Source organism: Coregonus clupeaformis, chromosome 26, assembly GCF_020615455.1.
Source record: "Coregonus clupeaformis isolate EN_2021a chromosome 26, ASM2061545v1, whole genome shotgun sequence".
NCBI classification, from domain to species: Eukaryota; Metazoa; Chordata; class Actinopteri; order Salmoniformes; family Salmonidae; genus Coregonus; species Coregonus clupeaformis.
The window spans coordinates 38,736,263-38,808,351 of record NC_059217.1 but is presented as its reverse complement, the minus strand read 5'-3'; the positions used below and the strand labels follow the sequence as shown (position 1 = coordinate 38,808,351).

Sequence of the window (72,089 nt, the reverse complement as noted above, 5' to 3'; positions counted from 1 at the left end):
GGGAAGCATTGGAGTGAACATGGGCCAGCATCCCTGTGGAACCCTTGTAGAGTCCATGCCCCGATGAATTGAGGCTGTTCTGAGGGCAAAAAGGGGTGCAACTCAATATTAGGAAGGTGTTTCTAATGTTTTGTACACTTTGTATAAGCCTGTTTTACTCCAATGTTTGTGAACAAGGTTAATATAAACAAACACTGTATAGCCTCAAAACATGGTTACAATTATACATGTGATATCATGGATGGTTAGTCCTTGTATCCATAGCTCTGTCTAGGAATTTGAGTGATTACTTTTCTCCATCCCCATCCCTTAGCTTTTTAGCGAAACGGCGGGGAGAACGCTTGAAGATTCTATATTGAACAAAAATATAAACGCAACATGCAACAATTTCAAAGATTTTACTGAGTTATAGGTCATATAAGGAAATCAGTCAATTTAAATAAATTCATTAGGCCCTAATCAATGGATTTCACATGACTGGGAATACAGATATGCCTCTGTTGGTCACAGATACCTTTAAAAATAATGGGCCTCATGATCAAGTCAGGGTATCTCTGTGAATTCAAATTGCCATCGATAAAATGCAATTGTGTTCATTGTCCGTAGCTTACGCCTGCCCATACCATAACCCCACCGCCACCACGGGGCACTCTGTTCACAACATCAGCAAACCACTCACCCACAGGATGCCATACACGTGGTCTGCAGTTGTGAGGCCGGTTGGACGTACTGCCAAAGTCTCTAAAATGACGTTGGAAGCGGCTTATGGTAGAGAAATTAACATTCAATTCTCTGGCAACAGCTCTGGTGGACAGTCCTGCAGTCAGCATGCCAATTGCACGCTCCCTCAACTTGAGACATCTGTGGCATTGTTGTGTGACAAAACTGCACATTTTAGTGGCCTTTTATTGTCCACAGCACAAGGTGCACCTGTGTAATGCTCATGCTGTTTAATCAGCTTCTTGATATGTCACACCTGTCAGGTGGATGGATTATCTTGGCAATGGAGAAATGCTCACTAACAGGGATCTAAACAAATGTGTGCACGATTTGAGAGAAATAAGCTTTTTGTGCATATGGTACATTTCTGGGATCTTTTATTTCAGCTCATGAAACATGGGACCAACACTTTACATGTTGCATTTTATATTTTTGTTCAGTGTAGCTGAGAGATGTGAAAGATTGACAATTTAGTGATATTGTCTGAAAGGAGTCTTGTATAAAATCTTATGTAAATTCATGAGCACCACTTTATCAAATTAGTTATACTCTAGTTAGTAGGGGGCCACTTCAACCATAGCCAATAGCTGCTGATTAGAACATGAAGCAAGTTGAAACTCCAGCAATTTTCATCATTTCACTTTTTCTGCCTCCCCACGACCAACATTCATTTACTTCTAGACAATATCTTATCCTTAATTTCTGGAGAAATGTAGGGCAATAAGGATCTCCTATAACAAGTAGTAGGCTACCCTTGATCCTCTCAAGCTTAATTTCAGCACAATCATCAGCAATGTTACGGTGATGCCATTATGCCAATGAACTCTAATACTATGTCAACGCTCTAGTTTGAAGCTGTCTTACAAAAAACATAATCGTCAAGGATATTTCATTGTCATAAGAAAGTGATGGCCTATGCATTGAATGAATATTAACCTATCAGAAAAATAGTGAATTAAAGATGCACTATGCAGAAATCGATCTCTGACATTTCCTGGTTGCTAAAATTCTAATTTCAGTTTATATGACAAAACAAGCAGTCATTGTAAAAACGAAACTTCAGAACGGGAAGCATAGAAATAGCACACATAGAACAGATTTACCACTTCTTAGACTTGCTTTCAATGAGAATGAAAGATCTTTAACTCACATTTCTATGTGAATTTGGTCGGGTCGCCCCAAAAGTTACATATTGTAGCTTTAACAATTGTTTTGATTTTGCATGTTAACCTATAGTTGTAGCCTGACATAACAGCGAAAACAGTTCCTACTGTGATGGGGCATGGAGTGGAGAGAGGTGGTCATGCATGAGAAATAAGTCGATACACTCCTAACGAAGTCTGCCCTGCTGTTGCCACGGTTACATCAGTGTCACAACCTCAGCTGAGCGCTGCACGAGTTAGGACATGTCCAACCTCACTGAGCGCTTGCGATAGTGAGGCCCTTCAGATATGCAGCACTCTAACCCTAGCTGAGATTCCATATGGCTAGTTTTGCAGCATGTTTTTGTAAAAACACATAATGCTAGGTTACATCAAATTAGGATGTGTTAACACACATTAAGCAGTAGGCTACCTCTATAGCCAAATGGTGTGTGCGTGCCTGCGTGCATAGATTTATTTGTGTGGGTGGGTACTTGGCTATGTCAGAGATGATCAGATGGCTCTAATGTTTTGATGAAACATTTTGTGGTATTAGGACACTAGGATCATGAGGTATTATTGCCTATTAGAATTCTCAAACCTTTGAAAATATTTATAACCCATAGCACAGTAGCCCTGAACAGAATCAGATTATTAAATGACAGGTTTTGAGTAAAATAACATCTTTCCTTCATGGAAACAGACTTGGTTGTACTGCGCCAAATGACATTATGTGACACTGCAGCCACTAGATGGGGTTCTACCTCTGTGACCATGAGTTTGACATTCCCATAATGTGGGCTGGAACAATAATTGTGCATTACCTCAGTCAAATGATGAACCAAGATGTTATGTTTTATTAAATTCAATAAATTCTGACCTTCGACGAGGAAGCTAAAGTAAGTGCCCAAACATACCTCAGAAAATGTGCTTTTTGCAAGCTGTTTCATTTCAAACATTTCAAAGACATATCAGCCCACGTCCCACCTATCCAAATGCAGCACCTATCGATTATGTTTCAGGTAAGCAAACATTGTTGGCTATAAGAATAGTCACACTATATATCTCTCGCTCTTTATTTATTTATTTATGTATGTATTTACAGTTGAAGTCAGAAGTTTACATAAACCTTAGCCAAATACATTTAATCTCAGTTTTTCACAATTCCTGACATTTAATCCTAGTAAAAATTCCCTGTCTTAGGTCAGTTAGGATCACTACTTTATTTTAAGAATGTGAAATTTCAGAATCATAGTAGAGTGATTTATTTCAGCTTTTATTTCTTTTATCACATTCCCAGTGGGTCAGAAGTTTACATACACTCAGTTAGTATTTGGTATCATTGCCTTTAAATTGTTCAACTTGGGTCAAACGTTTCGGGTAGCCTTCCACAAGCTTCCCAAAATAAGTTGGGTGAATTTTGGCCTATTCCTCCTGACAGAGCTGGTGTAACTGGTGTCAGGTTTGTAGGCCTCCTTGCTCGCACACGCTTTTTCAGTTCTGCCCACAAACTTTCTATAGGCTTGAGGTCAGGGCTTTGTGTGATGGCCACTCCAATACCTTGACTTTATTGTCCATAAGCCATTTTGCCACAACTTTGGAAGTATGCTTGGGGTCATTGTCCATTTGGAAGACCCATTTGCGACCAAGCTTTAACTTCCTGACTGATGTCTTGAGATGTTGCTTCAATATAACCACATAATTTTCCTTCCTCATGATGCCATCTATTTGTGAAGTGCACCAGTCCCTCCTGCAGCAAAGCACCCCCACAGCATGATGCTGCCACCCCCGTGCTTCACGGTTGGGATGGTGTTCTTCGGCTTGCAAGCGACCCCCTTTTTCCTCCAAACATAACGATGGTCATCATAGGCAAACAGTTCTATTTTTGTTTCATCAGACCAGAGGACATTTCTCCAAAAAGTACGATCTTTGTCCCCATGTGCAGTTGCAAACCGTAGTCTGGCTTTTTTATGGCGGTTTTGGAGCAATGGCTTCTTCCTTGCTGAGCGGCCTTTCAGGTTATGTCGATATACTCCTGAGTGGCGCAGTGGTCTAAGGCACTGCATCGCAGTGCTAACTGTGCCACTAGAGATCCTGGTTCGAGTCCAGGCTCTGTCGCAGCCGGCCGCGACCGGGAGACTCATGGGCGGTGCACAATTGGCCCAGCGTCGTCCAGGGTAGGGGAGGGAATGGCCGGCAGGGATGTAGCTCAGTTGAAAGAGCATGGCGTTTGCAACGCCAGGGTTGTGGGTTCGATTCCCACGGGGGGCCAGTATAAAAAAAATATGTATTCACTAACTGTAAGTCGCTCTGGATAAGAGCGTCTGCTAAATGACTAAAATGTAAATGTAATATAGGACTCGTTTTACTGTGGCTATAGATACTTTTGTACCTGTTTCCTCCAGCGTCTTCACAAGGTCCTTTGCTGTTGTTCTGGGATTGATTTGCACTTTTCGCACCAAAGTACGTTCATCTCAAGGAGACAGAACGCGTCTCCTTCCTGAGCGGTATGACAGCTGCGTGGTCCCATGGTGTTTATACATGCATACTATTGTTTGTACAGATGAACGTGGTACCTTCAGACGTTTGGAAATTGCTCCCAAAGATGAACCAGACTACACATTTTTTTCTGAGGTCTTGGCTGATTTCTTTAGATTTTCCCATGATGTCAAGCAAAGAGGCACTGAGTTTGAAGGTAGGCCTTGAAATACATCCACAGGTACACCTCCAATTGACTCAAATGATGCCAATTAGCCTATCAGAAGCTTCTAAAGCCATGACATCATTTTCTGGAATTTTCCAAGCTGTTTAAAGGCACCGTCAACTTAGTGTATGTAAACTTCTGACCCACTGGAATTGTGATACACTGAATTATAAGTGAAATAATCTGTCTGTAAACAATTGTTTGAAAAATTACTTGTGTCATGCATAAAGTAGATGTCTTAACCGACTTGCCAAAACTATAGTTTGTTAACAAGAAATTTGTGGAGTGGTTGAAAAATGTGTTTTATTGACTCCAACCTAAGTGTATGTAAACTTCCGACTTCAACTGTGTGTGTATATATATATCTCTATATATGGAAACAATTAAGAGACCACTGCAAAAATATACGTTTCTCTGGTTTTACTATATATAGGTATGTGTTTGGGTGAAATTAACATTTTTGTTTTATTCTATAAACTACTGACAACATTTCTCCCAAATTCCAAATAAAAATATTGTCATTTAGAGCATTTATTTGCAGAAAATGACAACTGGTCAAAATAACAAAAAAGATGCAGTGTTGTCAGACCTCGAATAATGCAAAGAAAATAAGTTCATGTTCATTTTTAAACAACACAATACTAATGTTTTAACTTAGGAAGAGTTCAGAAATCAATATTTGGTGGAATAACCCTGATTTTCAATCACAGCTTTCATGCGTCTTGGCATGCTCTCCACCAGTCTTTCACATTGATGTTGGGTGACTTTATGCCATTCCTGGCGCAAAAATCGAAGCAGCTCGGCTTTGTTTGATGGCTTGTGACCATCCATCTTCCTCTTGATCACGTTCCAGAAGTTTTCAATGGGGTTCAGGTCTGGAGATTGGGCTGGCCATGATAGGGTCTTGATCTGGTGGTCCTCCATCCACACCTTGATTGACCTGGCTGTGTGGCATGGAGCATTGTCCTGCTGGAAAAAACAATCCTCGGAGTTGGGAAACAATGTCAGAGCAAAAGGAAGCAAGTTTTCTTCCAGGACAACCTTGTACGTGGCTTGATTCATGCGTCCTTCACAAAGACAAATCTGCCCAATTCCAGCCTTGCTGAAGCACCCCCAGATCATCACCGATCCTCCACCAAATTTCACAGTGGGTGCGAGACACTGGCTTGTAGGCCTCTCCAGGTCTCTGTCTAACCATTAGACGACCAGGTGTTGGGCAAAGCTGAAAATTGGACTCATCAGAGAAGATGACCTTACTCCAGTCCTCTACGGTCCAATCCTTATGGTCTTTTGCAAACCTCAGCCTGGCTCTTCTTTGCTTCTCATTGATGAAGGGCTTTTTTCTAGCTTTGCATGACTTCAGCCCTGCCCCTAGGAGCCTGTTTCAAACCGTCCTCGCCGTGCACTTCACCCCAGCTGCCGTTTGCCATTCTTTTTGTAGGTCACTTGATGTCATCCTATGGTTGTTGAGTGACATTCAAATGAGTTGGCGGTCATCCCGGTCAGTAGAGTCGTTTTCGCCCTCTGCCGGTCTGTAGCTTTGTTGTCCCCAATGTCTGCTGCTTGACCTTGTTCTTATGAACCGCCGTCTTCCAAATTCTAAGGATGTAAGCAACCTGACGCTCACTGTATCCCTCTGCCAGTAAAGCCAGAATTGAACCCTTCTTTTCCTCACTCAAAACTTTCCTTTTCAACTCTTTTGGCATGGTCAATAGTTATTTTTTTATTAATATTACTTTTGAGGTACTATTAGCACTGTTTTTGCCATCCAGCTGGTCCTATTGCAAGATGATAGTGATGACCACAGCAGTGGTTTTTATACTTTTCCTTGTTAAATAAGATTTGGTTCAGGTGATCACCTAATCAGTACCTAATTCAGTAGAATAATGTGTGCCTGTGTTGTAATTCAACAGACACTGGAATGGAATGGCTGTCATACATGTAGAGATGCTGATTTAAGAATATATATATAGTATCTCACAAAAGTGAGTACACCCCTCACATTTTTGTAAATATTTGAGTATATCTTTTCATGTGACAACACTGAAGAAATGACACTTTGCTACAATGTAAAGTAGTGAGTGTTCAGCTTGTATAACAGTGTACATTTGCTGTCCCACAACACACAGCGATTAATATCTAAACCGCTGGCAACAAAAGTGAGGAAACCCCTAAGTGAAAATGTCCAAATTGGGCCCAAAGTGTCAATATTTTGTGTGGCCACCATCATTTTCCAGCACTGCCTTAACCCTCTTGGGCATGGAGTTCACCAGAGCTTCACAGGTTGCCACTGGAGTCCTCTTCCACTCCTCCATGACGACATCACGGAGCTGGTGGATGTTAGAGATCTTGCACTCCTCCACCTGTTTGAGGATGCCCCACAGATGCTCAATAGGGTTTAGGTCTGGAGACATGCTTGGCCAGTCCATCACCTTTACCCTCAGCTTCTTTAGCAAGGCAGTGGTCGTCTTGGAGGTGTGTTTGGGGTCGTTATCATGTTGGAATACTGCCCTGCGACCCAGTCTCCGAAGGGAGGGGATCATGTTCTGCTTCAGTATGTCACAGTACATGTTCGCATCCATGGGTCCCTCAATTAACTGTAGCTGCCCCCCCCCCGCTTCTCCTTCACACAAATTCAGACAGTTGATGTTTTGAAAGCGCTGCAAAATCTGGACCCCTACAAATCAGCTGGGCTAGACAATCTGAACCCTTTCTTCCTAAAACTAGCCGCCGAAATTGTCGCAACCCCTATTACTAGTCTGTTCAACCTCTCTTTCATAACATCTGAGATCCCCAGAGATTGGAAAGCTGCCGCGGTCATCCCCCTCTTCAAAGGGGGGTGACACTCTAGATCCAAACTGCTACAGACCTATATCCATCCTGCCCTGCCTTTCGAAAGTATTCGAAAGCCAAGTTAACAAACAGATCATCGACCATTTCGAATACCACCGTACCTTCTCCGCTATGCAATCCGGTTTCCGAGCTGGTCACGGGTGCACTTCAGCCACGCTCAAGGTCCTAAACGATATTATAACCGCGATTGATAATAGACAGTACTGTGCAGCCGTCTTCATCGACCTGGCCAAGGCTTTCGACTCTGTCAACCACCGCATTCTTATTGGCAGACTAAATAGCCTTGGTTTCTCAAATGACTGCCTCGCCTGGTTCACCAACTACTTCTCAGATAGAGTTCAGTGTGTCAAATCGGAGGGCCTGTTGTCTGGACCTATGGCAGTCTCTATGGGGGTGCCACAGGGTTCAATTCTTGGGCCGACACTTTTCTCCGTGTATATCAATGATGTCGCTCTTGCTGCTGGTGACTCTCAGATCCACCTCTACGCAGACGACACCATTTTGTATACATCTGGCCCTTCATTGGACACTGTGTTAACAAACCTCCAAACGAGCTTCAATGCCATACAACAATCCTTCAGTAGCCTTCAACTGCTCTTAAACACTAGTAAAACTAAATGCATGCTTTTCAATCGAACGCTGCTAGCACCCGCCCACCCGACTAGAATCACCACTCTCGACGGGTCTGACCTAGAGTATGTGGACAACTACAAATATCTAGGTGTCTGGTTAGACTGTAAACTCAACTTCCAGACTCACATAAAGAATCTCCAATCCAAAGTTAAATCTAGAATCGGCTTCCTATTTCGCAACAAAGCCTCCTTCACTCATGCTGCCAAACATGCCCTCGTAAAACTGACTATCCTACCGATCCTTGACTTCGGCGATGTCATTTACAAAATAGTCTCCAACACTCTACTCAGCAAATTGGATGTAGTCTATCACAGTGCCATCCGTTTTGTCTCCAAAGCCCCATACACTACCCACCACTGTGACCTGTACGCTCTTGTTGGCTGGTCCTCACTACATGTTCGTCGTCAAACCCACTGGCTCCAGGCCATCTATAAATCACTGCTAGGCAAATCCCCGCCCTATCTTAGCTCATTGGTCACCATAGCAGCACCCACCCGTAGTCTGCGCTCCAGCAGGTATATCTCACTGGTCATTCCCAAAGCCAACACCTCCTTTGGCCGCCATTCCTTCCAGTTCTCTGCTGCCAATGACTGGAACGAATTGCAAAAATCTCTGAAGCTGGAGACTCTTATCTCCCCCAATAACTTTAAGCATCAGTTGTCAGAGCACCTTACCGATCACTGCACCTGTACACAGCCCATCTGAAATTAGCCCACCCAACTACCTCATCCCTATATTGTTATTTAATTTGCTCTTTTGCACCCCAGTATCTCTATTTGCACATAATCTCTTGCACATCTAGCATTCCAGTGTTAATACTATTGTAATTATTCTGCACTATAGCCCATTTATTGCCTTACCTCCATAACTTGCTACATTTGCACACACTGTATATATATTTTCTGTTGTATTTTCTGACTTTATGTTTTTTTTCTTTACCCCATATGTAACTCTGTGTTGTTTTTATTGCACTACTTTGCTTTATCTTGGCCAGGTCGCAGTTGTAAATGAGAACCTGTTCTCAACTGGCTTACCTGGTTAAATAAAGGTGAAATAAAAATAAAAAAAAAGCTCACCAGTGCCGGCAGCACTCCTGCAGCCCCAGACCATGACACTCCCACCACCATGCTTGACTGTAGGCAAGACACACTTGTCTTTGTACTCCTCACCTGGTTGCCGCCACACACGCTTGACACCATCTGAACCAAATAAGTTTATCTTGGTCTCATCAGACCACAGGACATGGTTCCAGTAATCCATGTGCTTAGTCTGCTTGTCTTCAGCAAACTGTTTGCAGGCTTTCAAAAAAAATCCAGAAAATCACATTGTATGATTTTTAAGTAATTAATTTGCATTTTATTGCATGACATATGTATTTGATCACCTACCAACCAGTAAGAAATCCGGCTCTCACAGACCTGTTAGTTTTTCTTTAAGAAGCCCTCATGTTCTCCACTCATTACCTGTATTAACTGCACCTGTTTGAACTCGTTACCTGTATAAAAGACACCTGTCCACACACTCAAACAGACTCCAACCTCTCCACAATGGCCAAGACCAGAGAGCTGTGTAAGGACATCAGGGATAAAATTGTAGATCTGCACAATGCTGGGATGGGCTACAGGACAATAGGCAAGCAGCTTGGTGAGAAGGCAACAACTGTTGGCGCAATTATTAGAAAATGGAAGACGTTCAAGATGACGGTCAATCACCCTCGGTCTGGGGCTCCATGCAAGATCTCACCTCGTGGGGCATCAATGATCATGAGGAAGGTGAGGGATCAGCCCAGAACTACACGGCAGGACCTGGTCAATGACCTGAAGAGAGCTGGGACACAGTCTCAAAGAAAACCATTAGTAACACACTACGCCATCATGGATTAAAATCCTGCAGCGCACGCAAGGTCCCCCTGCTCAAGCCAGCGCATGTCCAGGCCCGTCTGAAGTTTGCCAATGACCATCTGGATGATCCAGAGGAGGAATGGGAGAAGGTCATGTGGTCTGATGAGACAAAAATAAAGCTTTTTGGTCTAAACTACTCGCTGTGTTTGGAGGAAGAAGAAGCATGAGTACAACCCCAAGAACACCATCCCAACTGTGAAGCACGGAGGTGGAAACATCATTCTTTGGGGATGCTTTTCTGCAAAGGGGACAGGACGACTGCACCGTATTGAGGGGAGGATGGATGGGGCCATGTATCACGAGATCTTGGCCAACAACCTCCTTCCCTCAGTAAGAGCATTGAAGATAGGTCGTGGCTGGGTCTTCCAGCATGACAACGACCCGAATCACACAGCCAGGGCAACTAAGGAGTGGCTCCGTAAGAAGCATCTCAAGGTCCTGGAGTGGCCTAGCCAGTCTCCAGACCTGAACCCAATAGAAAATCTTTGGAGGGAGCTGAAAGTCCGTATTGCCCAGCGACAGCCCCGAAACCTGAAGGATCTGGAGAAGGTCTGTATGGAGGAGTGGGCCAAAATCCCTGCTGCAGTGTGTGCAAACCTGGTCAAGACCTACAGGAAACGTATGATCTCTGTAATTGCAAACAAAGGTTTCTGTACCAAATATTAAGTTCTGCTTTTCCGATGTATCAAATACTTATGTCATGCAATAAAATGCAAATTAATTACTTAAAAATCATACAATGTGATTTTCTGGATTTTTGTTTTAGATTCCGTCTCTCAAAGTTTAAGTGTACCCAGTGGCGGCTCCTGAAAAAATTCTCAGGGGGGGCAATTTTTCTGATGATTTAGGTGACCTACACACATTTAAAAAAAGATATGTCCAGCAACAACATGAAGACAGGGGCAGCATATAAGTCAATACTGATATACACATTACTTGCTTCAAAAAGGCCTCATGGTTGAATTGGAAATATGTGCACCTGAGCATAATTCACAACAAGCAAGCAGGAGCTTTTGATAGAGGCTACTGAAAACATTGATGCAAGTTATTGGTAATAGGAAATGTTTATACACTTCCATATTCTGCCCTCTTGTATAGATTTGTGAAAATGAACAGTGATAGACATTTTGCCTGAAAACAGAATTTGAAAATAATTTCTAGAAAAGGTAAACACAGCTATCTGTATGGCTTTGTAAAAATGAACAACCATATTCTGGCCAATTGTATAGATTTGTAAATATGAACAACCATATTCTGGCCAATTGTATAGATTTGTAAAAAAAAAGTTTTACTTTTTTTTAAATGAAAATAACTATTTTAAACAACATCAACTGTGAACTGATTTGGGCGTGTGTGTGTTAAAGAGACAGACAGGGAGGGACAAAGAGAGAGAGAGGCTACATTACTTGTACTGAAACTGTTCTCTTCTCTCTTTCAATGCAGCAAAGCGGTCAATGACTTTCTCATTGAAATCATGCATAAAATTCAGCTGATGCACATAGCAATGCACGTAATGGGCATTCTTGAAATGCTCACGTACCTTTGCTGCACACCAGCCTTCTCTCCCCTCATCACACTGGCTCCATCGTGAGCTTGCGCAATGAGTTTGACTCTCAGTTTCAGTCTCTCCAAAAGCACACTGGCGATTGAGACTGAGGTTGATTCCGAGATGGGAAGGAACTCAAAAAAGCGCTCCTGCACTCTGTGGTTGCTATCTATGTACCTCAGCACCAGCTGTGTATGTGTAGAAACGTCCGTGGTCTCGTCAGCTTGGATAGCTACGAAGTTTGCCGACTTCACCTCCTCCACAATATGTTCCCTCATGACCGCTAGCATACACTCCAGTAGCTCGTTTTGAATGGTCTTTGATGTGAACTTCTTTCAAAGAGACAATCGAGTTGCACTGAACGCTATAGCCATCTTGATAGTAGTACGTGAATTGATTGACGCTGCTACCCGCTCTTTTCTTAGTTACGTTCATGGTTATGTTACGTATGACGAAAGCGCGTAAGTGCAAGCCCTCAGAAACCCATAGAGATTGTATTGAAAGCTCTGATATTTGAAAAAAAGATTTTACATGAGAGGCTATGAGAGACTTCTGGGCGATTTTCAACCTGACTGAAATCGCCCCAAAACGGGCGGGGCCATTTGAAGCACGACTTTAGCCTGATTGGACATTTAGTGGCAGATCAGACGTCTAGATTAGAACACTGATAACTACTGTTGCCGTGATATAATTGATTAGAAAAAAAATCCCTTGCTTTTCCCGTTTGGCAGTGCGTCGCCCATATCGCCCTAATGAACACACCGCCCCTGAGTGTACCTATGATAAAAATTACAGACCTCTACATGCTTTGTAAGTAGGAAAACCTGCAAAATCGGCAGTGTATCAAATACTTGTTCTCCCCACTGTATATATATATATATATATATATATATATATTAGTACTAGTCAAAAGTTTGGACACCTACTTTTTCAAGGGTTTTTCTTAAGTTGTACTATTTTTTACATTTTAGAATAATAGTGAAGACATCAAAACTATGAAATAACACATATGGAATCAAGTAGTAACCAAAAAAAGTGTTAAACAAATCAAAATATATTTTATATTTGAGATTCTTCAAATAGCCACCCTTTGCCTTGATGACAGCTTTGCAGACTCTTGGCATTCTCTCAACCAGTTTCACCTGGAATGCTTTTCCAACAGTCTTGAAGGTGTTCCCACATATATTGAGCACTTGTTGGCTGCTTTTCCTTCACTCTGCGGTCCGACTCATCCCAAACCATCTCAACTGGGTTGAGGTCGGGGGATTGTGGAGGCCAGATCATCTGATGCAGCACTCCATCACTTGGTAAAATAGCCCTTACACAGCCTGGAGGTGTGTTGGGTCATTGTCCTGTTGAAAAACAAATGATAGTCCCACTAACCCACTAAATAAATCACAGACCGTGTTACCAGCAAAGCACCCGCACACCATAACACCTCCTCCTCCATGCTTTATGGTGGGAAATACACATGCAGAGATCATCCGTTCACCCACACCGCGTCTCACAAAGACACGGTGGTTGGAACCAAAAATCTCAAATTTGGACTCCAGATCAAAGGACACATTTCCACCGGTCTAATGTCCATTGCTCGTGTTTCTTGGCCCAAGCAAGTCTCTTCTTCTTATTGGTGTCCTTTAGTAGTGGTTTCTTTGCAGCAAGTCGACCATGAAGGCCTGATTCACACAGTCTCCTCTGAATAGTTAATGTTGAGATGTGTCTGTTACTTGAACTCTGTGAAGCATTTATTTGGGCTGCAATTTCTGAGGCTGGTAACTCTAATGAACTTATCCTCTGCAGCAGAGGTAACTCTTCCATTCCTGTGGCGGTCCTCATGAGAGCCAGTTTCATCATAGCGCTTGATGGTTTTTGCGACTGCACTTGAAGAAACTTAAAAAGTTATTGAAATGTTCCGTATTGACTGACCTTTATGTCTTAAAGTAATGATGGACTGTCGTTTCTCTTTGCTTATTTGAGCTGTTCTTGCCATAATATGGACTTGGTCTTTTACCAAATAGGGCTATCTTCTGTATACCCCCCCTACCTTGTCACAACACAACTGATTGGCTCAAACGCATGAAGAAGGAAATAAATTCCACAAATTAACTTAAGAAGGCACACCTGTTAATTGAAATGGTTTCCAGGTGACTACCTCATGAAGCTGGTTGAGAGAATGCCAAGAGTGTGCAAAGCTGTCATCAAGGCAAAGGGTGGCTATTTGAAGAATCTCAAATATAAAATATATTTTGATTTCACACTTCTTTGGTTACTACATGATTCCATATGTGTTATTTCATAGTTTTGATGTCTTCACTATTATTCTACAATGTAGAAAATAGTAAAAATAAAGAAAAACCCTGGAATGAGTAGGTGTGTCCAAACTTTTGACTGGTACTGTATTGTGTGTGTGTGTGTGTGTGTGTGTGTGTGTGTGTGTGTGTGTGTGTGTGTGTGTGTGTTTATATATGTGTGCACAGTTTTCAGATCCCTTGACTTTTTCCACATTTAGTTACGTTACAGTCTTATTCTAAAATGGATTAAATAAATAAAAAATCCTCAGCAATCTACACACAATACCCCATAATGACAAAGCGTAAACAGTTTTTTTATGAAGTTTTGCAAATGTATACAAAATAAAAAACTGAAATACCTTATTTACATAAGTAATCAGACCATTTGCTATGAGACTCGAAATTGAGCTCCGGTGCATCCTGTTTCCATTGATCATCCTTGAGATGTTTCTACAACTTGATTGGAGTCCACCTGTGGTAAATTCAATTGATTGGACATGATTTGGAAAGGCACACACCTGTCTATATAAGGTCCCACAGTTGGTAGTGCATGTCAGAGCAAAAACCAAGCCATGAGGTCAAAGGAATTGTCCGTGGAGTTCAGAGACAGGAATGTGTCGAGGCACAGATCTGGCGAAGGGTACCCAAAAATGTCTGCAGCATTGAAGGTCCCCCAAGAACACAATGGCCTCCATCATCCTTAAATGGAAGAAGTTTGGAACCACCAAGACTCTTCCTAGAGCTGGCCGAGTGGCTAAACTGAGCAATCGGGGGACAAGGGCCTTGGTCAGGGAGGTGACCAAGAACCCAATGGTCACTCTGACAGAGCTCTAGAGTTCCTCTGTGGAGATGGGAGAACCTTCCAGAAGGACAACCATCTCTGCATTACTCCACCAATCAGTCCTTTATGGTAGAGTGGCCAGACGGAAGACACTCCTCAGTAAAAGGTACATGACAGCCCACTTGGAGTTTGCCAAAAGGCACCTAAAGACTCTCAGACCATGAGAAACAAGATTATCTGGATTGATGAAACCAAGATTGAACTCTTTGGCCTGAATGCCAAGTGTCACGTCTGGAGGAAACCTGGCACCATCCCTACGGGGAAGCATGGTGGTGGAACTATCATGCTGTGGGAATGTTTTTCAGCGGTAAGGACTTGGAGGCTAGTCAGGATCGAGGGAAAGATGAACGGAGCAAAGTACAGAGAGATCCTTGATGAAAACCTGCTCCATAGCGCTCAGGACCTGACTGGGGTGAAGGTTCACCTTCCAACAGGACAACGACCCTCAGCACACAGCCAAGACAACGCAGGAGTGGCTTCGGGACAAGTCTCTGAATGTCCTTGAGTGGCCCAGCCAGAGCCTGGATTTCAACCTGATCGAACATCTCTGGAGACCTGAAAATAGATGTGCAGCAACGCTTCCCATCAAACCTGACAGAGCTTGAGAGGCTCTGCAGAGAGAAATGGGAGAAACTCCCCAAATACAGGTGTGCCAAGCTTGTAGCGTCATACCCAAGAAGACGCAAGGCTGTAATTGCTGCCAAAAGTACTGAGTAAAGGGTCCGTTTAAAAAAAATAAATTATCTAACATTTCTAAACCTGTTTTTGCTTTGTTATTATGGGGTATTGTGTGTAGATTGATGAGGGGGGAAAAACGATTTAATCAATTTTAGAATAAGGCTGTAACCTAACGAAATGTGGAAAAAGTCAAGGGGTCTGAATACTTTCCGACGGCACTGTATGTATGTGTGTGTACATTAGAGGCTGCTGCTGCCTATTGAAATCACTGGCCACTTTAAGACATGGAACACTAGTCACTTTAATAATGTTTACATATCTTGCATTACTCATCTCATATGTGTATATACTGTATTCTATAATATTCTACTGTATCTTAGTCCATGCCGCTCTGTCATTGCTTGTCCATATATGTGTATATTCTTAAATTCCATTAATTACTTAGATTTGTGTGTATTGGGTATATGTTGTGAAATTATAAGATATTATTTGTTAGATATTACTGCACTGTCGGAGCCAGAAGCACAAGCATTTCGCTACACCCGCAATAACATCTAAATACGTGTATGTGACAAATACAATTTGATTTGTGTGTGTGTGTGTGTGTGTGTGTGTGTGTGTGTGTGTGTGTGTGTGTGTATGTGTGTATATATATATATCTCAGTGGAGGCTCCTCAGAGGAGGACCATCCACAGTGACATTTTATAAAAATAATGAAACATAAAAAGTGATTGTATTTTTTGATTCAACTATACTAAATATATTCATATGTCACCAAATAATTGATTAAAACACACTGTTTTGCAATGAAGGTCTATAGCACCTTCAACGGAGGACAGCTAGCTTCCGTTTTACTCTGGCTACATTGACTTCAATACAAAACCTAGGAGGCTCGTAGGCCTCACCCGCTTACATAAACCTACATGGTAATTATGACCACTTCCGGAGGACGACCTCCAACCAATCAAAGCTTTTGCAGTATGAACTGACATGTTGTCCATCCAATGATAGGATTAGGATCAGAAAATGAACCTAGTGTGTTGTATTGGGGTTGTTCCGCAGAGCATTATGGGGGGTTCTATATGTTGAGAAGCTTGGTGAGTTGGTGACTTTATTGGATAGCGATTTAGAGTGAAAATTGATAGTTGAGCATTTTGGGAATATTATTCAATTCAAACTAGTTTCTTCAAATTGCAGGAGACTGAGGAGGTAGATTATAAATTGTTTTCTTGGTTTTACATTTACATTTTAGTCATTTAGCAGACGCTCTTATCCAGAGCGACTTACAGTTAGTGAGTGCATACATTTTTTTATTTTCTTTTATACTGGCACCCCATGGGAATCTCTTTAGAACTTCCATTTTTGTGTCCAGTTGTAACAGTAACAGCTAGCTAGCTTCCAGCACGAGCGTGCAGTTTTCGCCGCCTGAATGGCAGAATGGCCAACGCTACCGAAAATTGTGGACTTTTTGTTGAAGAACCCCTTTCATTCTCTGGGGTACACGGAAAAGGTGCGAATTAAAACTGAGCGTTGACCACTGCCTGAGATCAGTTTAATGAGGAAGGATGAAAAGGTGAGGGCGTTCAATACCAATTGGTATCAAAGATATAGCTGATTAACAGACAGACAGCTTTTCATCAAGGCGCCTGTATTGTTGGCCTTGCCTGCTTTTTAAAAAGTATTGGGTGAAAGGGGGGTACAGTGACCTGAAGAACATCGATCGTTCAGCTAAACGGCATAACAAAAGCAGGGAGCATATACATGCCCAAATCAGATTCAAGCTTCTGGGAAAAAGCTGCATCGGTCATGTAATAATAATATGCCATTTAGCAGACGCTTTTATCCAAAGCGACTTACAGTCATGCGTGCATACATTTTTTTGTGTATGGGTGGTCGTGGGGATTGAACCCACTACCTTGGCGTTACAAGCGCCGTGCTCTACCAGCTGAGCTACAGACCTTCGTCATGTAATGGACGAAGGTCTGCGTATTCAAACTGCGCAACACAACGAGAAAGAAACGGATGTTCTCAAGCGGCTTATCGACCACTGCATTTTTTGGCATGCAATAATAGGCTTTTAGAGGACATGACGAGAGGGAAAGTTCTGCTAACAAGGGCAACTACACGGAGCTTGCAGAGGTAATTGCACATTAAGATGCTTTACTTGCTGAACATATGGAACTTTCAACTGTGATTTATGGGATGTCAAAATCAATTCAGAATGATTTGATAGCTTCCATCGCATCATCCATTAAAAGTGAGATTAAAGAGAGGTTGATGCAGCGTACTTTCACACCCGCTCAAGTAGGCTTTCCACTTTCCTTCTGTATTTATTTAGCAAAGGTGATAACACATAATCACTGCGGACAGACACAAGCAAAATCTCATGACATAAATGTTGCAGCAGCCTAGGCTACACCTAAACTGGCTAGGCTGCCTATATGTTTTCAATCCAAAATTAATAACTGAATGAATCAGTCAACATAGTAGTGATGACAGACTTGAGTAAAAACATGTATTAGGCCTATGGTTGCATAGGCCTGCGTGATGCAAACACGCATAAAGCAAGCTCAACCCTGTGAGTTCTATTGTCTATCAGTTGTTGTCTGGGTAGAGGAAATCCCCCTCTTAATCTAGTCTAAATATAATTCATATGAATAAGTATAAGGTTGCTGCAGTTTTACAGGGTTTTCATCCCCCCCAGGGCCAGGAGTTTTTTTTCTTTCAGGAGTAAATAAATAAATAATAATATGATCTGATTTAGGTAAAACTGGTCCCATCATAGCCCACATGAAACCTTTTTACAACTGATAATCACTTTCATACCATATAGGGTCCAGAGTTTTCATGGTTCGGTTAACAGATAAGGAATAACTCTGGGCCCCAGGGGGAAATATTTTCCCCACCACTCTGGGACCTATGGTGCCACAAGTCTGCTTGCAGTTGTCAGTTATCGCCAGGTATGTGGATGATCAGGGCTTTATTCAGGAACGTTTCTTGGGCTACTTTGATGTGTCAAGTGGGCGAGATGCACAGTCTGTGTTTGACTTTGTGAATTCTGAGATGTCTGAGTTTAACTTCATGGAGAAACTCGTTGCCCAAACCTACGATGGCGCAGCTGTAATGAAATGTATCTGCTATTTGTATTTCCAGCTAAGTCGCCTTCTGTTTCCTGAATTTAAGCGGTGATGACCACTCCACTACCATTGTCAACTCTCTCCTGACATGAACTGAAGCCACGTCTCATGTGCCCTCTCATCCACTGGCACATTGAATGTTTCCTCTCCAAGCACTGTGAGTACCGCTATCAATTTTCTCATTCCTGTATGTAGAGTCAATCACACACACAAACACAATCACATTATTACACATCAATGATTTTACTCCTTGCTTGGACTAACTCATTCTTAGCTCTTTCGTCTAACTGTGTAGTGTATTGTGTTATTGTTTTTTGTCTTCCAAGTCAAATCCTGTCCTGCCCTCAGTAGAAGAGTTGAGCTCTTCTCTAACACCATCCATCCATGATGAGCCTGTCCTGCACTGAAGCCTATGAACACCTCAACCCTTTTCCTGCACTGAAGTCAAGCCTCTGAACACCTCAACTCATGCCTCATACCCACATTCAATCACTGCTGTGATCCCTTCCCAACACTGTGTAAGTAGCCCTCTCATTCCCATTGTTGTAATATTGTACTATAAATGTCTTTATTAAATGCTTTAGGTTAAAATAATTAGTTGGACAATTTTTTGAAACGCACTTTGTCGTCTCTGTGCGTTCCGCACCTATACCATGGGTCTGCCATCCTCCTCAATTGTTCAAGTCACCATCCTCCACTGATAGATATAAGCTCCCAGTAATTTATTGGGTAAACCACCAACGTTTCAGCATCACAATGCCTTCTTCAGGACGTAAAATGGCTATAGGTTCATCTGCTTCACCTAAAGCCTATTCTCGTAGGAAGTTGCTATAGACCACCGAGTGCTAAAAGTCAGTATTTGGACTATATGTGTAAAATGCTCGATAATGTATGTGATATCAACAGAGAGGTATATTTTCTGGGGGACCTAAATACTGACTGGTTGTCATCAAGCTGTCCACTCAAAAATAATATTCAAGCTGTAACCGATGCCTGCAATCTGGTTCAGGTTATCAGTCAACCTACCAGGGTATTTACAAACAGGAACTAAATTATCCACGTGTACTGACCACATCTTTACTAATGTGGCAGAAACTGCTCTAAAGCTGTAGCCACACCCATCAGATGTAGTGATCATAATAGCCATATCTAGAAAAATCTTAAGTTCCAAAGACTGGACCTAAAATTGTGTATAAGCGATATTACAAGACGGGGGAGGTTTGTCACTGGGCTAACAAAGGGAAGGGGCCCTTCACAAAAACATACTGTTGTTCTTCTCTAGGTTAAGACCTCTAGAGACTAAAGTGTCTAAGGAATGGATCCAGATGGTGTCTCTCGACCTTCAGTGTTTGTCAATGCAGCTTTTAATATCATTGATCGTTGCTGAAAAAATGTAGGTGTTATGGATTTACATCCTCTGCCTTATCATGGATTGAGAGATACCGTAAAGGTTTTCTTGAATGGAAGCCTCTCTAATGTGTGGTGTACTGCAGGGCAGCTGGCTTGGGCCATTATTGTGTTCTGTTTTTACTAATGACCATCTGACCTTGAATAAAGCCTGTGTGTCTATGTACGCTGAAGACTCAACCGTGTACACGTCAGCTAAGACAGTGAACTAAATAACTGACACCCTTAACATAAAGCGTCAGTCATTTTTATAATGGGTAACTAGCAATAGGCTGGCGTTAAATATCTCAAACTAAAAGCATTGTTTTTGAGACAAATCACTCACTCAGCCCTAAACCTCCTCTAGATCTATTACTGACTAATGTGGTGATTGAGCAAGTTGAGGAGACTAAACTGCTGGGTGTAATCCTAGATAGCAAGCTGTCATGGTCAAAACATATAAACTCAATGGTTGGTCAAATAGGAAGCGGTCTATCCATGATAAGGCGTTGCTCTGCTTTCTAGACATTTAAATCAACCAGGCAGGTCCTACAGACCCTAGTTCTGTCGCACCTGGACTACTGCGCAGTTGTGTGGTCATGTGCGACAAAGAAGGACATAGGAAAATTGCAGTTGGTCCAAAACAGAGCAGCACATATTGCACTTAGATGTACACGGAGGGTGAATGTCACTAACATGCATGTCAGTCTCTCTTGGCTCAAAGTTGAGGAGAGATGGACTGCATCACTATTGGTCTTTGTGCGAGGTGTTGATGGGTTAAAGGTACCAAACTGTATTTTCAAGCAGTTGGCACACAGTTCGACACTCATCGGTACCACACAAGACATGCAGCCAGAGGTCTCTTCACAGTCCCCAGGTCCAGAACAGAGGCTGGAAAAATGCACAGTATTTAATAGAGCCATGAATGCAAGGGACACTCTGCCACCCGAGGTAACGCAAGCTAGCAATAAAACCAGATAAAAGACATCTTCAGCACGACAGGGATTGTGAAGAGACAGACATTTTTATAGATTTTGTATTGTGCATCATTATGTACTGTTATGTATTTTATTTGTTGTGTTTTGTTTCCTGTTTGGACCCCAGGAAGAGCCTTGGTAGCGGCTTGTTGGGGATCCTAATAAAATATTAAACAAACATCGATTCAGAGCATTGGGATTCCATGTTATTGTTGTCAAAAATAGCTTCTCACTGCCTTGCTCTGTCGTTGGGGTAATCAGGAGCTCATGATCTCTGTCACGCTTCAGCATTGAAAATAAAAGACATTGTGCACAAATGAACTGAAATCAATTCGTCCTTGGAGCAACAATGTCCTGTATTCATAATACAAAATTATATTTCCTATACAAAAACAATGATACATGTCGATTAATTTATTGTAAATATTTCCTGCCGAAGTTGATTTCTTTCTAAATGGTCTCCCCTGCTATTTTGTTAAAGGATCAGTGAGACGTCCAATAAATTAAACATTCTGGCACATGAAGAATCCTCACCTTTAGCCCCAACTCCCTATTAGAATGGATCCTAACATAGAACCCGAGAGGGAGGATGGTTGGGGCTGAGCTTGAGGTGAGGTTTAGGAGTGCAACTAAAGGATACATTCTGCCATTGACCATTTTAAGTATTTTCCTGACAGTAATGCTGTTATCATCTGTTATTGGACATTTTGTAATTTCTCCTGGAAAGCTCCATCCAACTTCACTTATCAGCTTCCATGTTGGAAATTCAATTGGGGAACATTGTGGTAATATGGTTGTACCTTGACTTTCCTTGTCAGATAGTACAGTGTCCAACTTCTGAAGAGTGCATGAACGCAGCATTAGACAAACACTCTACGGCACCGTATTTAGTGTTTTCCTGACTGACTTCACCATCCAGTGATGTTTGACGTGGGTGGAGTAGGTGCCCAATCAGGGTAGGTATCCATGTCAAACAGTGGAATTCCCCATGTTGTCACAGCCAATAACACTGCAAGGACACTGATTACATTCACACCAATCCCCGCCTTCACCTGAAATGACAATAATCAAGCAGCATTAGACAAGCATAAAGCCATGGTTAGCATTCATTAGCCTGGGCGCCAGACCTAGTGGTAGGTCAACAGGCTTTGACCTGTGTACTAATGAGGGTTTGTGTTGTATACCGGGTAAACTAAACCAGAACTAGCCCTTCTGGATTAATTCAACCTGGTTCTTTGAAACTGGCCTATGTGTAGTGCATATACTTTGAGGCGATGTGCACTCACCATATCCATGGTGGTGAGGTGGCCATAGGCAAACACAATGGCATTGGAAGGGTTGGATGAGGGAAGCAGGAAGGCAAAGGATGTGCAGAGGGTTGTGGGTATCAATATGTAGAGCGGGTTCACACGGATAGTTTCGGCCTGCCATTCATGGAGCATGGGAAAGAAGAGGCATTCAGATACACGTCAAAACAAGAAACCGTTTTTTGTTTTGTTTTTTGTATGTCTATTATAGTAGCAGAATAAGTTATTTTTGCAACATGTTCATATTGCAGCTAATGATCCCCCCCAACTGCAGTATCCGTTCCATTACATTAATGGTTTTTAGCCACTGAGAAATTATATTGCATAACATTTCTGTCATTTAGCAGACAATTTACAGTGGAACAAAGGGATAAACAGGAAATAAATAATATTGCAATCAAATAATTCATAACTCAGAGGAAAATATATCTCTGAACGCACCAGAGGGGCAAGGATGGGGAGGAAGATGGTGATGGTGGCTGCATTGCTGGCCAGCTCTGTGACTGAGGTGACAAGGACACAGGCAATGGTGACTGTTGCTATGATGGGGAGGCTCCCCATAGGAGATAGCAGGTTTGCCACCCAGGAGGACAGACCAGACACCTGCAGTTGGGACAGACAGACTGTAGGAATGCTGTAGATAAGTTTTATTATTAGCGAGCGTCATGGGACATTTCCCCATACATTGACAGCGTGTGGATGTCTAGCCTTCGTCCTAGTATACATTCATTCTATATTCATACAAATGACACAAAGAAATGTGACAGTAGCGTCAGACAACATCAGTGCGATAGCTACAAACCTTTGGCTGTATAAGTAGGGCATGGTCTATACGGCTGCGTTTAGTCAGGCAGTCCAATTCTGATATTTTTTCTACTAATTGGTCTTTTAACCAATCACATCAGATCTTTTCACATCAGATATTTTTCAGATACTGATCTGATTGGTCAAAAAAGATCAGAATTGGGCTTCCTGTCTAAATAGCCTAAGAAGCTTGGAATACTTTTAACACAGGGGTGACTAATTTCCTTGACACATTGAAGCACTGAGATTATGATATGGCTGGAGCGTAAAGGTTTTAGACTAGATGGTACCTGGGTGCCCTCAGCAAGTGCAAAGCCCCCACCAACAAGTAGGGTGACTTCCCATGGCATACAGGCCTGGAACTCTTTCCACGAGATCATGGCCTCTAGAAACAGAGAAACCGAAAGTTGAACCATCATGAAGCCTGTGTTACGCTGCCACAGAAACACAATCTGTGCAATAGTTTATGCGCCGACAAGAAAAATTGTGGGTGCACTGGGGAAACGCTTTACTGTTAAATTGTAGCCAGTTATCATTCTTATGAGTGACCATCTCTGTGAGTATGCCCAGGTGTAATGCTATTCGGGGTACCGTACCATATTTGATACCGTGTTTATCTGCAGAAGGCTTGTGTGCTGGCATGATGAAGAACACGAGCCCCAGCAGTAGGGCCACAGTGGCGTCACTGATATAGCCCGCATATCTATATGAAGAGAATGAGGACATGTGCCTTTTTAGTCCCATATCACAAAACCTTTTTAAAACATGCGTTGCTGGGGAGTGGCGCTGCGCTGCAAAAGTTATAGTAGAAGAGGGTATTGAACTCACTGAGGGAGGAAGGTTGAGGCCCAGCCTGGCATAAATCCAGGGTCTCTGAAGACCCACAGCGCCACCATCAGGATGAACATCACCCCGGTCACAACCTCCTGGGGACTGAAACAAGGGGGAAGAAAACAGGTTGTTAGGATCGGATGTCCTGCAATACACAGACACTCTCAAACAAAAGTATGCGTGAACTTTCTAATCAACACAGATATTCAAACAAGAAAAGAGGGGGTAAAGCTTTAAGGGTCACCTCGTAGGCCCCAGCTTGTTGTAGTCCTCCTCTATGACCCTGGCTGTTGCAGTCTCTCTCTCGGAGCGCTCTCCACTAGGACGGAACAGCACCCTGAAGCTGCATGGGTTTATTGAACACATTACATTGTTGAAGGAAGACATGCCTGCAATGCAATTCATTTTTCAAAGCATACAAACATAGTTGTGCCATTCAGGGAAAACAACTGCTTCAAACAGGACAATTAACATGACAGTCAGCAATGCGTTAATGGGGCTTCCCCCAATTATGTAGACCAAAGGTTTCAAATAATTTTTGCCCACGGGCCACATTCGGTCGTGACCAAGGTCCGGAGTAGCCTCATCCTGATCTCATGAGCACACATTCTGTTTCGCTATCCGTGTAGCGAAACATAATGTGAGCTCGCGAGATCAGGATGGTGTGTACGAGGCTAGGTCCGGAAGGCCGCACTTAAAATTGATTATATTTCCTCAAAATTTGCAAAACATTGTTCTTTATCCATCGCTTTTGGAATTTTCTATGCTCCCTGACTTTCTAGCTTTTGTTTAGATGAATGTTACCAATTGTCGATGCTCCCTGACTTTCTAGCTTTTGTTTAGATGACTGTTACCAATTTTCTATGCTCCCTGACTTTCTAGCGTTTGCTTCGATGACTGTTGGCAAGCTGGACCGAGTGAAGAAACTATAAATGTACGTCCATTATGATTTCTACACAGTTTCAAATTGGTTTTAGTAATTTCAATGATCGTTTTTTCCAGAAAAAAAACAACGAATGTTGCCGCGGGCAGGATTAAATGGGCTCTTGAGTTTGACACGTGCTGTACAGATGATTAACCCATTCTCTCTTGTTGTATCATGAGTAAGCCTTGCAGTTAATAAATTACTCATGCAGGCCAGTCTGCCCTGTGGGACTGGTGGTTACCTTTACAGTGACAGGCAGAGAGCCCTGGTGTAAAATAGTGTTTGAGTGAGAAGTTAAGACATAAAAGAGAGAGTGATGGGAGGGAGGAATGGCAAGGAAAGAACACCGAACGGATAAGGTGTGATACTTAGGGTCAAGGATGAGGCCGATTTAGGTTAACGACAACAGTGATCTGATGAGACAAGCGAGAAACTGGAGTATTGAGTGAAGAAATGGTGAAATGCTCATTAACGCCTTGAAATGGTGTTTACTCACTCTGAGCCGATGAACATCCAGTGCAGCCATATCCATGACAACAGCAAAGCAATGATGCTGATTGGCAGACACAAGACGATCCAGTTTCCAAAGTTTACGGAGGTGCATTCTGGGTAAAACCTGTCATTGAATGGAGATGTTTCAAGTTTTATTAGTTGTATGTACAAGATACATGGTATACACCGTCCAACAAAATGCTTACTAAGAGGTTCCTACTCGACAATGCAACAACAAGAAATAATAAAATATAATAATACGAACATGAAGTAAATGGCTCAGTAGAATATAATAAACATTTTAGCATGTTCAAGTATACAGCAGTATTGCACCGTACAGAGTGCAACCCTTTCTATCATACTCTATGAATCATTGACCAAGCCACTTGTATTCCTCTGTTACGATGCATTCTCAAGATTTCTATTGCATACAGTATAGGGATATGTCACAGGAGGTTGGTGGCACCTTAATTGGAGAGAACGGGCTTGTGGTAATGATAGGAGCGGAATAGGTGGAATGGTATCAATACATCAAACACATGGTTTCGAAGTGTTTGATGCCATTCACTCCGTTCCAGCCATTATTATGAGCCGTTCTCCCCTCAGCTGCTTCCTGTGATATGCATTGTGTATATAAAGTCTGACCACCACTAGATATAGCTGATTAAGAACTCACTGATGGATGTACTCTGAAAAGATGAGATTGGGGGAGGTCCCAGTCAGGGTGGAAATCCCTCCTATAGAGGAAGCGTATGCGATGCTTAGGCACAGCCCCTTGCACATCATGTGTTCTCTCTTAGTCCGGTAGCGCCCCTCTATCTTTTGCCCAATCGCCTTTAAGAAGACAAAAGAGATAGTAGTGTGTAATTTACTGTCTTTACCTTGTTAGCCCATTGTGATACAGTGATATGGCAGTGTTATAAGCTTTTGATAAGTGAGCCATCTACAGGTAACTGCCAAAATAAAGGAAACACTTAAGTAAACGAGGGATACAAATTATATTGAAAACAGATGTTTACATTTTTTTGTGAAAAAAAAAAACAATTAACACCCCATCATGCTTAGAGTCATGTATAAAAATGCCCAGTTGCCCATTAATTTGGCTACCAGGGCTAGAAGAAGAGATCTGTGACTTTTGAAATGGGGGTCTCAAAAGAGCATAGGGGGTTTAAACCAGATCACCAGATCTCAACCCAATTGAACACTTATGGGAGAATCTGGAGCGGCGCCTGAGACAGCGTTTTCCATCACCATCAACAAAACACCAAATTATGGAATTTCTTATGGAAGAATGGTGTCGTATCCCATCCTATAGAGTTACAGACACTTGTAGAATCTATGCCAAGGCACATTGAAGATGTTCTGGCAGCTCATGGTGGCCCAACGCCCTAAGACACTTTACGTAGGTGTTATTTTCCTTTATTTTGGCAGTTACCTGTACAACGTACATTGGTCTGAGAGGGTGCTTCCTCTGGAGTAGTGTACTCCGTTTCATCTGATTCCTTATTTGCTCTACCAGAGGTAAAAAAGAGAATTACAAATGTGAAAATGTTAAAGCAGGACAAGGTATGAGGACAATTGATACAATGCTAAAGAAAATGTTTACGTTATCAAACAGTTGTTGACAGTGTAAACAAATCAAAATCTTGGATTGCGGTCTCTCCTTCTTCATTGACTGCTTTTAAGGTAAGGACATTTTGAAGTAATTAAATATATGCAGAGGAATTCCAAAATACCTTATTGGTTCTTCATTTTTCTCACACGGTTCCTCAGTCTCTGTAGGAATAATGTGGAGTTCTGAATCTTCCAAATCTTAAATTCCTACCAATAACTAAGTTATGTGGGTAATGTATGGATCATTATTGTGCTTCCTCACCTTCCAGTTCTAGGCCAAGGTTGCTGGTGCCTGTCATTGCTCGCTGGCGCTGCTCACCTTCTCCCTCTGCATTCAAGATCTGCTGAATGATTGCCTCAACGATGGGCATCACCATGGCAACGGCGGATGTGTTTTGGACCCACATGGAGAGGAAGGCACAGCTGTTCATGAAGCCCAACATTAGCCTGCAAAGAGACATCCACATGGGCGCTAACCAATGAAAATGGGTGGTTCGCCAAATTACCCTTAGGCTGCGTTTACACAGGGTGCCCAATTCTGATTTTTTTTCTCCTAATTGGTCTTTTGACTAATCACATCAGATATTTTTCAGAGCTCATCTGATTGGTCCAAATACAAATTAGAAAAAAAATCAGAATTGCTCTGCCTGTGGTAGTGCCACTGCCATAGTGATTCAGAGGATTCTAGAACTTGAGAAACAGCTCCTCTGCTGTGTTTAGTGTTGATATCTTTAAAACACATGGTCCTCCAAGATGGTGACACATTTGGTATTTTGGGTATTTTATTAGCATCCCCATTAGTTGTTGCGAAAGCAGCAGCTCCTCTTCCTGGGGTAACACACAACGTGAAACATGACATAATACAGAACATTAACAGACAAGAAAAGCTCAAGGACGGAACTACATAAATGTAAAACATCACACATAGCCTACATACCAGTACATACACACAAAACATCTAGGTCAAATAGGGGAGAGGCGTTGTGCCATGAGGTGTTGCTTTATCTGTTTTTTTAAACCAGGTTGGCTGTTCACTTGAGCAATCTGAGATGGAAGGGAGTTCCATACAATCATGGCTCGATATAATACTGTACATTTTTTAAAATTTGTTCTGGATTTGGGGACTGTGAAAAGACCCCTGGTGGCATGTCTGGTGGGGTAAATGTGTGTCAGAATTGTGTGTAAGCTGACTATGCAAACAATTGTGATGCAGTCAGTCTCTATTCTACATTTAGCCAAGAGAGATTGGCATGCATAGTATTGATATTAGCCCTCTGATTACAGTGAAGAGCAAGACGTGCCGCTCTGTTCTGGGCCAGCTGCAGTTTTTCTAGGTCCTTTTTTGCATCACCTGACCATATGACTGGGCGATAATCAAAATAAGATAAAACTAGAGCCTGCAGGAATGGCTTTGTGGTGTGTGGTTTTAAAAAAGCAAAGCATCTCTTTATCACAGACAGACCTCTCCCCATCTTTACAACCATTGAATCAATATGTTTTGACTGAATCGAATGTATTGGTCGCGTACACATATTTTGCAGATGTTATCGCGGGTCTAGTGAAATGCTTATGTTCCTATCTCCAACAGTGCAGTAATACCTAACAATACAAACAATACACGCAAATCCAAAAAATTAAAATAGAGGAATTAAGAAATATATAAATATTAGAACGAGGAATGGCAGAGTCTCGAATATATATGTACAGTTGAAGTCGGAAGTTTACATACACTTGGGTTGGAGTCATTAAAACTCATTTTTCAACCACTCCACGAATTTCTTGTTAACAAACTATAGTTTTGGCAAGTCGGTTAGGACATCTACTTTGTGCATGACACAAGTAATTTTCCCAACAATTGTTTACAGACAGATTATTTCACTTATAATTCACTGTATCACAATTCCAGTGGGTCAGAAGTTTACATACACTAAGTTGACTGTGCCTTTAAACAGCTTGGAAAATTCCAGAAAATGATGTCATGGCTTTAGAAGCTTCTGATAGGCTAATTGACATCATTTGAGTCAATTGGAGGTGTACCTGTGGATGTATTTCAAGGCCTACCTTCAAACTCAGTGCCTCTTTGCCTGACATCATGAGAAAATCAAAAGAAATCAGCCAAGACCTCCGAAAAAAATTGTAGACCTCCACAAGTCTGGTTCATCCTTGGGAGCAATTTCCAAACGCCTGAAGGTACCACGTTCATCTGTACAAACAATAGTATGCAAGTATAAACACCATGGGACCACGCAGCCATCATACCACTCAGGAAGGAGACGCATTCTATCTCCTAGAGATGAACGTACTTTGGTGTGAAAAGTGCAAATCAATCCCAGAACAACAGCAAAGGACCTTGTGAAGATGCTGGAGGAAACAGGTACAAAAGGATCTATATCCACAATAAAACGAGTCCTATATCGACATAACCTGAAAGGCCGCTCAGCAAGGAAGAAGCCACTGCTCCAAAACCGCCATAAAAAAGCCAGACTACGGTTTGCAACTGCACATGGGGACAAAGATCGTACTTTTTGGAGAAATGTCCTCTGGTCTGATGAAGCAAAAATAGAACTGTTTGGCCATAATGACCATCGTTATGTTTTTAGAAAAAAGGGGGTCGCTTGCAAGCCGAAGAACACCATCCCAACCGTGAAGCACGGGGGTAGCAGCATCATGCTGTGGGGGTGCTTTGCTGCAGGAGGGACTGGTGCACTTCACAAAATAGATGGCATCATGAGGAAGGAAAATGATGTGGATATATTGAAGCAACAACATCAGTCAGGAAGTTAAAGCTTGGTCGCAAATGGGTCTTCCAAATGGACAATGATCCCAAGCATACTTCCAAAGTTGCAAAGGACAACAAAGTCAAGGTATTGCAGTGGCCATCACAAAGCCCTGATGTCAATCCTATAGAAAATGTGTGGGCAGAACTGAAAAAGCATGTGCGAGCAAAGAGGCCTACAAACCTGACTCAGTTACACCAGCTCTGTCAGGAGGAATGGGCCAAAATTCACCCAATTTATTGTGGGAAGCTTGTGGATGGCTACCCAAAACGTTTGACCCAAGTGAATCAATTTAAAGGCAATGATACCAAATACTAATTGAGCGCATGTAAACTTCTGACCCACTGGGAATGTGATGAAATAAATAAATCATTCTCTCTACTATTATTCTGACATTTCACATTCTTAAAATAAAGTGGTGATCCTAACTGACCTAAGACAGGGAATGTTTACTAGGACTAAATGTCAGGAATTGTGAAATACTGAGATTAAATGTATTTGGCTAAGGTGTATGTAAACTTCCGACTTCAACTGTATATGATGGTGTGCATAGACAGTATGAATAGTATATGAATAGAAAAGGCGTGTACAGCCGTAGTTTATATAGGATGAGCCTTGACTAGAATACAGTATATAGATATGAAGTGGGTAAAACAGTATGTAAACATTATTAAAGTGACCAGAGTTCAATGACTATGTACATAGGGCAGCAGTTTCTAAGGTGCAGGGTTGAGTACCGAGTGGTAGCCGGCTAGTAACAGTGACTAAAGTTCAGGGCAGGGTACTGGGTGGAGGCTGGCTAGTGGTGAATATTTAACAGTCTGATGGCCAGGAGATAGAAGCTGTTTTTCAGTCTCTCGGTCCCAGATTTGATGCATCTTTATTGTCTCCACCTTACATTTACATTTTAGTCATTTAGCAGACGCTCTTATCCAGAGCGACTTACAGTTAGTGAGTGCATACATTATTAAAAAATAAATCGATTTTTTTAAAAATTTAATTTAATTTTTTATACTGGCCCCCCGTGGGAATCGAACCCACAACCCTGGCGTTGCAAACGCCATGCTCTACCAACTGAGCTACCTCCCTGCCAGCCATTCCCTCCCCTACCCTGGACGACGCTGGGCCAATTGTGCGCCGCCCCATGGGTCTCCCGGTCACGGCCGACTACGACAGAGCCTGGATTCGAACCAGGATCTCTAGTGGCACAGCTAACACTGCGATGCAGTGCCTTAGACCACTGCGCCACTCGGGAGACGATGTCACCTTCTAGATGGTAGCGGGGTAAATAGGCCATGGCTCGGGTAGCGGAGGTCCTTGATGATTTTCTTGGCCTTCCTGTGACACTGGGTGCTGTAAATGTCCTGGAGGGCAGGCAGTGTGCCCGTGGTGATGCGTTGGGCTGACCACACCACCCTCTGGAGAGCCCTGCGGTAGCGGATGGTGCAGTTGCCGTACCGAGCGTCTGCTAAATGACTAAAATGTAAAAATGTCAGTGGAGCTCCGAGACAGGATTGCGTTGAGGCACAGATCTGGGGAAGGGCACCAAAACATTTCTGCAGCTTTGAAGGTCCCCAAGAACACAGTGGCCTCCATCATTCTTAAATGGAAATAATTTGGAACCACCAAGACTCTTCCTGGAGCTGGCTGAGCGGCCAAACTGAGCAATCGGCGGAGAGAAGGGCCTTAGTCAGGCAGGTGACCAAGAACACGATGGTCACTCTGACAGAGATCCAGAGTTCCTCTATGGAGATGGGAGAACCTTCCAGAAGAACAACCATCTCTGCAGCACTCCACTAATCAGGCCTTTATGGTAGAATGGCCAGACGGAAGCCACTCCTCAGTAAAAGGCACATGATTGCTTGCTTGGAGTTTGCCAAAAGGCACCTAAAGAACTCTCAGACCATGAGAAACAAGATGCTCTGGTCTGATGAAACCAAGATTGAAGTCTTTGGCCTGAATGCCAAGCGTCACGTCTGGAGGAAACCAGGCACTATCCCTACGGTGAAACATGGTGGTGGCAGCATCATGCTGTGGGGATGTTTTTCAGTGGCAGGGACTGGGAGACTAGTCAGGATCGAGACAAAGATGAACGGAGCAAAGTACAGAGATATCCTTGATGAAAACCTGCTCCAGAGTGGTCAGGACCTCAGACTGGGGCGAAGGATCACCTTCCAACAGGACAATGACCCTAAGCATACAGCCAAGACAACGCAGGAGTAGCTTCGAGACAAGTCTCTGAATGTCCTTGAGTGGCCCAGCCAGAGCCTGGACTTGTACCCGATCTAACATCTCTGGAGAGACCTGAAAATAGCTGTGCAGCGACACTCCCCATCCAACCTGACAGAGCTTGAGAGGATCTGCAGAGAAGAATGAGAGAAACTCCCCAAATACAGGTGTGCCAAGCTTGTAGCAGCATACCCAAGAAGACTCGAGGCTGTAATCGCTGCCAAAGGTGCTTCAACAAAGTACTGAGTAAAGGGTCTGAGTACTTATGGAAATGCTGTATTTAAGTTTTTTATCTTTAATACATTTGCAGAAATTTCTAAAAACGTGTTTTTGCTTTGTCATTATGGGTATTGTGTGTAGATTGGTGAGGGGGAAAAAAAATATCTAATCCATTTTAGAATATGCATCCATTTTAGAATATGGCTGTAATGTAACAAAATATGGGAAAAATTAAGGGGTCTGAATACTTTTTAAAAAAAATTTTTTGGGGGGGTAGATCAGCTTAATATTGCAGATAGATTGTAACTTCCATCAATGTAATTGTCTGCATCACTTCCAATCCCCCATGTTATTTATATACAGTGGGGGAAAAAAGTATTTAGTCAGCCACCAATTGTGCAAGTTCTCCCACTTAAAAAGATGAGAGAGGCCTGTAATTTTCATCATAGGTACACGTCAACTATGACAGACAAATTGAGATTTTTTTTTCCAGAAAATCACATTGTATGATTTTTTATGAATTTATTTGCAAATTATGGTGGAAAATAAGTTTTTGGTCACCTACAAACAAGCAAGATTTCTGGCTCTCACAGACCTGTAACTTCTTCTTTAAGAGGCTCCTCTGTCCTCCACTCGTTACCTGTATTAATGGCACCTGTTTGAACTTGTTATCAGCATAAAAGACACCTGTCCACAACCTCAAACAGTCACACTCCAAACGCCACTATGGCCAAGACCAAAGAGCTGTCAAAGGACACCAGAAACAAAATTGTAGACCTGCACCAGGCTGGGAAGACTGCATCTGCAATAGGTAAGCAGCTTGGTTTGAAGAAATCAACTGTGGGATAAATTATTAGGAAATGGAAGACATACAAGACCACTGATAATCTCCCTCGATCTGGGGCTCCACGCAAGATCTCACCCCGTGGGGTCAAAATGATCACAAGAACGGTGAGCAAAAATCCCAGAACCACACGGGGGGACCTAGTGAATGACCTGCAGAGAGCTGGGACCAAAGTAACAAAGCCTACCATCAGTAACACACTACGCCGCCAGGGACTCAAATCCTGCAGTGCCAGACGTGTCCCCCTGCTTAAGCTAGTACATGTCCAGGCCAGTCTGAAGTTTGCTAGAGTGCATTTGGATGATCCAGAAGAGGATTGGAAGAATGTCATATGGTCAGATGAAACCAAAATAGAACTTTTTGGTAAAAACTCAACTCGTCGTGTTTGGAGGACAAAGAATGCTGAGTTGCATCCAAAGAACACCATACCTACTGTGAAGCATGGGGGTGGAAACATCATGCTTTGGGGCTGTTTTTCTGCAAAGGGACCAGGACGACTGATCCGTGTAAATAAAGGAAAGAATGAATGGGGCCATGTATCGTGAGATTTTGAATGAAAACCTCCTTCCATCAGCAAGGGCATTGAAGATGAAACATGGCTGGGTCTTTCAGCATGACAATGATCCCAAACACACCGCCCGGGCAACGAAGGAGTGGCTTCGTAAGAAGCATTTCAAGGTCCTGGAGTGGCCTAGCCAGTCTCCAGATCTCAACCCCATAGAAAATCTTTGGAGGGAGTTGAAAGTCTGTGTTGCCCAGCGACAGCCCCAAAACATCACTGCTCTAGAGGAGATCTGCATGGAGGAATGGGCCAAAATACCAGCAACAGTGTGGGAAAACCTTGTGAAGACTTACAGAAAATGTTTGACCTGTGTCATTGCCAACAAAGGGTATATAACAAAGTATTGAGAAACTTTTGTTATTGACCAAATACTTATTTTCCACCATATTTTGCAAATAAATTCATAAAAAATCCTACAATGTGATTTTCTGGATTTTTTTTTCTAATTTTGTCTGTCATAGTTGACGTGTACCTATGATGAAAATTACAGGCCTCTCTCATCTTTTTAAGTGGGAGAACTTGCACAATTGGTGGCTGACTAAATACTTTTTTCCCCCACTGTATATACTAACCTTTATTACTTTTCAACCCCGCCATCCTTTCCCTACTTGGGGTAAATTAGTGAACAACAATGCCCAGGCCTCTACACCTTATGGACATAGTCAATTTTACAATAATTATATTTTATTTGTTTTTGCTCCTGAACTTCTTCTACTCTCAACCTCTCCGATCATTTTCATGATGTCCATCCGGTTTGCTTCTATATGCCATATCTTTCTAACTGTGCTCTTTCCCAAAAGCTCCCAACATACAACCTATATACTTATTATGGACACAGTATGCTTACATTATTAGTTATCTTGTTATTATTTGTTGTTATTTGTTATTAGTCCCATCCTTCAACTCCATTCAACACCTCCCATCTATCTCTTAACACCATCCATATAGGATTTCTATTTGCCATATATATTTCAACCGTACTGGGATGTTTTACAAAAGTTCTGAACCTTTCTATTCTCATTGCTTCTACAGATTGTGAATAAAAAAAATTTTTTTTTGCTAAAAGTATTATTATATTATTGATCGATTGACTATGACTTTTCAGATCACCCAGTAATGCTATCTGCAGGGTTAGCTCCAGGTAAATATTGCAATCCTTTAGCCATTCCTGGACCTGTGTCCAAAAACAAGCTACAAATGGACAGAACCAAAACAAGTGATCTAATGATTCTGTCTCTTCACAGCAAAATCTGCAGAGCTGGGAAGATTGTATCCCCCATATAAATAATGTTCTATTGGTAGCAAGAATTGTATATAATAATTTAAATTGAAAGATTCTAATTTTTGAATCCGTTGTCGTTTTGCGTGTCAGTTCATAAACACTATGCATGGAATTGGTACGTCAAAAATCTCTTCCAAACTATTTTGCAATCTATATGTGATGGCTGTCAATTCTTTGGTCCTTAAGTGAAACTGATATACTTTTTTATTTATCACAGTTTTCCTTAACCAATTATGTTCTTTAATGCAAGGCTGACAGACAAGTTCCTTACTTTCTCCCCCTTCCACTTTCCTCTTCCACTTTTGCGGTAAGGCTGCAATTATTTGGTTGTAATTTTGTGTAGAGCAGACATTTCCATATGTTTTTGTTAGCTGCATGTGTGACATAACTCCACCAGTCCTACCGATGATATCATTTACGAAGATTATACCTTTTTTAAACATTCTGTCAAAAAAATAAAGTTTTTTTGTCAATTAGTATATTTGAATTTAACCACAATATTTGTTGCATTATTTATTCTGTCGTTTCTGGAGGATTCAATTGAAATTGCAACCAACTTTCTATGGCTTGTTTTAGAAATAGTGATATTTGGGAGATGATTTCCTTTTCAAATAACTGAAAATGAGTGGTTGTAATCTGAATAAAGGGAAAAAGGCCATTCTTGAACATTGGGTGAGACAATCTTACTAGTTTGCTTGAGAACCAGTTCTGATTTAAGTATAACTTTTGTATGACTGAAGCTTTTAGTGATAGGTCTAATTCTTTAATATTTAATAATTTCTGTCCTCCTAATTCATATTCATTATATAAATAGGCCCTTTTAATTTTGTCTGGCTTGCCGTTCCAAATAAAATTGAATATTTTTTTCTCATATAATTTAAAAAACTGTTCGCTAGGTGTAGACAAGACCATAAGCAAATAGGTAAACTGGGATAATACTAAAGAGTTAATCAGGGTGATTTTTCCACAAATTGACAGGTATTTACCTTTCCATGGTAGCAAGATCTTATCTATTTTTACTAACTTTCTATTAAAATGTATTGAAGTGAGATCATTTATTTCCTTTGGGATATGTATTCCGAGTATATCCACATCACCATCAGACCATTTTATTGGTAAACTACATGGTAATGTAAAAATTGTATTTTTTTTTTGATCCAATACGTAATATAGTACATTTGTCATAATTTGGTTGTAATCCAGAGAGGTTAGAAAATGTATCTAGATCCTCTATGAGGCTGTGGAGGGATTCTAGTTGTGGATTTAAAAGAAAACATGAATCATCAGCGTACAATGACACCTTTGTTTTTAAGCCCTGTATTTCTAATCCTCTGATATTATTATTGGATCTGATTTTAATAGCTAACATGTCGATGGCCACAAGAAATAGATATGCCGATTGTGGACAACCTTGTTTCACTCCTCTTGACAGTTTAAAACTTTCTGAGAAATAGCCAATATTTACTATTTTACAGCTAGGGTTACTATACATGATTTTGACCCATTTTATAAGAGATTCTCCAAAATTGAAATGCTCCAGGCATTTATATATAAACCCCAGTCGTACTTTATCAAATGCCTTTTCGAAGTCTGCTATGAATAGCAGGCCTGGTTTCCCATATTTTCCATAGTGTTCTTTTGTTTCCAATACTTGCCTTATATTATCTCCAATGTATCTTCCATGTAAAAAACCTGTCTGATTAGAATGAATAATATCCGACAATACCTTTTTAATTCTATGCGCTATACATTTTGCTAGAATTTTTGCATCACAACACTGAAGTGTAAGGGGCCTCCAATTTTTTTAATGGACTGGATCTTTATATTTTCCACTTGTATCCTGTTTCAGTAATAATGAGATCAGACCTTCTTCTTGAGTGTCAGATAATCTACCATTTATATAGGAGTGGTTAAAACATGTAAATAACGGTCTTCTTAGTATATCAAAAAAGGTTTGGTATACCTCGACTGGTATGCCATCCAAACCTGGAGTTTTCCCGGACTTAAAGTCTTTAATTGCATCCAGAAGTTCCTCCTCTGTAATTTCCCCTTCAAATGAGTCTTTCTGTATGGCTGTTAATTTTACATTATCAATAGAAAAAAAATCTCTACAATTAGCTTCAGTTAGAGGAGATGGAGGCGACTGAAAAGAAAACATGCTTAAAGTACTTTGTTTCCTCCTTCAAAATATAATTTGGTGAATCATGGGTGACTCCGTCAATTGTAACCAGTTTCATTAAGTTCTTTTTGGTAGCATTCATATGTTGAAGATAAAAAATAATTTTGTGCATTTTTCCACATATTCCATCCAGTTTGCTTTGTTTTTATAATATATTACACTTGATCTTTCTTGAATAAGTTTCTCCATTTCTTTTTGTTTTTCCTCTAATTTATTCTGAGCCTCTATGTTACAGTTTTTATTGCCATCTATCTGTTCTGTTAGACTTTCTATTTCCTTTGTTAGTATAAACTCTTTTGACCTAAATTGCTTTTGTTTTCGAGATGAGTACTGAATTGCATGGCCTCTAAAGGCACATTTAAAGGTGTCCCATACAATAAGGGGATTTGCTGTACCTATGTTATGTCGGAAAACGTCAGTTATAAATTCCTTTGTTCTAATTATAAATAAATTATCATCCAATAGGCTTTGATTAAATTTCCAATATCCTCGCCCACGTGGAAATTCAGTAAGAGTAATGTACAGTGGGGGAAAAAAGTATTTAGTCAGCCACCAATTGTGCAAGTTCTCACACTTAAAAAGATGAGAGAGGCCTGTAATTTTCATCATAGGTACACGACCACTATTTCAGACAAAATGAGAAAAAAAATTCCAGAAAATCACATTGTAGGATTTTTTATGAATTTATTTGCAAACTATGGTGGAAATAAGTATTTGGTCAATAACAAGTTTCTCAATACTTTGTTATATACCCTTTGTTGGCAATGACACAGGTCAAACGTTTTCTGTAAGTCTTCACAAGGTTTTCACACACTGTTGCTGGTATTTTGGCCCATTCCTCCATGCAGATCTCCTCTAGAGCAGTGATGTTTTGGGGCTGTCGCTGGGCAACACAGACTTTCAACTCCCTCCAAAGATTTTCTATGGGGTTGAGATCTGGAGACTGGCTAGGCCACTCCAGGACCTTGATATGCTTCTTACGAAGCCACTCCTTCGTTGCCCGGGCGGTGTGTTTGGGATCATTGTCATGCTGAAAGACCCAACCACGTTTCATCTTCAATGTCCTTGCTGATGGAAGGAGGTTTTCACTCAAAATCTCACGATACATGGCCCCATTCATTCTCTCCTTTACACGGATCAGTCGTCCTGGTCCCTTTGCAGAAAAACAGCCCCAAAGTATGATGTTTCCACCCCCATGCTTCACAGTAGGTATGGTGTTCTTTGGATGCAACTCAGCATTCTTTGTCCTCCAAACACGACGAGTTGAGTTTTTACCAAAAAGTTATATTTTGGTTTCATCTGACCATATGACATTCTCCCAATCCTCTTCTGGATCATCCAAATGCACTCTAGCAAACTTCAGACGGGCCTGGACATGTACTGGCTTAAGCAGGGGGACACGTCTGGCACTGCAGGATTTGAGTCCCTGGCGGCGTAGTGTGTTACTGATGGTAGGCTTTGTTACTTTGGTCCCAGCTCTCTGCAGGTCATTCACTAGGTCCCCCCATGTGGTTCTGGGATTTTTGCTCACCGTTCTTGTGATCATTTTGACCCCACGGGGTGAGATCTTGCGTGGAGCCCCAGATCGAGGGAGATTATCAGTGGTCTTGTATGTCTTCCATTTCCTAATAATTGCTCCCACAGTTGATTTCTTCAAACCAAGCTGCTTACCTATTGCAGATGCAGTCTTCCCAGCCTGGTGCAGGTCTACAATTTTGTTTCTGGTGTCCTTTGACAGCTCTTTGGTCTTGGCCATAGTGGAGTTTGGAGTGTGACTGTTTGAGGTTGTGGACAGGTGTCTTTTATGCTGATAACAAGTTCAAACAGGTGCCATTAATACAGGTAACAAGTGGAGGACAGAGGAGCCTCTTAAAGAAGAAGTTACAGGTCTGTGAGAGCCAGAAATCTTGCTTGTTTGTAGGTGACCAAATACTTATTTTCCACCATAATTTGCTAATAAATTCATTAAAAATCCTAAAATGTGATTTTCTGGAGAAAAAAAATCTCAATTTGTCTGTCATAGTTGACGTGTACCTATGATGAAAATTACAGGCCTCTCTCATCTTTTTAAGTGGGAGAACTTGCACAATTGGTGGCTGACTAAATACTTTTTTTCCCCACTGTAGCTGTACCGTGATATTTGCATTGCTACTGAGTAACCCTTCAATTGTTCTCCACTAATTCCCCCGCTAAAGCCCCTCCCCATCCCAAGTTGAGCCGTCATCCCATTGATCGGCATCCCACCCACGTCCCTCCGGATCCCTAAGGCCCCGAGAGGCCAGGACCCATCCATCGAAAACAGCACACAGTGCCACCCACAAAACAGGTATATAACTGTATATATATGTATATAACTATTTAAAAAAAAAATGCATATCCTATTTTCCATCATTATCTTTTAATATGCGTAATAATGTCGGCAATTCATGCGTAGGATTTTAACATATAACCCGGATTGCCATTGTATTACATTTAATTTATTGACAAGCAATTATCCTAGCAAATAATTCCCGTGGTCCATCCCATAACAACATGTGAGATTTGATTAATCTACTTAATCTATGTCAAGTCCTAGGTGATGGAGATCAGATCCACCCTCTTCACCTGAGACACAAACACTCTGATCCCCTGTTGTAACCATTTTCCCAAGCATCTCCGTACAGCCAGACCTTTGATTATTTTGTGCCACCTGGGCCACAATGATAAACCCCCTCTCTGATTGTCTGAGTGTGACCCCCTCCCCATGGGTTACTGCAGCCAGTGTTGCCAGCACTGCCACTACCTGGGTGGGGGTACCCCACCGGAATCCCCACCGGCTAGGTAAAAGGTCGTCAAGGTTCTCATTAGCAGCTTTGAGAATGTCCTTGTATATAATGCTCTCCCATCAGGGGGCTCTGGCTTTGTAGAACCAACCCTGCCAGGCAGGCTCAGAATCTTGAGGGGGCAGTGCTGCTCAAGTAGGTCTCTGACCGCATTTATTTCTCTGTTTAGGCTGCATACTCACAGCAGGTCCATAAAAGAGATGGGAACTTCTCTTTGGTGTATGGGTCGCTCAGGTGGGTGTCCAGGATATAGGGTTAGGGATCTTTCCATCATGATAGGACAATAAAAAATTAGATTAGATGTATACTATATTTAAAAATGTATATCCCTCATCTACACAAAATTGAAAGCTCTCTCTCACTACCCCTGCTCATAGACCCCCGTCGGCTCTGGGATATGCAACCATTTCCCCTCTCACTCACTTAACGCCGCACCTTTTCAAACACAAAAATGCACACCACATGGTTGACTGCGGAAGAAATGGGCCGAGCGTGCAAACGCACCCGCATCCACACCTGCCGCAAGGGGGAAAGGACGCCAGAGAGAACACAGGACCAACCACAACAACCATCCGCCAAAACAACAACCGCCCGCCAAAAAAGCCATGTTCTAATTATTTGTATTTAAAGATGTATTATTCTGCTTGTTATCTTTTCTTGTTATATCGTTTCAACACGTTTCCCTTTTAATCTGTTTTCCTTGAAGATTGGATACAGAACTTTGCGCCTTTCTGCAATCTCCCTCGGGAACTGATCATTCATGCCTATTTTCGTGCCAGCAAGTCTTTTCCCTAGGCTTTTAACCATTGCTTTATCCTTAAAAAATGCAAATTTGGCAACGATTGGGCGCTCGTATTTCTGTCCTCTTTTTCCGAAACGATGTACACGTTCGAGTTGGATTTTATCGACAGCCTCGAGTGGGATTTGTAGCACTGTATGCAGGAAGTCCTTCATAATATTCTCTGTTATTTCTCCCTCCTTTTCCTGAATACCCGTAAGTACTAGATTTTCTCTCATCGATCTAGTTTGGATGTCTAGTAAGGCTTCTCTCAGAAGGTTGTTCTCCTTTTTAAGTTCCCTAACATCCGTTTCCATCTTAGAGACTGTCACTTTTAATTTTTTGGTTTCTTTCTCCATTACCAAAGCTTTTTCGTCACTCATTTGAAGACTCGCTTTCAACTCTTTTACGTCTGAATACTTTCTGAATACACTGTATGTCTTGTGTCTTATCCGTTGAATTGCGACTCCACTTTGTCTCTGTACTGACGTTTTGCCTGTTTGATGCCATACGGAGGGCATAGCTGGACTGTTTGTACTCGTCCATGTTCCCAGTCACCTTGCCATGGTTAAATGCGGTGGTTCGCACTTTCAGTTTTTTGTGAATGCTGCCATCTATCCACAGATTTTGGATAAGTTCTAATCGTCACAGTGGGAACAACATTCTCTATGCACTTCCGGATTAACTTGGTCACCGAGTCAGTGTATACGTCAATGTTATTCTCAGAGGCAACCCAGAACGCATATATATTTTGAAGCATAGATTCCGATTGGTTAGATCAACGTTGAACAGTCCTTACCACGGGTACTTCCTGTTTGAAGTTTCTGCCAATAGGAAGGGAGGAGTAGAATGGAGGTGTGATCTGATATGCGGGGGGGGATGGGTAATACCAAGTAATTTAGTATCTTCAACTTGCTCAACAGCCACATTATTCATTATCAGATTCAACTGAGGTCTAGATCTTAGAGAATGATTTGTACCAAATACAATGCTCTTAGTTTTAGAGATGTTCAGGACTAGCTTATCACAGGCTACCCATTCTAAACTGACTGCAAATCTTTGTTTAGGGTTGCAGGGGTTGTTTAGGCTATAGGGTTGAATCATCGGCATATATGAACACACAGGCTTTGTTTAATGCCAGTGGCAGGTCATTAGTAAAAATAGAAAAAGGGCAGTTGGCCAAGAGAGCTGCCCTGTGGTACACCACACTTTACATGTTTAACATTAGATAAGCTTCCATTAAAGCCCTCTGTGTTCTATTAGATAGATGGCTCTAAATCCATGATATGGCTGAAAAGCCAAAACCCATACTGTACGTTTTTTTCAACAACAGGTTATGGTCAATAATATCAAAGGCTGCACTAAAATCTAACAGTACAGCACCCACAATCTTTTGATCAATTTCTTTCAATCAATCATTAGTGTCAGTGCAGTACATGTTGAGTGCCCTTCTTAATAAGCACGTTGAAAGTCTGTTGTTAATTAGTTTACAGAGAAATAGCATTTTATCTGGTCAAACAAAATGTTTTCCCAAAGTTTAAGAATCTGCAGCAAGCTGATTGGTCGGCTGTTAAAACAAGTAAAGGGTTCTTTACCATTCTTTGGTAGCAGAATGACAAATAGGAGTGGCAATATAGTCCGCTACCATCCTCAGTAGCTTTCCATCTAAGTTGTCAATAGCAGGTGGTTTCTCATTATGGATGGACAACAATAATTTTTCCACCTCACCCACACAAACTTTACAGAATTCAAAATTACAATGCTTTTCTTTCATTATTTTGTATTTTCTGCATGAATATGAAGGCTCACAGTTTGTGGGCATTTCATGCTTAAGTTTGCCTACTTTGCTAATGAAATAGTAATTAAGGTAATTGGCAACATCAAAAGGTTTTTTAATAAAGTAACCATCTGATTCAATAAAAGATGGATTCTTTGCCCACAATTTCATTTAAAGTATTCCAAAGCTTTTTTTCCATAATACTTTGTAATTTATCTTAGTTTCATAATACCATTTCTTATTTTCTCAATTTACAGTAAATCTGCCAATCTGATGTGCAGCCAGACTTATTCACCACTCCTTCTGCCTCCTCCCTCTCAACCAAACAGTTTTCAATTCCTCATCAATCCACAGGGCCTTAACAGTTCTAACAGTCAGTTTCTTAATAGGTGCATGGTTATCAATAACTGGAAGAAACTATTTCATAAATGCATCACGTGCAGCATCTGGATGCTCCTCATTACACACATCAGACCAAATATGTTTTTTATCTTCAACATAGGAATCAGTACAAAAAACGTTTTGTATGATATTTTAAGCCCGACCTTTGGAACTTTGGCTTTTCTAGATATGGCTACTATATTATGGTCATTACATCCAATAGGTATGTATACAGTTTTAGAGCGGAGTTCTGCAGCATTGGTAAACATGTGATCAATACATGTTGATGATATAGTTCCTGTACTGTTTGTAAACACCCTGGTAGGTTGATTAATAACCTGAACCAGATTACAGGCACTGGTTAGTGAACAGTTCCCTCTTGAGCGGACAGCTTGATGAAAACCATTCTATATTCAGGTCACCCAGAAAATAGACCTCTTAACATTGCACACATTATCAAGCATTGCACACATAGTATCCAGAAAATGTTAGCACTTGGTGGCCTATAGCAGCAACTCAAAAGAAGAGGCTTTAGATGAGGCAAGTGAACATGCAACCACGACACCTCCACCGTAGGCATTCCTGTCTCTTCTGTAGATGTTATATCCCTGTGTTGCTACTGCTGTATGATCAAAGGAATTATGTAAGTCTCAGAGATGGCCAACATATGAATGTTATCTGATTTTAGCAAGTTATTGATAATAACAACTAACAACAAATAATAACAAGATAACTAATAATGTAAGCATACTGTGTCCATAATAAGTATATAGGTTGTATGTTGGGAGCTTTTGGGAAAGAGCACAGTTAGAAAGATATGGCATATAGAAGCAAACCGGATGGACATCATGAAAATGATCGGAGAGGTTGAGAGTAGAAGAAGTTCAGGAGAAAAAACAAACAAAATATAATTATTGTAAAATTGACTGTGTCCATAAAATGTAGATAGTAAGTATAAGCTGGAAGTAGAGGCCTAAGCATTGTTGTTCACTAATTTACCCCAAGTAGGGAAAGGATGGCGGGGTTGAAAAGTAATAAAGGGGAGTATATATATAAAAAACATGGGGGATTGGAAGTGATACAGACAATTACATTGATGGAAGTTACAATCTATCTGCAATATTAAGCTGATCATGACAAGAACATTGTTTTGCTGAGAGTCATTCAATGAGTGTGTGTGTGTGTGTGTGTGTGTGTGTATGATGTGGGGATGAAGCTACTGACCCGGAAGCTAGGCTTTCTCACTCCTCCCAGTCTTTTGGGAAGGAGGGTGGACAGTGGCCGTGTCCGAATACCCAGACTTGCGTCCTAAATAGTAGGCCGTTTGAGTATGCGAATTAATTTAGTTTAATAGTATGCGACATTTTGAAAATCGAGTATACTTTAAATGCCAGGATGTCATACTCATTTCGGCTTTGACAACAACAGCTGATCAATTAAATATGGGGATGCGCTACCGAAATCAACGAATAGCGGGAAACCACGCAATCACGCATGATGCAATCTCGGTATGCAAAAGTAAAATGTTTAATAGTATACTAATTTTGGCTCTTCATCTAGTAGAATTCAATGCACACTTTTCCACAATGCATTGGAAGAGGTGGGCTGCGAGTGATGGGCCCTAATTCTCTTCAAGTAGCCAAACAACAAAACTAAGCTACTTAATTGGGAAGATGCCCGAAGCTCCTGCGGTGGTGTTCAAATGTAGACTAAGTTCTCCTTAAAATCTTGGCAAATATTTTTATATTGTTTTACCCAAAGTGGATTTCTGTTATCTCACTGAAAAGTGTTTCTTGTTCTCTTGGCTTTTGGCAGAGTTTTTAGACTATACTGAACAAAAACATAAATGCAACATGTAAAGTGTTGGTCCCATGTTTCATGAGATGAATTAAAAGATCCCAGAAATGTTCCATGCTAACAAAAACCTTATTTCTCTAAATTTTTTGGCACAAATTTGTTTACACACCTGTTAGTGAGCATTTCTCCTTTGCCAAGATAATCTATCCACCTGACAGGTGTGACATATCAAGAAGCTGATTAAACAGCATGACCATTACACAGATGCACCTTGTACTGGTCACAATAAAAGGCCACTCTAAAATGTGCAGTTTTGTCACACAACACAATGCCACAGATGTCTCAAGTTTTGAGGGAGCATGCAATTGGTATGCTGACTGCAGGAATGTCCACCAGAGCTGTTGCCAGGTAATTTAATGTTCATTTCTCTACCATAAGCCGCCACCAAAATCATTTTAGAGAATTTGGCAGTATGTCCAACCGGCCTCACAACCACAGACCAGGTGTAACCACGCCAGCCCAGGACCTCCACATCCGGCTTCTTCACCTGCAGGATCGTCTGAGACCAGCCACACGGACAGCTGATGAAACTGTGGGTTTGCACAACCAAATAATTTCTGCACAAACTGTCAGAAATGGTCTCAGGGATGCTCATCTGCGTGCTAGTCGTCCTCACCAGGGTCTTGATCTGACTGCAGTTCAGAGTCATAACCAACTTCAAAATGGTCACCTTCGATGGCTTCTGGCACGCTGGAGAAGTGTGCTCTTCATGCATGAATCCCGGTTTCAACTGTACCGGGCAGATGGCAGAAGGCGTATTTGGCATCATGTGGGTGAGCGGTTTGCTGATGTCAATGTTGTGAACAGAGTGCCCCATGGTGGCGGTGGGGTTATGGTATGGGCAAGCATAAGCTACTGACAATGAACACAATTGCATTTTATCGATGGCAATTTGAATGCACAGATACTGTGACGAGATCCTGAGGCCCACTGTCGTGCCATTCATCTGCCGCCATCACCTCACAGCATGATAATGCACAGCCCCATGTCGCAAGGATCTGTACACAATTCCTGGAAGCTGAAAATGTCCCAGTTCTTCCATGGCCTGCATACTCACCAGACAAGTCACCCATTGAGCATGTTTGGGATGCTCTGGATCGACGTGTACGATGGCGTTTTCCAGTTCACGCCAATATCCAGCAACTTCACACAGCTATTGAAGAGTGGGACAACATTCCACAGGCCACAATCAACAGCCTGATCAACTCTATGCGAAGGAGATGTGTTGCGCTGCATGAGGCAAATGGTGGTCACACCAGATACTGACTGGCTTTCTAATCCACGCGCCACGCCCCTACCTTTCATTTTTTAAGGTATCTGTGACCAACAGATGCTTATCTGTATTCACAGTCATGTGAAATCCATAGATTAGCGCCTAATTAATTTATTTTACTTGACTGATTTCCTTATATGAACTGTAACTCAGTAAAATCTTTGAAATTGTTGCATGTTGCGTTTTATATTTTTGTTCAGTGTAAATACTAAACCATCTTTTGATTTCTGAATGTGTCGGCACAAGGGACTCAGGATGTGGCTGCGTTATTGATGTCATGTTAATCAGGCCTTTTGATTTGAACATATGGATTGTTTTAGTTTATTAGGTTAGGTTACCTATTTAATTATTTAATTTATGGATCAAGCCTTCTGATCTCGTTTCCAATTATCAGTGCTTTAGTTTATGTTGCTGTCCAGCGGTTCTGAATTTGCGATGCAACCGACTGTCCAAATTCTTCTGTGCAATAGCCTTTTGATTTGAACATTTGAAAAGTTTTGGTGTGTGTAATAGACTATTTGATTTAATTTATATATGTTAGAGCACTTTTGGTTCACTTATAAATATGTTGAAATGGAACCAAATTCAGTTTCTGTCTTCAGTCCTTTTTAAATAGGATTGATGGGCTAAATAGTCTCCTATGGTATAGGCAGTGTGAGCTGAGAGGGGTTGACCTGGGGAGTTCCGAGGTACCTGAACGCATAAAAAAAAAAAACACCTTTATGATAAAGCATTGCATGCATATCATCGCATTTGCGTAGTGGCATAGAGCAGTATAGGAGATTACAGAAGTTGCACACATGGGAAACATCTTTAGTAGCCTAGGATCTGGGAAAAATGTGGCCTTTTATAAACGGATTTCATGCAATTCTGCATCATTTTACATGACTGGAGACTTTTGCAGAATATTTTTTTAATACCGCACAAATGATCGAAATGGCAGGCTACTTTGACACTGAAAAACTGAGAATCTGAGATCAATCAAAACGACCTTGTCTTTAATCCATCAATAGCCTAGGCCTAGGTATGTGGAGACACATATTGTAGGCTACAATATGAGTATGAAATTGTAGTCCTAAAAATGCTTTCCAGTTTCACTGACCCACCCAATGATGTGCAGCTCACTCACCGGTGATGGCCGATGCGTTCGTGCCAAAGCCTATATCTCTTACTTTGTGAAACAACATTTGGAAGTTGGTCAAATATTTTGGTAGCCTACATCACAGATTACAGTCTTCTCTTTTCAGCAGGAGCCATTTGCTTTCCAACCTGTATTTTCCCGCGATTGTATTTGAAATATTGGGAAAGGCCTGTTTTGTCTGCATGCTGTTCACTGACCAATTTACTGCGCGTTCCTGACTGTAGGCCATGCCTTGTTATTGGGCTACACACAATCCAGCTAGGCTGTTTTTTAAAAGAAGGCATTGATCGTCTGTGGCCAAATTATAGGCCTTCATGGTGTAGAAGGCTATTCTGAATTATTTCATTTCTTTCTGATTAGACCGCAGTAATTCTATAACTTTGGCAAATTTATTTCAATTGATCAGGGTTGCTGCAGCTCCTCCAGAGCCCTTCACGCGGCTATGATTCTATAAGGAAATAAATGATGAAGTGCAACACTGGAGAGATGAATTGCAATCTCATGTCTATCAGAGGAGAGAGGGATCATAGAAAGTGAATCTCACTCTAGTTCTGTGAGAGATACAATCTCGCTTCTCACACAAGTTGCAATGTTGCGCAAACCATAAGCCCGACACAACCAGAATCAACTCGAGAGAAGAATTAACGAAGAGGCAACTTGAATGAACTTCGATCGCTTTTATTATAATTTTTACATTGCAAAAAATAGTACCGGATCTAGCCAAATAGGTTCCGTAACGAAACAGTCCAAAACGGAGAGGTGCCGGATCCTGTTCCTGCAGAATCCGGCTCAAATTATAGGTTGAATGTGATAGTCTGCCTATAACCAGCCTGAGTATGCCTATAACTACATTCCTGTTCTATTTAGAGTTTAAAGAAATGAATCAAATTGTAAATGAGCTATTATCAGGCTGGTTAATGCGATGCATGTCTGTTGAATTTGGAGAAAAAAATCCACTCTGCCCCACCCCACCTACTCAGCCAATCAGGAGCCGCTACTGCTTTTTACTAAATGGTACATGCTAAATAGTATGCGACGATGAGTAAATAGTATGCAGTTTAAGTATGTAGCACACTAGTTTGGGTATATGCACTCGGCCAGTTTGCCTGTCCTAGCGGATGTAAGCAATGTCCCCACGCTCTCTGGCAGCTTTCATGGCTTGGATAAGTTCTTTCCGCATCTGGCGCACAGCTTCCGAGTAGTCCTCGTTAAAGAATATGTTTCCTCTCAAGTTCTTGGCTCGCTCCAGAACAGCCATCTTGTCCTTAAACCTTAGGAACTTGACCACTATTGGCCTAGGTATGTCACCTGGGCTGGTTACAGGTTTTCCAGACCTGTGGGCACAATCCACCTCAATCTTCCTATTATCCATCTGCAGCTTTTCAGTGACCATTTATCTTACTTTCTCCTTAGACTCGGCCTAGTTCTCATGTGAAGACTCTGGTATGCCATCCACAACAATGTTATTCTTCCTTGATTGTCCCTCTAGTCTGTTTTCCCAGTCATTGTTAATAATGATTCACTGACTGTGCTGAGGTCATCTTGCGTGGACTTATAGTTTGTTGTCATATTGCTGCAAGTCTCTTTCAGGACATATACCTCTGCAAACTGTTCTTAAGATCCTGGACCTCTCTGGTCAGATCGTGCATTATTTTGTTAGTTGTATTTGGACAAAGCTCTTGAAGCTATTTTCCTGTTGTTATAACAACTGCTTGTAGAACCCTTTTTCTTTGTTTAAAAGATCCTTCACCTGTGATAGAGAAACACTGTCCTCTCCGTTACTCCAACTGGCTTTGGTTTTGGATGTCATGGTAGCAACGTAGGCTAACGCTGGTACTCCACTCACTTCCAGACAGGGCAGGTTGCAGGGCAGATGGAAACAGCAACAAACAGCAGGGATTTAGACAGCCACAAGCCTGGGACAATCCGTGGTCCCAGCCAAAAGGGCTAACCGCGTCGTGGGCTGTGTTCAAGCTTTCAGGAAACATTCCTGGAAACTTTCCTAGCTTGATAGCAGCTAGCTTAGCTGGTAACTAGCTACGGAAAGCAGCTCTTCAGACTTTTGGTTGGCAGGATCCCTGGACGGATAGTAGCGGTCCCAGCAACTGAGGCTAACCACGTTGCTGGATCCAAAGTCAATAGGTAGCTAATAACTTTTTCAATATAACACTTTTTCAGAGACTTTAAAAACAACAAACAAGCTCTCCCTCCTTCCGCTTTCAGTGCGTGTCACCTGTCATTGTAGCCACACATCTGCAAATGAGGCCTGGAACAGAGGATCTATTTGTAAGTCGCTCTGGATAAGAGCGTCTGCTAAATGACGTAAATGTAAATGTAAATGAGAGAGGGGCCGGCAGAGAGAAAGTTCTCACCATCCAGGATTGACACCGACCAGAGAGACCAGCCTCAGTGATATCCTCCGGTGGAGACCCCACTTCTCTATAGACGTTGCCAGGCAGATGACCCCAATCAACAGCAGGTGAAAGTCTTTGAAGTACACCCCAGCCACCTGGACATGAGAGAGAGATGGAGGGAGAACAGCAGGAAAACAGAGAGGTGGAAGATCTTAGACATGTCGATCAATATGCCAATAAAGCTGTCAGATTTGACATTTTCATGATAAGCAGTCCATTTTGACACCTATCAACTTGTTAAGAGGACATTTCATGATAAGTAGTCCATTTTCACACCTATCAACTTGTTAAGAGGACATTTCATGATAAGCAGTCCATTTTGACACCTATCAACTTGTTAAGAGGACATTTCATGATAAGCAGTCCATTTTGACACCTATCAACTTGTTAAGAGGACATTTCATGATAAGCAGTCCATTTTGACACCTATCAACTTGTTAAGAGGACATTTCACAAACAATACTGACTTTTTATTTGTCTAGGAAGGAAGGAAAGAACATTATGCCGTCTGTTTCATTTTGCCAAGCCATTAAAACCATACAGTGCCAGGCACTGAGATTGTTAATAATAAATAGATAATAAATATGCTAATGCCGCGTTCACGTCATGTCTGAAACTCGGGTCCTCCAAATTAAAATGAATGTAAGTTATTTGTGTAGAGCTTCCTATTGGTTGATTCTGGTACCTCCCAAGTGGGAATCTCGGGATCCGACTCTTCCGCCTAGGTTAGCAAGTTGGACATTTCCGAGTTTCCAACATGACGTGAACGAGGCATAAGGAGTTAGGAGCTGACTGTGATATGATTATAATGTAATAAATGCTCCTGCATTTATCAATTTATGGATTTGTTAATCAAACCAGAAGAGAGTTTTATCAGATATGTTTTATCAAACATGAAAGCGAGATGGAGAGCAGCCAGGTTACGTAACGCCGGCTTCCTGGAAAATCCATGCATCTCAATATTTGCTGATTTTCAATACAATTTATAGTAGTTACACACACATAATTAAATACAATAAAATTGTGCAATGTTCACCTGAGAGGACTTCATGATGCCAAAGAGAGGGAAGAGCAAGGCTGGGAGTAGAGCTGTGGCTGCCAGCGGCAGGGCTTCTGTCAGCCAGTACACTGCCATGACACACAGTACGAACGAACATTCTGACACCTAGAAGAGGGCAAAAGGAAAGAAACAACATGTTTAGGATTGGAAGGAAATATGAAAATGAGCTTCATGTCAAATTAAATATCCATTAGTCTCACGTGGAATTGTTGTCTCGTCCCATTTTCGTCAACTAAAATGAAAAGTAATTTGTAATAGTTCTTGTTTTTTCCCAGGGTGTCTCATTATCATCATAGGCTGTGTGTGTCCCAATCCAAAGGCAGCTGCCTACCTGCCTCCAAAGGCATTTGGGACGGGATTCAAAGGCAGCATCACGTGACAACACATTCGCATTCCACTGAGCGGGAGACGTTTGTTTACGTTGTAGCCACTGTAGCAGTTTGAGCAACTAGTGCTAGCAATTTAGTGAACAACTATCCCAAAATTGAAATATCTGACACGAATAACAAGTAACAGAATTGATCTCCTCAGTACCTGTTCATGAATTAAGTTGACACCGACCAGAATAATTATCCTACGGTATAGGGTCCTCCTCTCGCATATTGCTTGGTCTGCAGCTCCATCGTTGTGGACAGACTTGCATGCATGATACAGGATAAGATTTTTTGAGATGGCTAAATAAGCCATTTTACTGACTGTTTAAGAATGATTAATAACCAGAATAGTGGTGTTTCACTGTGAAGCTAATATTGCATTAGAGCTGCCAATGTTTTTTCTATGATAGGCTTACATTGTGATTAATTACATTTTAGTCATTTAGCAGACGCTCTTATCCAGAGCGACTTACAGGAGCAATTAGGGTTAAGTGCCTTGCTCAAGGGCACATCGACAGACTTTTTCACCTAGTCGGCCCGGGGATTAGAACCAGCGAACTTTCGGATACTGGCACAACGCTCTTAACCACTAAGCTACCTGCCGCTCCATACGTCATGTCTGCATATTATTAAATGACACTGCATGTTCAGGATAACATGGTTTTATATTAGTTGATAACTAATATTGAAAGGTGATATGATGCATTCTAACTATATTGAACAAAAACATAAACGCAACATGTAAAGTGTTGGTCCCATGTTTCATAAGCTGAAATAAAATAACCCAGAAATGTTCCATATGCACAAAAAGCTTGTTTTTAATTTAAAGTCCATTCAATTTCATAGAAAACAGCAAAGTGAAACAATATTTGTAGATTGTACAGACAAGGTCCCTGAACTAATAACAGTTGGTTTTATTCATGAAAGTCCTTACGGGTCGAAGTTATTGAAGTTTTAAGCAAGTATTTTGGACATATAATGAAATGAAATTAATAAAAATAGCCAAAGTAAAGAAAATACAACAGTAATCACCATAGATTGGACAGGCGAGGTCCCTGAACCAGTAACAGTTGGTTGTATTCATGTAAATCCTATGGTGTGCAAGCTATTTACGTTTTAAGGAAGTATTTCTCAGTAAAGTGAAATTAAAATGAATTGATAAAGTAAAAATAAAGCTAAACTAATTGCTGTGGATTCGAGAAAAGAGGTCTCAAAACAATGTCAAATTGATTTGAGAGCGATATGTCATGTGGTTGAGAAGCTATTGACATTTTTCATTAACACGCAAAAGTAAGCGTTGCAGTTTTAAAACGGTCCCTTGACCCTCAGCAGAGGAGAGCTACGTTTTAGCTACATTTCGACTCCAAAAAGAAAATATGACACCGCTTGCTCGCTATTGTCAGCTGATTCAGAATATGTCATGTATATCATTCTTGCACGTTACGTTTAGGTATTAACGAGCAAAGTCTGAATCTTTAATGTAAAGCTAACTACACCACAGTATTTGAGTGTACCTTGGGATTGGGACATGCCAATTTTGAAGTCCTGCCTAGAAATGCTGCCTCAAAAGGCTGCGTCCTTGTCGATTGGGATACAAGCCATACATTTTGTCAGGAATAATATAGGTCATTGACAAGTATTTTGTGTTATAGTTATTGTTGACAAAATTAACAATGCCATGTCAGCAAAAAAAATTTTGATTGGTAAATTAGTCTAGTCAGCTATCTTGTAGTAATCATGGTCGAATTACCGACCGGTCACGCAGGGCACATGCCCAGGAGCCCTGACCTCCAGGGGGCCCCCATTGATTTTGTTAGTCACTCTCACTCAGATGTCAAATTGACATGGCATAAGTCATGGCAAAATGTGTAGAATTGCAGAAAATTAGCTGTAAAACTGGAAATGAGTAGAATCCATAGCTTCAGAAAATAGGTGTGCTGGCCTCCTGAGTGGCGCAGCGGTCTAAGGCACTGCATCGCAGTGCTTGAGGCGTCACTACAGATCCGGGTTCGTTCCCAGGCTGTGTCACAACCGGCCATGACCGGGAGTCCCATAGGGCAGCGCATAATTGGCCCAGTGTCGTCCGGGTTAGGGGAGGGTTTGGCTGGGGGGGCTTTACTTGGCTCATTGCGCTCTAGCGACTCCTTGTGGTGGGCCGGAAGCCTGCAGGCTGACATTGGTGTCGGGTTAAGCTAGCGGGTGTTCAGGAGCGCGGTTTGGCGGGTCATATTTCGGAGGACGCATGACTCTCCCAAGCCCGTTGGTGAGTTGCTGCGATGAGACAAGATTGTAATTGGATCGCAATTGGATATCATGAAATTGGAGAGAAAATTGGTTTAAAAAATAAAATAAATCATTAATAATAACGTAGGTGTGGTGGAGGTGCTGCAGCACACCCTGATAAGTAGAAACAATTATAAAGATTTATTTTGCCCAAATTATGATTTATTTAAATTCCCAAAATTATACTACTCCAGCATAATTTAGCCACAGAGGATCAATAGCTTCAAAACAATTGCTGTAGATCAAGTTTTATTACATGCACTTACAGTCGTGAAGGCCGCAATTTGGGCAGTGAGCATGCCAAATATAGAACAAATTGTTGCATTGTGGCCATAGACATATAATCCATAGAATGATTTTGGAACCTCTAACCCTGCCACTTTGACTGTTAAACTCATGGGTACACTAGCAATGGCTGCCAGTCCTGACTTGAATGGGAACTGCCATCTATGGATTATATGGTTGGTTGCGGCTGTCAATTTGCCTTTCACAAATTTCTGAATACAATCCCGAGAAATACAATCCTGAGAAAATGTAGGCATACCGTTTGGAAAGCAAATGCCTACTGCTGAAAAGAGAAGACAAATCTTTCTGTAGAAGCCCCCAAAACAATTATCGACAACTTTTTAGCGATTCTGAGCAAACAGCACTGTTTTACAAAGTAGCTTATATTGAGATAGGCTATTGGCACGAGCACATTGGCCATCACCTGTGAGTAGCCTAGGCTTCATCTTCATCATTGGGTGAGTCAGTGTCACTGGAAAGTTTATTTTGTAGCCTACTTTAGCCTATATACAGTAAGTGTACAAAACGTTAGGAACATTAATATTAGTTGCACCACCTTTTGTCCTCGGAACAGCCTCAATTCGTCGGGGCATGGACTCAAGTTGGCCAGATGTCCTTTGGGTGGTGGACCATTCTTGATTCACACTGTAAACTGTTGAGCGTGAAAAAACCCAGCAACGTTGCAGTTCTTGACACACTCAAACCGGTGCACCTGGCATCTACTACCATACCCGGTTCAAAGACACAAATCTTTTGTCTTGCCCATTCACCCTCTGAATGGCACACGTACACAATTTATATCTCAATTGTTTAGGCTTAAAAATCATTCTTTAACCTGTCTCTTCCCCTTCATCTACACTGATTGAAGTTAATTTAACAGGTGACATCAATAAGGGATCATAGCTTTCACCTGGATTCACCTGGTCAGTCTATGTCATGGAAAGACCAGCTAAACCTATGTTTGGTACACTCAGTGTATATACTGTAGGCTAGGCTATATGAATCAAGAAATGCCCTGAAATATCATGTGGAAAGTGGGAGAGAGAGACTGAGAAAATAGCAGTTCAGGTCAAACCATATCCTGGGAATGGTTAATTTCGAAATTCACATCAATTTGAGCCAGTCAATACCATTCAGTACCCCTGAGACAAATGTCCTGGATTATGTAGTTGGTTGCTACTGTACACAATAATGATATCGCATTTTTCTGGGCTATTGTTTCTGACGAGACATGACTTGTATACTCAATCTGTTTTTTGTTCAAATCATTGTAAAATACAAATACTTTAATAGATGCAGTAGAATTAAATGATTATGTTTGTGTTGTTGGTTTTCGATGCATGCCTGGTTTTCCATGTTTAGTTTTATTTTGTATACATGGCAGCTAAAACCTGAGTTGCGTATACAAGTACAAACAAAGATAAATCAATAAATTGTGAGGAACTTGACATGTTCTGTACCTCTGCATGTATTCATTTGTTTGTGGATGTGTCAGTGTTACAGTATGAGAATGTGTGGTGACTACAGTATGTAACAACATTTGTACCTGAAAGGCTTTTCTGTGTGGGTGTATAAATGGTCTGTCCTGTCCTGGGAATGTGGTGTGTATGCGGTTCTGGGTATGTGGTGTGTATGCGGTTCTGGGTATGTGGTGTGTCTGAAACTCTACCTCTTTGAAGAGTATCTTAGACAACTCTCACAGGCCCCGACGCTCCCCTCAAAAAATAAAAGTAACTAGTCTTTTCCTACTAGCACTGACTTTGCTGATAAATACTTTGAGGGAAAATGTACTTTGATATGATTGTGACGTGTTGTTGTCTCACCTTGCTGTCTTAAAATGAATGCACTAATTGTAAGTCGCTCTGGATAAGAGCGTCTGCAAAATGACTAAAATGTAAATGTAAAATGTGTGTGTGTGTGTGAGAGAAGGGTATGCTCTCCCTCACCTTTCCTTGGATGACCAGTGGAAGAGGCAGCAGCAGCAGAGGGGTGAGGATGATGATGAGGAGATTGTGGTAATTCCAGACAACTCTCAGAAACCTCTTCATCATGTCAAACAGCTTAGTCATCCCTGGTGAGCGTTGAATTGACTCAAGGCATTTGTTCAGGCACTCACCTCTCTCTTATCCTGTCTACTTGGCCATAAATCTTTATTGTTTAACGGTCTGCCACTGGGCATGCCCAGAGTGGGGCCTTGAGAGAAATGTGAGACCTGTGTGTAGTAATGTACAGTGCCTTCAGAAAGTATTCACACCCCTTTACTTTGTCCACGTTTTTTTGTGCTACAGCCTGAATTTAAAATTGATTACATTTAGACTTTTTGTCACTGGCCTACACACAATATCTCATAATGACAAAATGGAATTATGTTTTTCAATTTTTTTAAACGAATTCATTAAAAACATAAAGCTGAAATGTATTTTATTTGATTAATTTACTTAACCTTTATTTAACTAGGTACAGTGGGGGAAAAAAGTATTTAGTCAGCCACCAATTGTGCAAATTCTCCCACTTAAAAAGATGAGAGAGGCCTGTAATTCTCATCATAGGTACACGTCAACTATGACAGACAAAATGAGGAAAAAAAATCCAGAAAATCACATTGTAGGATTTTTAATGAATTTATTTGCAAATTATGGTGGAAAATAAGTATTTGGTCAATAACAAAATTTTCTCAATACTTTGTTATATACCCTTTGTTGGCAATAACACAGGTCAAACGTTTTCTGTAAGTCTTCACAAGGTTTTCACACACTGTTGCTGGTATTTTGGCCCATTCCTCCATGCAGATCTCCTCTAGAGCAGTGATGTTTTGGGGCTGTCGCTGGGCAACACAGACTTTCAACCCTCCAAAGATTTTCTATGGGGTTGAGATCTGGAGACTGGCTAGGCCACTCCAGGACCTTGAAATGCTTCTTACGAAGCCACTCCTTCTTTGCCCGGGCGGTGTGTTTGGGATCATTGTCATGCTGAAAGACCCAGCCACGTTTCATCTTCAATGCCCTTGCTGATGGAAGGAGGTTTTCACTCAAAATCTCACGATACATGGCCCCATTCATTCTTTCCTTTACACGGATCAGTCGTCCTGGTCCCTTTGCAGAAAAACAGCCCCAAAGCATGATATTTCCACCCCCATGCTTCACAGTAGGTATGGTGTTCTTTGGATGCAACTCAGCATTCTTTGTCCTCCAAACACGACGAGTTGAGTTTTTACCAAAAAGTTCTATTTTGGTTTCATCTGACCATATGACATTCTCCCAACCCTCTTCTGGATCATCCAAATGCACTCTAGCAAACTTCAGACGGGCCTGGACATGTACTGGCTTAAGCAGGGGGACACGTCTGGCACTGCAGCATTTGAGTCCCTGGCGGCGTAGTGTGTTACTGATGGTAGGCTTTGTTACTTTGGTCCCTGCTCTCTGCAGGTCATTCACTAGGTCCCCCTGTGTGGTTCTGGGATTTTTGCTCACCGTTCTTGTGATCATTTTGACCCCACGGGGTGAGATCTTGCGTGGAGCCCCAGATCGAGGGAGATTATCAGTGGTCTTGTATGTCTTCCATTTCCTAATAATTGTTCCCACAGTTGATTTCTTCAAACCAAGCTGCTTACCTATTGCAGATTCAGTCTTCCCAGCCTGGTGCAGGTCTACAATTTTGTTTCTGGTGTCCTTTGACAGCTCTTTGGTCTTGGCCATAGTGGAGTTTGGAATGTGACTGTTTGAGGTTGTGGACAGGTGTCTTTTATACTGATAACAAGTTCAAACAGGTGCCATTAATACAGGTAACGAGTGGAGGACAGAGGAGCCTCTTAAAGAAGAAGTTACAGGTCTGTGAGAGCCAGAAATCTTGCTTGTTTGTAGGTGACCAAATACTTATTTTCCACCATAATTTGCAAATAAATTCATAAAAAATCCTACAATGTGGTTTTCTGGATTTTTTTTCTCAATTTGTCTGTCATAGTTGACGTGTACCTATGATGAAAATTACAGGCCTCTCTCATCTTTTTAAGTGGGAGAAATTGCACAATTGGTGGCTGACTAAATACTTTTTTTCCCCCACTGTAAGTCAACAAATTCTTATTTACAATGACGGCCTACCAAAAGGCAAAAGGCCTCTCCTGCGGGGACAGGGGCTGGGATAAAAAATAAATAATACAATAAAATAGGACAAAACACACATCACAACAAGAGAGACCTAAGACAACAACATAGCATGGCAACACAACATGACAACAACATGCTAGCCACACAACATGGCAGCAGGACAACATGGTAGCAGCACAAAACATGGTAAAAACATTATTGGGCACAGGCAACAGCACAAAGGGCAAGAAGGTAGAGACAACAATACATCATGCGAAGCAGCCACAACTGTCAGTAAGAGTGTCCATGATTGAGTCTTTGAATGAAGAGATGGAGATAAAACTGTCCAGTTTGAGTGTTTTTTGCAGCTCGTTCCAGTCGCTAGCTGCAGCGAGCTGAAAATAGGAGCGACCCAGGGATGTGTGTGCTTTGGGGACCTTTAACAGAATGTGACTGGCAGAACGGGTGTTGTATGTGGAGGATGAAGGCTGCAGTAGGTATCTCAGATAGGGGGGAGTGAGGCCTAAGAGGGTTTTCTAAATAAGCATCAACCAGTGCGTCTTGCGACGGGTATACAGAGATGACCTGTTTACAGAGGAAAGTATAGAGTGTAGTGATATGTCCTATAAGGAGCATTGGTGGCAAATCTGATGGCTGAATGGTAAAGAACATCTAGCCGCTCGAGAGCACCCTTACCTGCCGATCTATAAATTACGTCTCCGTAATCTAGCATGGGTAGGATGGTCATCTGAATCAGGGTTACTTTGGCAGCTGGGGTGAAAGAGAAGCAATTACGATAGAGGAAACCAAGTCTAGATTTAACCTTAGCCTGCAGCTTTGATATGTGCTGAGAGAAGGACAGTGTACCGTCTAGCCATACTCCCAAGTACTTGTATGAGGTGACTACCTCAAGATCTAAACCCTCAGAGGTAGTAATCACACCGGTGGGGAGAGGGGCATTCTTCTTACCAAACCACATTACCTTTGTTTTGGAGGTGTTCAGAACAAGGTTAAGGTCAGAGAAAGCTTGCTGGACACTAAGAAAGCTTTGTTGTAGAGCGTTTAACACAAAATCCGGGGAGGAGCCAGCTGAGTATAAGATTGTATAATCTGCATATAAATGGATGAGAGAGCTTCCAACTGCCTGAGCTATGTTGTTGATGTAAATTGAGAAGAGCGTGGGACCTAGGATCGAGCCTTGGGGTACTCCCTTGGTGACAGGCAGTGGCTGAGACAACAGATGTTCTGACTTTATACACTGCACTCTTTGAGAGATGTAGTTAGCAAACCAGGCCAAAGCCCCTCAGAGACACCAATTCTCCTTAGCCAGCCCACAAGAATGAAATGGTCTACCGTATCAAAAGCTTTGGCCAAGTCAATAAAAATAGCAGCACAACATTGCTTAGAATCAAGGGCAATGGTGACATCATTTAGGACTCTTAAGGTTGCAGTGACACATCCATAACCTGAGCGAATACCAGAGAGAATACTATAGACATCAAGAAAGCCAGTCAGTTGATTATTTACAAGTTTTTCCAACACTTTTGATAAACAGGGCAAAATTGAAATTGGCCTGTAACAGTTAGGATCAGCTTGATCTCCCCCTTTAAATAAAGGATGCACCGTGGCTGCCTTCCAAGCACTGGGAACCTCCCCAGAGAGGAGAGACAGGCTAAAAAGGTCAGAGAGAGGCTTGGCGATGATAGGGGCAGCAACCTTAAAGAAGAAAGGGTCTAAACCATCTGACCCAGATGTTTTTTGGGGGTCAAATTTAAGGAGCTCCTTTAGCACCTCGGACTCAGCGACCGCCTGCAGGGAGAAACCTTGTAGCGGGGCAGGGGAAAAAGAGGGAGGAGCATCGGGGCTAGTCGCATTAGAAGGGGTGGGAGATGAGGAAATGTTGGATGGGCAAGGAGAAATGGCTGAGTCAAATAGGAATCCTGACTTAATGAAGTGGTGATTTAAAGAGCTCAGCCATGTGCTCTTTGTCATTAACAACCACATCATCAACATTAAGGGACATGGGCAGCTGTGAGGAGGAGGGTTTATTCTCCAGGTCTTTAACCGTTTTCCAGAACTTCTTGGGGTTAGACCCACAGAGAGAGAACTGCTCCTTAAAGTAACTAACTTTGGCCGTCCGGATAGCCTGAGTGCACTTATTTCTAATTTGCTTGAACGAGAGCAAGTCAGCCTGAGTATGCATGTGCCGAGGCTTTCGCCAAATGGAATTCTTGAGGTGAAGTAACTCTGCCAGATCAGGGTCGAACCAGGGGCTGAACCTGTTTTTAATTCTCATTTTCTTTATGATGGCGTGTTTGTAAACAAAGCCACTGTCTTGAGTAAATAAGTATTCAACCACTTTGTTATTGCAAATTTGCTTAGAAAGTCACAATTAGTTGCATGGACTCACTCTGTGTGCAATAATCTCTGTACCCCACACATACAATTATCTGTGAGGCCCCTCAGTCGAGCATAGAATTTCAAACAGAGATTCAACCACAAAGACCAAGGAGGTTTTAAAATGCCTCGCAAAGAAGGGCATGTATTCGTAGATGGTGTGGCAGATCAGGGGGTTGGGTCAAGACGTTTACACAGATCAGACACGGACAGAGTATGATTAGCTCGGTTTCAAGGGTGTTTATTAATAAAATAATCAAAACAAAAGGTTAGGTCTCCCCCATGAGATCCTCTCCAGGATACCGTCTCCAACTACACGGACGTTACCTTACTTCCCCAAGTCCTCTCTCATGTGCTGCCCTTCTGGCAGCTTTATGGGCCTTCCACCGCTGGTGAGCAATCCGCCCTTAATTATTCACCAGCTCCCAATCAGCCCCAATTAGTCCTGTCCGGGGAGCCCTTCGAGACCTGGCGCATCCAGCAGATGGGGCCACCGCCTCGTGATGTATACTCCATCTGTTACCAGGCCTCGACGAGCCTTCCGCTGGTGGCTGAACTGCTGTACGCCACAATGGGTTAAAAAAAAAAGTAGACACTGAATATCCCTTTGAGCATGGTGAAGTTATTGACACTTTGGATGGTGTATCAATACACCCAGTCACTACAAAGATACAGGTGTCCTTCCTAACTCAGTTGCTGGAGAGGAAGGAAACCGCTCAGGGATTTTACCATGAGGCCAATGGTGACTTTAAAACAGTTTAATGGTTGTGAATGATCAACAACATTGTATTTACTCCACAATACTAACCTAATTGACAGAGTGAAAAGAAGGAAGCCTGTACAGAATATTCCAAAACATGTATCCTGTTTGCAACAAGGCACTAAAGTAATACTGCAAAAAATGTGGCAATGCAATTAACCTTTTGTTTCTAATAGAAAGTGTTATGTTTGGGGCAAATCCAATACAACACATTACTGAGTACCACTCTCCATATTTTCAAGCATAGTGGTGGCTGCATCGTGTTATGTGTATGCTTGTAATCGTTAAGGATTGGGGAGTTTTTCAGGATAAAAAATGAACGGAATGGAGATAAGCACAGGCCAAATCCTAGAGAGAAACTTGGTTCAGTCTGCTTTCCACCAAACACTGGGAGAGGATTTCACCTTTGAGAAAGACAATATCCTAAAACACAAGGCCAAATCTACACTGGAGTTGCTTACCAAGAAGATGGGAAATGTTTCCCAGTGTCCAATTACAGTTTTGACTTAAATCTGCTTGAAAATCTACGGCAAGACCTGAAAATGATTGTCTAGCAATGATCAGCAACCAATTTGACAGATCTTCAAGAATTTTGAAAAGAATAAATGGGCAAATGTTTCACAATCCAGGTGTGGAAAGCTCTTAGAGACTGACCCAGAAAGACTCACAGCTGTAATCACTGCTAAAGGGGATTCTAACATGTATTGCGAGCAGTGTGTCAAGAAGCAGTGCTGCTTGGCAGGGTCGTGTTTCGAAGGAAGCGTGGCTCTCGACCATCGCCTCTCCCGAGTCCGTAGGGGAGTTGCAGCGATGGGACAAGACTGTAACTACCAATTGGGGAGAAAAAGGGGTAAAAGTACAACAACAACAAAAATATATTAGTGTATATATTTTTCATGATTTCTTTTACTAATGTTAGAATTTTTCTTCCACTTTGACATTAGAGTATTTTGTGTTAGATTGTTGACAAAAAAGGAAATCCATTTTAATCCCACTTTGTAACAACAAAATGTGGAAAAAGTCAAGGGGTGTGAACACTGTATGTGTTATCTCTGAAATGGTGATATTTATATACGTGTGATTATGAACTCCATACTGTTTCTGCTCCACTGATGTTTATTATTGTAGGTGAAATGCTACCTCTCCACATGTAACCTTTCCTTCAAATGTCAATCAATTACGTCATCAAACACTTTACTCAGAAGTCCCAGTTGTGTATCTCAATGAAGGATTTGGCCCTGTGAAATTATTGTTGGAAGCTGTAGAAAATATTAAACATATATTGATCGGATGAACATTCAGGAACATTTTGGGAATGCACTGTTAATGATCTCAAATGGTAATATCTATGTGTTTAAAATAGTCAATGTTAAGACACACATCTGAAGCAAATATTAGCTTTAAGCAGCATCTAGATTCTATAGCGTGCTGAGGGCATAATCTTTTTCCTTTCTTGAGATAATGAACATTCTCCTAGAGACCTCTGGCCTACGGAAAGTATTCAGACCTCTTGACTTTTTCCACATTTTGTTACATTACAGCCTTATTCTAAAATGGATTAAAGAGAAAAAAATCCTCAGCAATCTACACACAATACCCAATAATGAGAAATCGAAAACAATTTTTGCATATTTATTAAAAACAAAAAACTGAAATACCTTATTTACATAAGTATTCAGACCCTATGCTATGAGACTCGAAAATGAGCTCAGGTCCATCCTGTTTCCATTGATCATCCTTGTGATGTTTCTACAACTTGATTGGAGTCCACCTGTGGTAAATTCAGTTGATTGGACATGATTTGGAAAGGCACACACCTGCCTATATAAGGTCCCACAGTTGACAGTGCATGTCAGAGCAAAAACCAAGACATGAGGTTGAAGAAATTGTCCGTAGAGCTCCGAGACAGGATTGTGTCGAGGCACAGATCTGGGGAAGGGTACCAAAACATTTCTGCAGCTTTGAAGGTCCCCAAGAACACAGTGGCCTCCGTCATTCTTAAATGGAAGAAGTTTGGAACCGTCAAGACTCTTCCTAGAGCTGGCCGCCTGGCCAAACTAAGCAATCAGGGGAGAAAGACCTTGGTCAGGGAGGTGACAAAGAACCTGATGGTCACTCTGACAGAGCTCTAGAGTTCATCTGTGGAGATGGGAGAACCTTCCAGAAGGACAACCATCTCTGCAGCACTCCACCAATTAGGCCTTTATGGTAGAGTGGCCAGACGGAAGCTATTCCTCAGTAAAAGGCGCATGACAGCCTGCTTGGAGTTTGCCAAAAGGCACCTAAAGACTCTTAGACCATGAGAAACAAGATTCTCTGGTCTGATGAAACCAAGATTGAACTATTTTGCCTGAATGCCAAACATCCCGTCTGGAGAAAACCTGGCACCATCCCTACGGTGAAGCATGGTGGTGGCAGCATCATGCTGTGGGGATGTTTTTCAGCGGCAAGGACTGGGAGACTAGTCAGGATCAAGGCAAAGATAAATGGAGCAAAGTACAGAGAGATCCTTGATGAAAACCTGCTCCAGAGCGCTCAGGACCTCAGACTGGGGCAAAGGTTCACCTTTCAACGGGACAATGACCCTAAGCACACAGCCAAGACAAAGCAGGAGTGGCTTCGGGACAAGTCTCTGAATGTCCTTGAGTGGCCCAGCCAGAGCCCGGACTTGAACCCGATCAAACATCTCTGGAGAGACCTGAAAATAGCTGTGCAGCAACGCTCCCCATACAACCTGCCAGAGCTTGAGAGAATCTGCAGAGAAGAGTGGGAGAAACTCCCCAAATACAGGTCTGCCAAGCTTGTAGCGTCATACCCAAGAAGACTCGAGGCTGTAATGACTGCCCAAGGTGCTTCAACAAAGTACTGAATAAAGGGTCTGAATACTTATGTAAATGTGATGTTTTATTATTTTATAAAAAATAAAAATAAATTGCTTTGTCATTATGGGGTATTGTGTGTAGATTGATAAAGGGAAAAAACAATTCAATCCATTTTAGAATAAGGCTGTAACGTAACAAAATGTGGAAAAAGTCAAGGGTGTGTGCTGAGTTGATGTGCACGTGTCTGCACAACAAACCCATTTTTTCTACTGAACATTACCACCCATTAGATTTCACCTTTGAAGATAGACACTTCTGCCGAAGCCTGAGGAAGCAGCTTGGGTTCTTTTGAACTCTTGACTCCTTTCCCTGTGCTGTTGTCACAGAAACAGACCCGATAAAACATTCCTATTTATCTCTTTAACACCACCTTTATCTGTAGCTAGTTCTTTAGTGGGCTGTTAAATAGTAACCTCCACATTTATAACCTTTAACCCCCAGGCTTATACACTGGCTAATGAGGCATAGCATTAAATACCGATCTACTTTGTTTGCCAATAAACTGGGCTTGTTTACATTGGAGATGTTTGTGTTATTGTGTGGGAAGGGTTGTCATTTCTATCCGTGTTCGGCTTTTGCGGTGTCCTTGAATTAAAGGGTAACCCTGGAAACCGAAGTACAGTGAGGGAAAAAAGTATTTGATCCCCTGCTGATTTTGTATGTTTGCCCGCTGACAAAGACATGATCAGTCTATAATTTTAATGGTAGGTTTATTTGAACAGTGAGAGACAGAATATCAACAAAAAAATCCAGAAAAACGCATGTCAAAAATTTTATAAATTGATTTGCATTTTAATGAGGGAAATAAGTATTCGACCCCACTGAAAAACATGACTTAGTACTTGGTGGCAAAACCCTTGTTGGCAATGACAGAGGTCAGACGTGTCTTGTAGTTGGCCACCAGGTTTGCAGACATCTCAGGAGGGATTTTGTCCCACTCCTCTTTGCAGATCTTCTCCAAGTCATTAAGGTTTCGAGGCTGACTTTTGGCAACTCGAACCTTCAGCTCCCTCCACAGATTTTCTATGGGATTAAGGTCTGGAGACTGGCTAGGCCACTCCAGGACCTTAATGTGCTTCTTCTTGAGCCACTCCTTTGTTGCCTTGGCCGTGAGTTTTGGGTCATTGTCATGCTGGAATACCCATCCACGACCCATTTTCAATGCCCTGGCTGAGGGAAGGAGGTTCTCACCCAAGATTTGACGGTACATGGCCCCGTCCATCGTCCCTTTGATGAGCTGAAGTTGTCCTGTCCCCTTAGCAGAAAAACACCCCCAAAGCATAATGTTTCCACCTCCATGTTTGACGGTGGGGATGGTGTTCTTGGGGTCATAGGCAGCATTCCTCCTTCTACAAACACGGCGAGTTGAGTTGATGCCAAAGAGCTCGATTTTGGTCTCATCTGACCACAACACTTTCACCCAGTTCTCCTCTGAATCATTCAGATGTTCATTGGCAAACTTCAGACGGCCTGTATATGTGCTTTCTTGAACAGGGGGCCCTTGTGGGCGCTGCAGGATTTCAGTCCTTGACGGCGTAGTGTGTTACCAATTGTTTTCTTGGTGACTATGGTCCCAGCTTCCTTGAGATAATTGACAAGATCCTCCCGTGTAGTTCTGGGCTGATTCCTCACCGTTCTCATGATCATTGCAACTCCACGAGGTGAGATCTTGCATGGAGCCCCAGGCCGAGGGAGATTGACAGTTATTTTGTGTTTCTTCCATTTGCGAATAATCGCACCAACTGTTGTCACCTTCTCACCAAGCTGCTTGGTGATGGTCTTGTAGCCCATTCCAGCCTTGTGTAGGTCTACAATCTTGTCCCTGACATCCTTGGAGAGCTCTTTGGTCTTGGCCATGGTGGAGAGTTTGGAATCTGATTGATTGATTGCTTCTGTGGACAGGTGTCTTTTATACAGGTAACAAGCTGAGATTAGGAGCACTCCCTTTAAGAGTGTGCTCCTAATCTCAGCTCGTTACCTGTATAAAAGACACCTGGGAGCCAGAAATCTTTCTGATTGAGAGGGGGGTCAAATACTTATTTCCCTCATTAAAATGCAAATTAATTTATAACATTTTTGCCATGCGTTTTTCTGGATTTTTTTGTTGTTATTTTGTCTCTCACTGTTCAAATAAACCTACCATTAAAATTATAGACCGATCATTTCTTTGTCAGTGGGCAAACATACAAAATCAGCAGGGGATCAAATACTTTTTTCCCTCACTGTAATTAACCTTTTCTCAGGTAGTTTTGTTTTAATGCATATTTGAAAAACTTGGGGCCCCCAATCTCTCAACAGGAACTGACGAGAGGGAACGACCACTTGGCCTTTCTCTTAATTACTACTACATCTACAACTACTACATCTACTACTGCTACTGCTACTGCTACTACTACTACTACTACATCTACTACTACTACATCTACTACTACTACTACATCTACATCTACTACTACTACTACATCTACTACGACTACTGCATCTACTACTACTACTGCATCTACTACTACTAATACTACTACTACCTCTACATCTACATCAACTACTACTACATCTACATCTACTACTACTACTACTAGTACTACTACTATTACTACATCTACTACTACTACATTTACATCTCTGACATGTTCATCTTTCATCCTAGGGCTATTTTCCTTTCCATTCCACACTAATTAGAATCCTTTCAACTTTTCTATTTAGTGCTGAAATAATCCTGAAATGAATATTCAACAGAGTTCATCTTTGTATTATTAAGTATATTCAGCCTGGATAGGTCAACGAACAGGTCTAGCAGGAAATTACACTTTTGTCACCTCTTGAATATGTCATCATACCTTGTCAAGTTCTGCGTGATTTCTGGCTGACCACAGCTCTGCCCAAACTTGAAAACGGCTTTATCCTTGATGAACGCAAAGGACAACTCAAAACTGTTCACTTTATGATTTTTTATTGTCACAAAGATGGAACAGAATAGGTTGATAACCTTCAAAACACACAAACAAAACCCCATGGATTAGTTACAAATAACTCTCAATTCCACTTTCTCAAAAATAAGCATAAACTAATGTTACTGAATCCTCAAACCTAACCAAACAATCATTTCATCATTTAGATTAACCTAGGATCATTGCAAGTTAATAATTAAATATCAATATCATAATTAAACATTTAACAATACACATGATTATAGTAACGTTACTGTCAAGTTCTACGTTCACATAATGAAGTCTTACTATTTAATTTAATTAATAATTGTATTGTATGTTACAACCAAACAAAAGGGCATATAGAAGCATGAATTCACAACACATTCTGTCCTACCAGTTGCGTCTTTGGATGATCAGGAGCCGTGGTCATTGGTATCTCTTCTCAGGAATGAGTGAGAGCCAAGTAAGCTTTTACCAAACATTTCGATGCCATGCACATGCACTGCTTGTGGGTGCGCACGTTAATATGGTCCCCAGAGCACTTCCTGGTGGTTGGTTTCAACAGCTCCGGTTGCATGGTTGCCCCTGCAGGTTGGGAGTGCTTTGAGCACCCTGGGTGGATTTAGGCTTGTAGCTTGTAGTCAGGAATTGACACAACACCTCCCACTTGACCTCCTGGTTCTTCAACCCAAGGAGGTCACACAGAACTGTGATGTGTTGGATTCAGTTACTCTATTTTTGATCCTGTTGCTGCTGCTCTTCAACTGGAAGCAAGACAACTATCCGTCTGACATCCCTGTGAAGAACTGTTGCTGGTATCTTGATTGAATGTTTTTCCATCTTTTTAGTGGGCTTCACAGTTGTGACTGGGTAGCTGGGGAAGGATCGGAGATATACATCCCTCACAATTCCCTTCTTGTCAGTGTTAACGTCAATAACTCTGGCAAGCCTGTACTGACCTCTCAAGGCGTTCTGGTCGGCCAGCCAGACGACATCTCCAGCCGGTCCAGAAACATGTAGAGTTCTTTGAGGGCAGGTCTGGCTCCGACAAAGTTTTTTCCAGGATCCGACCACAATTTCCTTGGATGCCCTCTCAGTGCCGTAAATCTTTGGTAGGCTAACAGGAAGCCTTCAGCTGACTGGTCGCTGACAAGGTCTGTGTGCATAGCTCTTGACACCATGCAGCAAAAGACAATTCCCCACACCTTAAGTTTCACCTTCTTTCTCACCTCATCCTTCACTTCATAAGGTCCAAATAAGTCCACTGTAGTGTACTCAAAAGGATTGGCTGGTGTTATTCTCTCCGATGGAAGGTCACTCATGATCTGTTGGCATCTCCGGGCCTTAAGTTTCCTGCATGTCACACAGTTATCAACGATCTTTTGAGCTAGTTTCCGGCCTCTTACCACCCACGCTTTCCTTCTCATCCGGAGGAGTGTGCCTGCGATGTCTTCATGATTTGTCTTGTGGGCTTCTTGAGCTAGAAGGGAGGATACCCATGACGTGCAGGGCAAGATTGGTACTGCAGTTTTTTCTTCATTAAAGATTTGGAATCTTCCTCCACAGAGCAAGAGTCCAGTGTTTTCCTCTTTGACCACAGCAAGCCTGCTGAGTGTGGTGTCTGGCCAGGTTACATCCTTTTGGGCTGCAAGGAAGAGATCCCTGAGTGCATCTTCACACTCCATGATGGTAAGTGTAGCTTTCTTGATTCTGGACTTGATCTCAAGAGCTGAAGGAATTTCCTTTTTCTTTGGCTTGCTTGTGGTGGTGGTCTTGGCTAGCATTTCTTTCCACCTTGTGGCAGCTCTCCACACCCAGGCAATGACTCTTGTCAACCTGGTTAAACTGCTGAACTTGCTGATGTTAAGGATATTCCCCACTGAATAACCAGAAGGTGGTCTTTGGACTTGGATTTGGTGCCCTCTTCCATTAGGGCTGCTTTGCAGGTCTTTACCTTTGTCAGAGGTTGGAGATATTGGTATACGTGGAGCATGTTGGATTTTTTTCCCCACCTGCGCTCGGGTCAGTGCTGCTGTAAAACATTTCCTTTGGAGCTTGTTTATGCCTTCTTTGGCATCTGCAGTGACTTCTTTGGCTGACTTTGTCGGCCAATCCTCTACAGGTCGTTTCAGAAACTCTGGGCCGTTCTGCCACACAGAGTTCTCTTTGAGGTCCTCTGGAGTTGCTCCTCTTGTCATGAGGTCAGCAATGTTTTGCTCACCTGGAATCCATCTCCAGTCCTCAACTGATGTGGACTTCTGGATCTCTCCCACTCTGTTTGCAAAAAGGTCTGGTACCCATAACTGTCCCTTTGGATTGCACCCAGCACAGTTTGACTATCTACCAGATGGATCCAACGTCCTACTTGCATCCGACTGTGCTTTTCAATGTATTTCCTGAGTCTTGCAGCGAACACAGCACCACAGACTTCAGCCTTCACTGGTTCTCCCTTTTGGTCAAGTGGTGTAAGCTTGGCTTTGGACTCAACAAGACGGACCAGGATGCCTTGCTCGGTCTCCCACCTGAAGTATGCCACTGCTCCATAACTCTGGTCGCTCCCATCTGAGAATGTTATTCCCCAGGGTTCTCCAATCCTTTTGACTGGAGTCAGGCTTCTATGGAAGGTAATTTGGTTGAGGCGTGTGTATTCCTCAAACAGGTGGATTGCTTCTCCTCTAAGTTTCTCAGACAGAGGTGTGTCCCATGTGTCTCTTGTTAGAGCTTTGCCTCCAGTTTCTTGGAATGCTTTTCTGACTACAATGGCTCCTTTCTGTTTGGCAGGTGTTGCAAGGCCTATTGGGTCATACAAACTAGCTACTTGGCTAAGCAGTTGCCTTCTGGTCAGTGGGTTTGGAGTTTTCATTCTCACTTCCTCTCCAACGAGATCTTGACTGATCCTCATCTTCTTTTGTCTCTTTGAGAAGTTTATCGAGGTCATGAGGTACAGTTTGTCTGATTCGACTAAATAACCAACTCCAAGGGCTCTGTTGTCTCCTTCTCTCACTTGGTTGGGGAGGATGAAGACTTCATCTGATGATGTTGGATGTTCTGATGTAGATGTTTGCCTCCCACTTTGGCCTGATCGGACCCACGGCTTGAGGAAGAATCCACCTGCCTTTAGGATTTCTTCGACTTTTTTGGTGGTTCCGTCTAGCTTTTTCAGGTCATTATGGGATGTCAGGATGTCATCTACGTAGGAATCCTCTTCAAGGACCCTCCGTTCCTCTTTCAGATGTGTGAACATGGGCAACTTCGCTGTTTCTCTCATGGCTAGTTGTGCGATACACCCTGCTGGTCGATCGCCCATGTTGACCCTGGTGATGGCATATTCCTCAATGTCCCCATCATCACCGTCTCTCCAGAGGAATCTATGGAGGTGCATCTCCAGGTCTTCGAGCCACACAGAATTGTACATCTTTTTGATGTCGCCGAGAGCAGCATGGATTCCTCTCCTGAACCTTAGCAGTACCGCTCGAATAGGATTAAGTACATCAGGCCCTTTCAGAAGAAGGTCATTCATGCTGCTTCCTCTAAACCTCTGGCTGCTGTTCCATACCAGTCGGACAGGTGTAGTTATAGAGTGTGGGTTTGGTGCTATCAAGTGACTGACGTACCATACTGGACCTTTCCAGTCGGCAATGGTCTTTCTAGTGAGTTTCTTTGCTGCCTTCCTTTCCACCATCTCATGAACTTGAGTTGTGTATGCTGCACGCCAATCTGGTTCTCTCTTGAGTTGTTTCTCCGTCCTCAGAAACGTGGCTTCCACTGCGCTTCTGTTGTTGGGCAGGGAACTTGGATCTTCAATCCAAGGGTATTTTGTGTCCCAGTGAGGCTCCTGACTATGCACATCTGACTCCACGTAACTGAGACCTTGCCTGATTATCTCAAGCTCTCTTTCTTCACTAAGAGTCATGTCTTTGCCTCCTGGTTGACAGTTACCACAACGACATCCTCCACACATGGGTTCACAGGCCGCACCAATGCTGTCCCACTTCCACCAGTCCAAGAACTCTTTGCCAATAACAATGGTTTTAGTTTCAGCTCTAGATTCTTGCATCTCAGCAATTTCTTGATACTTTACTGCTGTGATTCTCATAGATCGTGCAAAATGAGTTTCAGAATTGTGCAGGGCCATGTCCACTACTTCACAGAGGTCTGGATGTGCTCCTCCAACGGTCTTTCCTAAAGGGCTCTCCCACAGGACAAGATCTCCTACTACCTTTACTCTCTGTGGAGCAAGTCTTCCTTCACGGTGGCTTATGAGAAGCTCAACATGTTCTGGTCTGTGAAGGTCTTCCAGGTTGGTATCGGGGAAGAACTTCTTGAGATGTTGTGCTTTGATTGCTCTGTGAACTTTTGCAATCTCATCCAACCCATAACAGATCAGCTCATGAGCTTTCTCCGTGCCTCTTGGTGTCTTGACTCTCACCTTGAGTAAGTATCTTTTGGTCTTCACCTTCATGGCCATGCCTCCAACTCCATGGACGACTAGTGTGATCCTTTCACTTCGAAGCTTCAGTCTCCTGGCGGCTGTGTGAGTGATGTAGTTGGTGTCTGATGCTAAATCAATGAGAGTTCCAATTTTCTGCCCTGCGTTAGTAGTTACTTCGAGAAGCATAAGAATAACTGGTAATTCACGTGTGCTTGAGTCCATTACCCCAGGAAGGCTTCCTCCAGTGCAGTGTGATTTTGCCATGTTGGTGAAAGCATTCCTGAATTTTTCTGCCATGTTCGGGGTGAGCTCACGTATTAATCTCTCTTGCTCCTCTGTGAATGTTTGCCTCCTGGTGCTGGGTTTTTCCACTTTCACGTATTCTTTCCTCTTAGCCCCTCCTTTAAGGCAGAGAAAGAAATGGTGATCCGAGGAGCTTCCTCTTTTGCAGTCTCTGTTTCTGCAAAGGTAAGTGTCCGTACATTCCTCATCCTCTCCATGACATCTGAGGCATCTTCTGCATGCTCCCAGTCTTTCGACAGCATTCAGCTTCTCACTAGGCTTTAGTTCTTTGAACTGCTTACAAAAGAAAATCTTCTCACGGTGCTTTTCATCTCCACACACAACGCATCCTCCCTTTCTCGTGGACCTTGTGGAAGCATACCGCTTCTCCGGGTACGTAGCTTTCTTTTCAGGGTTTTCACTTACACCCAACTGGTCTAGTTTCTCCAGTATGTCCTCTTGTGTCTTTAAAAATCTTAGAAGGCTGTCGAAGTGATTGTCAGGTGTGACTCCATTTCTTGGGTTGACCATGAATGTCAGCCAGTCCCTCTTCATGTTATCCGGCAGCTTGCTCTCTATGGATCTGATGACAAGGGGATTCTTTATGGCTCCACTGCTTTCGAGCTCCGTGAGGTCATTCAGGGCCTTTTCCACAGCTTGAATCAGGTCAATAACCTTCCTTGGTTGGTGTGACTTTAAAGGAGGGATCCTCTCCAGGTCCTCAATTATCTCCAAAGCAATTGTTGGCCTGTTTCCATACCGGTTTTGGAGTACTCTAAACATGTCTTCAGCACTGTTATATGATGACAGGCGCAGGTCTCTACATATTCTCTCATCCACACTGTCAAGAAGTTGAAACTTCTTCACCTCCACTGAACCAGTCGGCTCTCCCTGCTTTTGCAGGCTCTCCCAGTCTTTCCTCCATCTGTGGAAATTCCTCCTAAGCCCAGTGAATTTAGGTAGACTGGTTGGTTTTATTCTCACCACTGGTTGTGGGACTGCTCT

The 72,089-nt window shown here is 42.1% G+C and overlaps 1 protein-coding gene and 1 pseudogene across 1 annotated transcript; both read right to left on the bottom strand.

Moving 5' to 3' along the window:
* Nucleotides 1-20,994: 20,994 nt before the first annotated feature.
* Nucleotides 20,995-55,388, bottom strand: LOC121540054 (solute carrier family 13 member 1-like). The gene is made up of 14 exons (XM_041848690.1): nucleotides 55,266-55,388; nucleotides 50,354-50,482; nucleotides 49,276-49,412; nucleotides 27,045-27,229; nucleotides 26,604-26,680; nucleotides 25,845-26,002; nucleotides 25,173-25,292; nucleotides 23,996-24,094; nucleotides 23,749-23,853; nucleotides 23,517-23,623; nucleotides 23,211-23,305; nucleotides 22,558-22,719; nucleotides 22,096-22,233; nucleotides 20,995-21,861 (listed from the first exon to the last, which is right to left on the bottom strand). Exons 1-14 carry the CDS (start codon nucleotides 55,386-55,388, stop codon nucleotides 21,718-21,720), a joined length of 1,779 nt encoding a protein of 592 aa, XP_041704624.1. The 3' UTR covers nucleotides 20,995-21,717.
* Nucleotides 55,389-67,793: 12,405 nt separating this feature from the next.
* Nucleotides 67,794-72,089, bottom strand: part of LOC121540053 — a 14,161-nt pseudogene continuing 9,865 nt past the window's right edge.

Bases quoted from the DNA above. Each gene is read 5' to 3' on its own strand.
- LOC121540054 (XM_041848690.1), bottom strand. From the start codon at position 55,388: ATGACTAAGCTGTTTGACATGATGAAGAGGTTTCTGAGAGTTGTCTGG. The intron at 50,483-55,265 runs GTGAGGGAGAGC...GCCCTCTTCTAG, and splicing joins CACTGGTCATCCAAGGAAAG to GTGTCAGAATGTTCGTTCGT. The intron at 21,862-22,095 runs GTGAGTGCACAT...TTGTCATTTCAG, and splicing joins ACCTCACCACCATGGATATG to GTGAAGGCGGGGATTGGTGT.